The sequence below is a fragment of the Podarcis filfolensis genome (genome assembly GCF_964270895.1).
Source record: "Podarcis filfolensis genome assembly, chromosome: W".
NCBI classification, from domain to species: Eukaryota; Metazoa; Chordata; class Lepidosauria; order Squamata; family Lacertidae; genus Podarcis; species Podarcis filfolensis.
In genome coordinates this window covers 2,763,980-2,836,068 of record NC_139619.1, presented here as the reverse complement: position 1 = coordinate 2,836,068, position 72,089 = coordinate 2,763,980, and the positions used below count along the sequence as shown (strand labels likewise).

At 43.5% G+C, this 72,089-nt stretch overlaps 2 protein-coding genes across 2 annotated transcripts; both read right to left on the bottom strand.

Annotated features, from left to right (window-relative positions):
• Positions 1 to 14,938: 14,938 nt before the first annotated feature.
• LOC310753698 (transmembrane protein 256 homolog) lies at positions 14,939 to 15,485 on the bottom strand (the record flags this gene model as incomplete). The annotated part of the gene is made up of 1 exon (XM_083595054.1): positions 14,939 to 15,485. One exon carries the CDS (start codon positions 15,483 to 15,485, stop codon positions 15,138 to 15,140), a length of 348 nt encoding a protein of 115 aa, XP_083451180.1. The 3' UTR covers positions 14,939 to 15,137.
• Positions 15,486 to 48,879: 33,394 nt separating this feature from the next.
• LOC310753920 (transmembrane protein 256 homolog) lies at positions 48,880 to 49,768 on the bottom strand. Its single transcript, XM_083595263.1, has one exon. The coding sequence runs from the start codon at positions 49,581 to 49,583 to the stop codon at positions 49,206 to 49,208; it is 378 nt and encodes a 125-aa protein (XP_083451389.1). The 5' UTR covers positions 49,584 to 49,768; the 3' UTR covers positions 48,880 to 49,205.
• Between the last annotated feature and the right edge of the window lie 22,321 nt (positions 49,769 to 72,089).

Below are 72,089 nucleotides of genomic sequence, written 5' to 3'. Positions count from 1 at the left end.
TTCGGAAAGCGAAGCCCCGAGTTCGCAGGGGAAGTGCTCAATTCTCAAATTATAAGAAATTCGGACCTAACCACAACAAAAAAAAGAATTGATTTGGTGCAAGGAAGGATTCGGAACCAAAAGTTAAAACAACAGAGGTCGGCTTTCTCTGAAATCAGCTCAGACGCAGGACTGCAAGCAGAGCTGGAAACGGAAAGTGAGTTGCCGCTAGCGGCTTTGATCTCCCTCTCCCTTTAGAAATTTTCTAAAGTAACGGTTACCTTTTAAAGTAACTGTTGCAGTGGCAGTGAGAATATAAGTAAAAAAAGGGGAGGGAGGTAGAACTTTTAAGCCCTCGAGGAAACAAAGTATGGAGTCAGGAGGAGTCCGTGATAATTGGGATCTGTGACTCTCTGAATATCTGCGCAACAGAGCTCAAGACTCCATTGTTACTATTTATAGAACAATGCTTCTTGTCGGGAACGCAGAGAAGAAGGAAAGATTTGAAAGTTGTGCCTGCAAGCTTTGTTAATATTGCAGATTCTTGCTGCTTTTTGCTTTTTTTGTTTTTCTTTGCTGGAAGGAGCATAAATTTATTTTACTTTTTTCCCCTTTTTTAAGCCTTGGGGGAAAACAAGTTAAAATTGGCCAAAAAGTGCTGTTTGAAACCCTGTGGACAAACAGGGAACTACAACATGTTTTTCTCTGGAACTGGCTACTGCTGATTTTTTTCATGCATTTTTTCGGCCCCCAAGCTTAGAAATTGGTTAAATTATTTTATTGGGAATTACCCTATTTTGGAAACCATTCAGAATTGGACTAAGACTTTTCTTTTTGAGACTATTGCTTGGGACTCCTGATTTTGACTCTCTTTTTGATTTGTGTTGTTATCTTGGCAAACTCCAAAACTTTTTTTCCTTATAAAAATTATGACTTTGATTTGCTACTATCACCAATTTGAGAAGAATTGTTGAGTGTATCTGGATTTAAATTTTGAACCTAAGAACTTGGACTTTTGGATTATTTTGGAGAGGAACCATCTATAATTTGGATTACAAATTTTTTCTTACACTTGTCTAACCCTTCTTTTATATATCTACTGACTCCTCTGTTTGGATTATTGTGGATTTGACATTTTGGTTTGGATTGCTCTTATTTAACTGGAAATAGCCTAATTGGTGGCAGAAGAAGGATTAGCCTAAGTGGTGGCGAGAAGAGAAGGGTCGTACCATCCTACCTCTATTAACAACATTTGGATTTATTGACTATACCCTTTCCGACTCCCAGGGGAAAAGGACTATTTGATAACTGATGTGATACTGTTTGATAGTAATAATCTGAATAGTATTTTATTTGGTGTATAATAAGTGGGCACAAACTGTTATTGGGTGAAGATGAAGAAATCGGGGGAAGGAACCCCAGGGGACAGGAAAGGGTCAAAACAAGAGTCAGACTTTAGAGCGGAAATTTTGAGGATGTTTGCAGAAATTAAAGAAAGTGAAAAAAATTTAGAAACCAAATTAGAACAGGTGGATAACAGAATTGGTAAAATGGACAAAAAAATTGATGAAACAGTTAATGAACTTAAAGGGCAAATAAAAGAGGTAACTAAAAGAACACAAAAATTAGAGGAAGGATGGAAAAGAACAAAACTAGACATGAAAGACATGAAAAAAGAGGAGGAGAGGATGAAAACAGGTATGTCAGAGATGAATAAGACCCAGGAGGAAGTTTTAGATTCGATTGCAATGAATGAATTAAGACAGAGAGAAGGTAATTTGAGACTGAGAGCAATACCGGAAACACAGGGAGAGAATATCAAAGAGAAATTAATAAAGGAATTGGCACAATGGCTGGAGATAGAGCAGGAAGAGTTTGCGAAGACAGTTCAAAGTGCATTCAGATTGAGAGTAAAATCAGTTAAAACACGGAAAGTACCAGGAGATTGTTTAATCACGTTTAAAGATAGAGACATGAGGAATCAGATACTACAAAAAACAGAGAAAAAAGACTAAATATTGATGGGAACTACATCATCATTTTCAAAGATATTCCAATAAGACTGTTGAAACGAAGAGAGCCATATAAAGCATTTGTACAAATCCTCAAGAGAAACAAAATAGAATTCAGATGGGAATTTCCTGAAGGAATCTCATTCTTCTATAAAAGCAAGAAGCATAGATTGACCAGTCCAGAAGAGACAAGCAAGTTCCAGAGAAAATACAAAGAATTAAGAACAGAAGAAGATGAAGAAAAAGGAGCTGTAGGAGGAATAGCGGTAGGAGGACTGGGCTCAAGAGCAGGTGAAGAAAAAGAGGAAAGAGGAAAGGGAACAGATGAAGAAGAAGAAGAGGAGGAAGAAGAAGAAGAAGAAGAAGAAGAAGAAGAAGAGGAAGAAGGGAAAGCAAAGGAACAATAAATTTAGAGGAAAAAAGAATATATTTAATTTAAGAGGCAAAATGGCATTAAAAATTTGGAACTGGAATATTAATGGAATGAATGATAGGAAAAAAAGGAATAAAATTGAACAATATTTAAAAAAGGAAAATTTGGACATAATTTGCCTACAAGAAACTCATGTGGCAAGGAAACATAGAAAAGTCTTGATTAACAGAAGATTAGGGAATGAGTTCATTTCTTCTGACAAAAGTAAGAAGAGAGGAGTGGTAATATACGTGAGGAGTAAAATTGACGCCCAACAAATCTTTAAAGATGAAGAAGGAAGAATTATTGCGATACAGATCAAATGGCAAGGCGAAAAAATAATAATTGTCGGGATCTATGCACCAAACGGAAACAAGGTTGATTTCTTCAAAAATTTGGAAGAAAAGCTGTTCGAATATGTAGACCAAAAGATAATAGTACTGGGGGACATGAATGGAGTGGTGTCACTGGAAATGGACAGACTGAGAGCAGCAGGAATTAGTAAAGAAGGGAAACTTCCAAAAACATTTTTCTCATTGATAAAAAGCTGCAATTTAATAGACATTTGGAGATTGAGACACCCATTGGAAAAACAATTTACATTCCATTCGGATCCGAACCAGTCAATGTCAAGAATTGATCAAATTTGGGTCTCAAATGAGCTAACTCCAAGAATCAAACAAATAGAAATCCAACCAAGAGTAATATCAGATCACAACCCAATAAAATTGGAACTACAAGGATATGAAGAGAGAACATTTAGATGGAGAACGAATGATTACCTTCTAGATGATCAAAAAATTGTGGAGAAAGCCCAAAAATCTCTGACAGACTATTTCGCAAACAATTACAATAAAGGCACGAAAATCAACACGGTTTGGGACGCTAGTAAGGCGGTTATGAGAGGATTTTTTATCCAGCAGAATTCTGTCAAAAATAAAAGCAGAGAGAAAGGAAAGAAGGAAATCTTGAGACAAATAATGGACAATGAACAAAAATTGGTTAAAAAACCGAATAATGAGAAAGTCAAACAGAATATAAAGGCGTTGCAAACACAATTTGCGATGATAATTAATAAAGAGGTGGAATGGAACATAAAAAGAATGAGACAAAGGAATTTTGAATCAGCGAATAAATCAGGAAAATGGCTAGCCTGGCAAATCAAAAAAAGAAAAGAACAGAGCACAGTCAACAAAATCATCGTGGAGGGAGAAGAAATAGACAGCCCAAAAGGCATCAGAAAAGGATTCTTGGATTTTTACAGACATCTATATAAAAGAACAGAGAAGAATAATATGAGAAAAATAGAAAGATATTTAAAAGAAAAAACGGCGCAGAAGATCCCGACAGAAAAAAGAGAAAGGCTGAACACCCCAATTGAACTAGATGAAATAAAAGAAGCTATAAAAGAACTTAAGAAAGGGAAAGCCCCAGGACCGGATGGATTTACAGCAAGATATTATAAAGAGATGAAACACATCCTGTCGTTGCCTCTGAAAGAAGTTATGGACAATATTCTTAAAGAAAGAGAAATTCCGGAAACATGGAAGGAAGCATTTATCACATTTATTCCGAAACAAGATTCTGACTTAACACAAGTAAAAAATTATAGGCCTATTTCATTACTCAACACAGACTATAAAATTTTTGCAAGTATTTTGGCGAAAAGGATGAAAAGAATATTAAAGGATATTATACATAAGGACCAAGCGGGCTTCTTACCTGGCAGACAAATGAGAGACAACGTAAGGAATATAATAAATATTTTGGAATATTTGACTGCCAGAAATGAAAAGCAAGCGATGTTAATATTTGTTGACGCAGAAAAGGCCTTTGACAACATATCTTGGGACTTTATGCTAAAAAGTTTAGAATATATGGAAGTAGGGGAGGAATTTCTCAATGGAATTAAAGCAATCTACACGGAACAGAAAGCTAAATTAATTGTAAATAATGTGATTACAGAGGAAATTGGGATATCTAAAGGTACACGACAAGGGTGTCCGCTTTCACCACTGCTATTCATCATGGTACTGGAGGTTTTTCTAAAATCATTAAGGGAAAATGAGGCAATAAAAGGGGTTGAAGTAGGCCGGAATGAATATAAAGTGAAAGCCTTTGCCGACGATCTGGTTATAACAGTAGAAGATCCCTTAGAAAGTATGAAAAACATACTTATGGAGGTGGAGAGATTTGGTCAAGTGGCAGGATTTATACTGAATAAGAAAAAGACTAAAATAATTGTTAAGAATATGGACTCAGATAAGATTGAAAGTATACAGCAGCAAGCAGGTATAGAAGTGGTGAAAAAGGTGAAATATTTAGGTATTTGGATAACCCCCAAGAATATAGATTTATATCAGAATAACTATATACCAGTGTGGAATGGGATAAAGAAAGATCTGGATATGTGGGGACGAATGAAATTATCATTTTGGGGAAGGATCTCAACGATAAAGATGAGTGTGCTACCAAAATTACTGTTTTTATACCAAACAATTCCTATAATTAAGGGGACTGGGGCCTTTAAGGAATGGCAAAGAGTAATTTCAAGGTATATCTGGCAAGGAAAGAAGCCAAGAATTCAATTTAAATTACTGACTGATGCAAAAGAAAGAGGAGGCTTCGCCTTGCCAGACTTGAAATTGTATTATGAAGCCTCAGGTCTCTGTTGGTTAAAGGAATGGATAAAATTAGAAAATACGGAATTGTTGGACTTAGAAGGATTTGATAATAGATTTGGATGGCACGCATATTTATGGGCTGGAAAGAAGAAAATCCATAGAGGTTTTGGAAACCACATTTTCAGAGGACCGTTAATAGAAATATGGGAGAGGTATAAAAACCTACTCGAAACAAAAATTCCACACTGGTTGTCGCCATTAGAGGTTATGACGGTTAAAAAAATTAATATGAGAAAGAATTGGATTACATATGGAAATTTGATCATTAAAGAAGGGGGGAAATGGAAAATGAAACCCTATGAAGAAGTGAAAGAATTTGTGTATGATTGGCTGCACTATTTTCAAATAAATGAAGTGTTTAAGAAAGATCTTAAAGAATATGGATATGCAGAGAAGGACTCTAAATTTCAAATAGAAATAATAAATAACGAATACAAAAATTTATCCAAAATGTACAAAATATTGCTGGAATGGCACACAAAGGATGAAGAAGTTAAATCAGTCATGATAAAATGGGCCAGAGATATTGGACATAACATACAATTTGATGATTGGATAAAACTATGGAATGAAAGTATCAAATTTACTGCATGCACTGCATTAAAGGAAAATGTTATGAAAATGATATATAGATGGTATATCACACCAGTAAAACTAGCAAAAATGTACAAAACATGTAAGATGTGTTGGAAATGTAAAGAAAAAGATGGTACATTTTTCCATATGTGGTGGGAATGTAAGAAAGTGAAAAGCTTCTGGGAGTTGATATATAACGAGTTGAAAAAAATGTTGAAATATACATTTGTTAAGAAACCAGAGGCTTTCCTCTTAGGAATAATTGGTAATGAAATAAATAGAAAGGATCACAAAATTTTCCAATATGCAGTGACAGCGGCAAGAATACTATTGGCCCAGAATTGGAAACAAGAACAAATACCAACGTTGGAGGAATGGAGAACGAAGCTGATGGACTATGCAGAACTTGATAAACTGACTGGGAAGATCAGATATCAACGAGATCAAAGGTTTATCGAGGACTGGAAAAAATTAGCAGATTATTGGCAATGTATAAGTGATAACGAAATAACGTTAGTGGCATTTAAAGAAGCTCTGTAATAGAATAAGAAATATTGCAAAAAAGCAAAATATAAGAGGGGGGTAAGCATAAAGGTAATATAAAAATTTGGAAATGTGTATCAAAAAATTAGAATTCGAACGATTGGCAGAGAAGCTGAAGGAAGTCTAAAAATCGAAAACTTATTGTAAATTGCTAATGTGATATGAATGTATGGAAAATTAATAAAATATATTTAAAAAAAACAACAAAAGGTGTGAAGGGGGCCAACTCCCACTTGCATGGGCAAAGGCACTTTATCTGCGACTGGTGCCACCCACCCAAGCCACTGTTTGAACGGCTGAGATGTAGGAAACATCACAATATCATACTCTGGGAAGGTACTGTCAGTACAGGACTGGACCAGAGCAGGCAGTCTGAATTGTCAACCATTTTGCATTCTATATTCCCTATCTTTTAAACAACCCTCGGTTGTTGCGGTTGTTGCGGCAGTTTTGCGGCTCTTAAAAGCCAGAAGGGTACTAGCAGCAGGACCAACCTACACCCCTCAGCTGTTTAGAACCTTCCTTAGATGTAGGGATATCGCGGAGTGGGGAGTGGGGTCCGGAGGGAGCACACTTCCCCACCAGCAGGCAGCCACAGTCTGCCTGCACGCGTGACCCTGGGGTGCAGGGAACCCCCCCCCCCCCGCAGACAAGCCACAGCTGTCTGGTACATCGTTCCACCTCTGCATGACCTTTTGCGATCTCAGCAGTTTGCGGTGTCCTGTCTGTAATCCTTTTCCACGAGACTTTTGTCTCCTACGTCATACACTGTGCAAGGGGAAAATGACGCTGTGGAACAGGTGCCAAAATAGCTTAGTACCACCCCACGATTTCGGGACGGAAGATGTGTAAAGGTCACAGCCCAAAAATGTCTTTGCCTGGCTTGCATATTTGTCTTAATAAAAAGAGGCTCCACAGGAATGGTGGTAGCTCGCTCGCTCGCTTCAGACCACCTGTGCGCAGCTCACATCATGATCAACACCTTTCTTGGGCCTTCACTTCACTTAGGCACAATTTATGCATGATCTTTGTTTTGCAGCCTTTTCAGAGCATGAGGTTAATCCCCTGTTCTCCTTGCTTTCCTAAAGAAAATGAGATTTTCAATGTTTTTGGGGGGTTTTCAAAATTTTTTATTGATTTTCCAGCTCCGAGACAGAGCACTCTGCATTTTCTGCCATTTGGGTGCAATCAAACTGCAGAATCTGAACTACACGTTGGCTGATACCCCGGGATGCACCACTGAATTTTTCTTCAAAAATCTGGGGGTACACCACCTAAGCTTTGAGCTACCTCTCCAATAGTGACCCATCAACACCAAACAGTTTGTCGTTGGCTTCCTTGGCATAGTTCTTCAAGTAGGAGGCTTCCTTAGCAAAGTAAACAGTAGCAAAGTAAACTGTGCTATTAACTGACAAGGCCAAGCAGGCGTTAAAGATGTCTGTGCAAATAGGCTTTATCCAGGACGCTCCTGTGCCACGGAAAAGGTCTCTGTCCAAGGAGGTCTGGTCCTCTACTGAGTGTATCTGGGAAATGTGCCTCTTCTGCCTTCTGATAGGCTACACCTGAAAAGAGCCACTTCTGCCATTGTGAAAGCTGAGCCCTCTTGAGGTGGTAGGAGGACCCATGCAGCAGGATAAAGCCCACAAAAAACACCGAGAGGATCCTCTCCTGTGAGGGCTACAGTGGGAAGGACTGGAGCAAGAAACCATAAACAGTGTGCAGGAAAGGTAAATGTTTGTAAAACGATCCTGAGAATTTGTTGGGCTGCAGACTTAGGCAAATTTGGGCTGAGGGGAAAAAAAGTCCTGAAAACCATTCTCTTAGAGTTAGTTTTTCCATTATTAATGCCTTAGTTTCATACTTGGATGCTTCATATATAGTTAGTGCTGATGAATAAAGTATACCTGATGATTACTTAGAGGTGCTTAGTTTTCCTTTAAAGCAAATAATGGGTACAATGATGGAGTTTTCTGCTTCTCACAATTCCTTTGTCAGCTGAGTTTCTTCCAAACCTCTAATCTATTTTTGAAAAGAGTCTTGGTAATAGTAATAATAAGCAATAATGGGAATATTGTTGGCTCTGTACCGTGCCATGCTAATGAGTACTCCTTTTTATTTTAATGTTTTCTTGTTTAAGGAGAAATATATTAGTTTGCTCCCTTCCTTGCTAACTTTCCTGCTGTGGAATTCTTGAAAACTGGCAAATTTTAGCCATTAAACAGGAACTTTGAATAGAAAGCATGTATTTGCTTCTGTGATCCAAACAAAGTGATCTTTTTAAATTTCTCCATTCAGTTTATACCTGCTGGGATGTATTTTGGTAATGCACTCCATAGGTATGTTCTTTTCGGTGCTCTTTCCTTGCCTGAAAAACAAGCTCCTTTATATGACTTGCATTTTGTAGTGAAAGAATGCTAAGGATGCCTTTAGCATAAAACATTTTTTTCACGGTGGGTTCACTAGTGACAGTGAAGCAGTGAATATACCTATCATTGGGTGAAGAATGGAAATGTCTACTGTAGGGATGGGGGACCTGTAGGCCCATCTAGATGTTGCTAAACAATATCCCCAATCTTCCCTAGGCAGCATGGCCAGTGGTCAAGGATGATGGGAACTGGATGGGGACTGGCTTCCAGAGGACCAAAGATTCTCCATTCCTGGTGCAGGTAGAAGAATTGTAATTATTCCACCACAGGGAAAAATAATACATAGTGTGTGGGTGGGGGGGGGGATACAGATGTGTGTGTGTTTGTGTGTCACAATTCATCATGCTGTTTTGTGTCAACATAAGCTGAGTTCTTTTCTAGTCTTGCTGGATGCTCAAGAAACTGCCAGTGTAACGAGATGTCACACACAAGGATGTCAACTCTTAGTGAAGCTTTTGAGAGCGTTTCAATTTTAGAGGATGGTTGAAGGCAAAAATTGGGAGACTTCATAGTGAAAATGGATCGAATGCCCAGCTTTTAAATTTGTTTTTAAAATAACGTTTCTATCCGTCAGATTGAAGAGCACCTTGAAAACATGACTGCCATGAACAAGCACACAAGCAGCTAATAATGCAAACAGCAAGACTCTCTATATAGTTTGTCTCCTGCCTCTCAATGGCTCTTTAACTAACCTTTTGATTTGGGGTCCTTTGTATGACACCATATGCAGCTTTATTATTTGGATCTGAAAAGGATGCAGGTACCTTTCCCGTTCAAGATATTGTGTGATAATTTTACTTTTATTTAAGTAGAAGCTGCTTTACCAGTCTGATGCTGGGGTCACACAAACCCCAATTAGATGGTGGTGGTGATGTTTGAAAGATTTGCTTGACTGACCCCAAATTAATATAAAGAGGATGAAATTGTATTGAGGAAGATTGTTGATTTTACAGGGGTAGACGTATACAGGAATGATGTATGGGGTCTGTAATGATCACTGCATAAAATCCTATGGCAGGGGCTGGCAGTGATCTACCCATTTTGCAGGGGGGGTCAGAGTTGTCGAGCAGCAGTCCTTTACTGAGCCTGTCAGGCCCCACCACAACCCAGGTAAAGAGAAGCAGGGCAGGGCCCTTCAAGCTATCAGCAGGTCAGTCCTGGGCAGCAGCAGCAGCAGCAGCAGCAGCGGTTTGAAATTTCAGAAAAGAAATTGATACTTTCCCCCCTAATGTACATATTTTTCAAGATTCAAAAAGCAAGAGAATAAGAATTGGGTCGCTATCCATGGCCGCTTCTTAAGACCAAAGAGAAGCAGAAAGACCAGACGCCTCCACCGCCCTCACTTCCGATTGGACGCTGTGCCAATGACACATTTGTTGACTTTTCTGGCCAAGCGGATGGTATGTTGCACTGAATTTCATATTGGTAAAAAGTAATGTTGTCCAATGTTATATGATATCATTATATGATACGAGTCCCAATCTTCCTTTAACGCACTCACCAAGGCCTCTCATTACCTGGAACATTAATGATCCAGGCTCACTCCCAAATAGGAGATGGGTTTGGAAAGAATTTAAAAGAGACAGAAAGAGATTTTAATTCAGGAAATTCACCAGAGGAGCTACCGTTGATTTTTGCGCATATTTCCTAAGCACAAAAAAGGTTGTGTTTTGTATTTCTTAGTTCCTAGCACACTCCCCAGTCCTATATGCCTGTCTGCAGAGTTAGTTTCACTCATGCTGTCAGGCAACTAAGTTTGCCCTGACTCTCTTCAATTTCCCTGGCATTGGTGCTCTATGGCCAAAGGATGCTGCTTCTTGCATCTGTTCACTCACTGTAGTAATGCCAACTTTCCCCACTTAGGCAAGTTAGAACCAGGGCTTTTTCTCAGCTGGAACTTGCTTGAACAGATCCAGCACCTCTCAGGTGGGCACCATTAGAGAACAAGGGAAGTGTTCGTGAATTCTGGCACTTTTTTAAAAATAGAAAAAATATTAAACGCGTAACAAAACATGAAGCTGAAATATATTGACCAGACAACATTTCAACGAGTAACAGGTTTTTTAAATAATTCACATATGTAGTAAAAAGGTGCCATCATGCCATTCTGTGCGCTATGGTAAAATAGCATGCATATCTGCAGCGAAGCAAAAGGGAAAAGTGCCCCATTTCTGCTTTCAGTTGTATACTAGGAATCAGTTTTGTGAACTTTATGATACAAAAAGCTAACCATTTTTTTTAAGCAGCAACCCAAATATAACTATGAAACAAAACGTATCAAGAACTATACAACCACTACACCTCATTCGGATGCTGTGCCAATGAAGTAGTTCATTTATTAACTTATTAAAAGAAAAGCCACTCCTAATATATTTTCCCTTTTTATGTTTTTAAAGTAATTTTTATTGAGTTTTCCATTAAATCATATTCACATTTTGTTACATAATTCTATGACTTAATATATTACTCTGTAAGAGCATCGACCTCCTGCCCTCCCTCTTTCTGACTTCCACATAACTTTCCATATTCTTCGCATTTCTATAAGCACTTATTTACCCTTTGTCAAATTATAATATTTCACCTTATTATCGGTAAATCAGTTCCTTATAGTTACATTACAAAACATTTCAATTCAAGCCTACAAACGTTTTCAAATGTTTACAATTTTCTTTCATAAATGTGTTCCAGTCCTTTGGAAACAGTTCGTCACGCTGATTCCGGATTATGTCTTCGAACTCCATCATCTTGACCTGCCAGTCTTCCAGTGTTGGAAGTTCCTGCTGCTTCCATTTCTGAGCCAGAAGTGTCCTTGCAGCCATTGTGGCATACATAAACATGTTTACATCACTTTTATGTATTTCCTCACCAATTAAGCCTAATAGAAATGCCTCTGGTTTTTATTAAAATTATATTTCAAAACCTTTTTTAACTCGTATATTATGTCCCAGAAGGCTTTCACTTTAGAACAAGTCCACCACAGATGGAGGAAGTTCCCCTCCTTCTCCTTACACTTCCAACAATTTTTGTCTTGATTTCTATACATCTTAGCAAGTTTGGCATGTCTAATATACCATCGATACATCATCTTAAATATATTTTCTTTGAGTGACACACATGCTGTGAATTGTTTCGGTCCACAGTTTTCCCCACCTTTTAAAATCAATATTGTGCCCCAAATCCTGGGCCCACCTAATCATAACACTTTTTACCTCTTCATCCTTTGTGTGCCACTCCAGTAGTAACTGATACATTTTCGACAGTATTTTCATTTTACTACCCAGCAATTCTGTCTCCAATTTAGATTTGTTACTTCCAAATCTGTTTCTTTTATTATCCTCTCTAAACACATCTTGTAACAATCGGTTACCTTTCCTCTTAGTTCTTCGAATGTCTTTAACTTTATTTTATTATCACTTCCATCAGCAAGTCTTTGTATGTCGCCCATTCAGTTCCCATATTTATTTATTTTTTTGACTGCAAAAGCCTCCAGAGGTGAGACCCACCTCGGAGTTTTGCATTCCAATAATGTTTTATGTCTGCTCCACACCTCATACAATGATTTTCTAATAGTATGGTTCAAAAACCCTCTGTGCATTCTGACCATTCTGACCACAGGTAGGCATGCCACGCGAATCTGTTGTCAAATCCAATACATCTGAATTATCTAAGGTTATCCTGGGTGGCGCTGTGGGTAAAACCTCAGCGCCTAGGACATTCTCTCAACCAACAAAAACACGCCGCCTCATAGTAAATTTTTAGATCTGGCAGGGAAAAACCGCCTCCTTCTTTTGCATCTGTCCATATTTTATACTCAATTCTTGGCTTTTTAACCTGCTAGATAAATTTAGACAATCTTCTTTGCCATACATTAAATTGTTTTGTTCCACTGATAACCAGAATTGTCTGAAATCTAAACAACAGTCTCAGTAACACGTTCATTTTGATAGTTGAGATTCTACCCATCATTGATAATTTCATTCTAGTCCATATCACCTGATCTCTCTTCACTTCATTCCACACCTTTTCATAGTTGTCTTTAAAGAGGTTTATGTTCTTAGATGTGAGCCAGACTCTAAGTATTTTACCTTTTTTTCTATCGACATACCTGTCTTTTGTTGTAGTTCTCCTATTTCTTTACTGTCCAAATTTTTAGTTAATATTTTTGTCCTATTTTTGTTGAGCTTAAAGCCTGCTAATTGCCCATACTCGTCAATCTTTTTCAAAGCTTCTATTGCACTGGACATAGGTTGTTCTAAATTCAAGACAACGTCGTCGGCAAAGGCCTTATACTTATATTCTTTTGAGCCTACACCAATCCCCTTTATTTCTTTTGTTGCTTCTATTTTCCTCAACAAGACCTCTAGTATTGTTATAAATAACAATGGCGATAGCGGGCACCCCTGTCTGGTTCCCTTTGTTATCTCAATTTTGTCTGTGAAGTTATTATGAACTATCAATTTAGCATATTGTTCCGAATAAATAGCCCAAATACCATTTAAACGTTTTTCACCGATATCCATAAATTCTAAATTTCTTTTCATAAAATGCCAAGACACATTATCAAATTCTTTTTCAGCATCCAGAAACATTAGGGCGGCTTGTTTGTCTCTCCTGGAGTCCAGATATTCCATTATATCAATTATATTTCTTTCTTCCCGCTCCCCCCACGGAATAAATTTATCCACAGGAAAAAAAGGTGCGTGGGTTTTTAAAAAAGTGAAATCACTCTCATCATTTATTAAGTTAAAAAACAGCAACCGAAAAGCACCGATCAGTAATGTTTGAGTTGTGCCTGAAAGAACTGATACAAGTGGAGACTGTTTCCCTCTAGAGGGAGCTTTTGAAACTGTTACAGGAGTGTAACCGGGGGATTTCCAGCTGCAGATAAGGATTCTGAGAACCAGAGATTGACCTTGGAACATTTAAAAATGTTGACAGGAGAGGCCATTGTGACTCTTTTATGTAAGATAAGCTGTTCGCTGGGACAGCTTCACAAGAAGATGGATGACATGACTTTTAAAGTTGATAATTTGGAACAGAAAGTGACTAATTTGAGTCAAAAAGCGAACACCAACACAGAAATAATTCAGGACTTGGTACAGGAACCCACTTTGGCAGGACAAATGGTGGAGGAGAAGGAGGAGAAGGAGAAAGCTGCTGTTGTTGAACATAAAGTAATACAAGCGGGATCCGTGGCTTTACAGAAGCAAATTGAGGACTATAAGTTGAGGCCTTTTATGACTGAATCTAGGAAAAGTCAGACTTTGAGGATTGGACTGAAGAAGGAAAGTTGGAAAGATCCCTCTATGCAGGGATTAACGGACTTTTGGGACATGGACTTGGGCGTGGAGGAGATTGAAGTTTTGGGGGCCTTTGGATTTGGAGGAATCTTGAAATATGTCCTGAAATACTTTACGGACTTTAGCTTCAACTATGGAAATTTGGCTGACCTGTTCAGAAGGAAGAAAAGTATTGATAGGTTGGCGTTTCCCCGAGAATTGCTCTTTAGCATTAAAGAAAATGAAGAAGACCTGCAGAAGGGTCTTGGAAAAGAGTTAAGAGCCTCGGACATAAGATCACCAGGTTGATGGACTTTATGGAGTTGACGGAAAGGGCTGGCAGAATCCGAAACCAGGGAGAGGAGATGGTGGAAGAAGATTGAAAAATTTAAAGTTTATGTATAGACATATGGTAAAACTAATGAGTGATAGAAAAATGGTGGAATGATTTTTTTTATGGGCTTAGCAGAAATGTTATAAGGAGTTAAGCGTATAGAAGTATTTTAGTTTTAATGAAAAATAAGGTTAAAAAATATGTTATTTACAATATGATAGAAAATGGAGAAAGATGGAAAGGATTTGCTGAAACAATTAATAGAAGTGGAATACAAAAAGGGAGGTGAGAGGAGGTCGAGGAAACAAGGGAATGAAAGATAGAGTACGGAAAAGGGAGGATGTATGTTTTTAAATTGTTTTTGTTTTGTTTTATTTAGGGTTAAGGTTAGGGAGTGGGTTTAGTTTAGTTTAGTTTAATGTGTTTAGTTTTGAGTTTAGGTTGTGTTTTGCATTGTCTATGTACTGTTTTGTATTGTTTTTTTCTCTTTTGCTTTTTCTCCTTTGTCGTCTTCTTTTATTTTTTTTCCTTTTCCCTTTTTGTAATCTATAAAAGTAATAAATATTATTTTAAAAAAAAAATGAAAAGCACCGATCAGACATTGCATTTCGAGGCCTCCATCGCAAACTCAAATCTGGTTGCAATTTTTTTTTTGGGGGGGGGGGGTTAGGATCTTGGCTTTTTTAAAAGGGATTCGGCATTCGGGGAATTCCAAGATGCAGGATAGAGACGCATTCGGGGCGGCCTAAAGACCTCAAGGGATCCCACTCTGACATTTGGAAATCTCTCCTCTCCTAGGGCTCCCTTCTGGGTAGCCTAAGGGAGGAGGGAGGGGCAGGGCTGGCTACCCTGGCGTTGGGAGATGGGGGCCACATGGGGACAGAACGGGGTGTCAAGGGGCCATGGCGATCCAGCCGAGGATGAGGAGGGAACCACCATACGGGGCTGCCTTGGTCAGGATCGGGTCCCCTGTCACGGCGTGGTAATACAGGGCGCCAGAGAACATCCCCATGCCCAGAGACAGGATGCTGCCGGCCATCATGGGATAGCGGCAGTGGGGCACAGCCAGGAGGGCCAGGCTGTGGAGGAAGTGGTATTTGTTGGCCATCTCGTAGAGCTCTTTCAAGTCGTCATCTCGGTCGCTGCGGCGGAAATCGTGAGCCCCGTAGGCGCCCGCCCCGACGGCCGCAGCCCCGCTCAGCGCAACGAGCCGTCGGTAAAACGCCCCGGCGCCCGCCATATCAATTATATTTCTAACACTGTCCTTCATCTGACTGCCAGGTAGAAATCCAGTTTGGTTCTTTCCAATCTCCTCTCCAAATACATTTTTAAGTCTATTGGCCAATAGACTGGCAAATAATTTGTAATCATTATTTAGGAGCGAGATTGGCCTATAATTTTTCACCTGCCTTATGTCCGTGTCTTGTTTGGGAATTAGTGCAATATGGGCTTCTTTCCAAGTAATATATTTTCTTTTTTTAAGAGGAAAAACACATTGGTTTAAAACGTTATATATTTCCAGCCTGCTGTAGGGGCTGTGTTGTTGTTTTTTAAGCCAAATTCAATGGAAATGCATTGTTTGAAGAGTGACTAGATGTATATGCAGAATATGTAAACGTGCACTGTGAAAGCTTTGTAATATTACTTTTGTGATTTTGGGTAAAATTGATGGATGAAGAAAGTGTTGAACTAAAAGCAAACTGTGTGCTTAACTTGTGTTTGTATCTTTTCGTTTCTAAAGGGACCTTTACAAACTGAATTTAAAATAAAGAAGCAAACTCCAAAATTAAAAAAAAATAATAGAAAAAATAATACTGGTTGGAGCTTTTCTCTGCTTCCTCTAGCTACTCTCCCACAATATATACTGCTGGGGAGGACAAAGCATATGCACAGCTTTGCCACCCATCTCTCAATATGCCCTATACATTTTACTTCTGGCATTTTTCTGATGTCAGCACATTCTGTCATTGTTGCCTCAGAGCCAATAATATTTATGCTTTAAAAATGCAGAGGAAAAGAACGATAATAGTTATTTTATATGGGTACATGGACAAAGTCTTGTTTGCTATGGCAAGTAAAAATTGCACAAAAGAAGAAAAAGTAATTCCACCAGAGTTAAGAAATCCATCTTAATATCATTCATAGAGCAATAAATAGCATTAAGTGGGCCAATCCAGACATAGATCATACAACCCTAAACCACTTGGAGACACAAGATGGATTTTGTTCCAGTCAAATAAATCACTTATTTTCTAAGGGAGCAATATTTACAGCAGTGGAAGGGGAACAAATTAACACTATTTTCAGTCTAGAAAAGGCCCAGGGGTGGAATTAAGAAGTATAGGCACATCGATCCCACCCACCCCTCACACCCTTTATTTATTTTTTATTAATGAGAACCTACAAATCCACTGTTTTATGGAATTGTAGTTGAACAAGGGAAACAAGAAAATAGTATTGCCGCTCTCTTTTATTGGTTTTGTTAAAATAGGATTTTCCATTCTGACTGGCCAATTTGACTGCAGCAGCCTGCTGCTGATATTATGGATAATGTTTTCTGAATGAAACTTGGATCAGAATGTTATGCCCTCCTGCATTTCAGATGGAAATAGGAACACTCTTCCTGGCCCAGTCAATTACCACCACCCCCGCTACTTTTTATCAGCCAAGAAGGGCAAGAGTCTGAAGCACAAGTCGTTGCCCTGACTAATACAAACACCTTGTCCACATCCTCAAGCCTTACTATCTGAAAATTATCCAAAACAACAGGACTAGACAGTGCTCTGGACACCCATGAGACTCATCTGCTATAACAGCAGAGTCAAGATCCCAGCGGATGCAAGTGGTTTTATCCTCAAAATGCTTTGCAAACAAGTCACAGTGCTTACACATAGCTACCATTGGTTCCACCACCTCCTTGAGTCGGACTGTCTTTCTTCTTCATTAGCGATCACTTGTAGCTGAGTATACTGCTATCTTCAATACCACTATGTATGCTTAATGATGAGCCCACACCACTGTTCAGTTGTATGCAGCCAGATCTTTCCTCCATCTTTCAACTTGTTTCCTTTCCCTAAGTTCTGCAGTATACCAAGGAGTCAAGTGGGAGAGGATGCTCAGAAGTGATCATGTCAAAAGCCTGAGCCATTCAGATGTTCCAGAGGCTGGCCAGGGCTTTGATAGGAGTGCCAGTCATATCAGACAGAAAAAAACCTCAGCGTTACCTGGAAACCCATTAAATACATCAGCCTCCAGAGGCGGATAATCCTAATAGGTCCCTTGCCTCTAGAAAGGGAAAAAGTGGTGTTATGTACTGAGTTGAATAGGATCCAAACTGCAGCAGTCTGATTGGTCCTAGAACAATAGGCTCCAAACTGCAGCAGTCTGATTGGTCCTAGAACAATGCAGCAGTATGATTGGTTGGCAGGAGCCACCCAATCCAGCTCCAGATAGAAGTGAATCCACAACCTGATTGGCCTACAGGAGAATTCCGGAATTAGCCAATCACGTGCAGCCCATTGTGTAAATAATGTATATAAAGCAGATACTTTGAGGGGACTTCCATTCCCTCCTCACCACCATGAGCTGAATAAAGAGCATGAAATCCACTCTCGACTCTGAGTATATTTCAAGTGGGTTGAAAGTCTAAATCTCAACAGAAAGTCATCTGACCATCAGAGGGCAAGCAGAACCTTAATACTCCCTCCAGCCTTCCTCCTATGACTAGGCGGACAATGACTTTTTAACACACTGAAAGCTCCCAAGTCCAAAAGGTGTGAAGGGGGCCAACTCCCACTTGCACGGGCAAAGGCACTTTATCTGTGACTGGTGCCACCCACCCAAGCCACTGTTTGAACGGCTGAGATGTAGGAAACATCACAATATCATACTCTGGGAAGGTACTGTCCGTACAGGACTGGACCAGAGCAGGCAGTCTGAATTGTCAACCATTTTGCATTCTATATTCCCTATCTTTTAAACAACCCTCGTTTGTTGCGGTTGTTGCGGCAGTTTTGCGGCTCTTAAAAGCCAGAAGGGTACTAGCAGCAGGACCAAGCTACACCCCTCAGCTGTTTAGAACCTTCCTTAGGCACAATTTATGCATGATCTTTGTTTTGCAGCCTTTTCAGAGCATGAGGTTAATCCCCTGTTCTCCTTGTTTTCCTAAAGAAAATGTGATATTCAATGTTTTTGGGGGGTTTTCAAAATTTTTTATTGATTTTCCAGCTCCGAGACAGAGCACTCTGCATTTTCTGCCATTTGGGTGCAATCAAACTGCAGATTCTGAACTACACATGGGCTGATACCCCGGGATGCACCACTGAATTTTTCTTCAAAAAACTGGGAGGTACACCACCTAAGCTTTGAGCTACCTCTCCAATAGTGACCCATCAACACCAAACAGTTTGTCGTTGGCTTCCTTGGCATAGTTCTTCAAGTAGGAGTAGGAGTAGCAAAGTAAACTGCGCTATTAACTGACAAGGCCAAGCAGGCGTTAAAGATGTCTGTGCAAATAGGCTTTATCCAGGACGCTCCTGTGCCACGGAAAAGGTCTCTGTCCAAGGAGGTCTGGTCCTCTACTGAGTGTATCTGGGAAATGTGCCTCTTCTGCCTTCTGATAGGCTACACCTGAAAAGAGCCACTTCTGCCATTGTGAAAGCTGAGCCCTCTTGAGGTGGTAGGAGGACCCATGCAGCAGGATAAAGCCCACAAAAAACACCGAGAGGATCCTCTCCTGCGAGGGCTACAGTGCGAAGGGATGGAGTTCGTTCAGTGGAACAGGGGGAAATTCTCAAGATACCAGAAGGGCAATGATATACACTACCCCCAGTTAAACTCCTTCACAGATTGCATCTGTGACGTAAGCATTTTTGTTATCTTCAGGAGCTGCCAGTAGCATCCATACTTCCTGATTCGCCGCAAGGAAGTGAGCACACTTGTGGCTATGGGCATTCATATTAGTCGCATGTCCCTCGTGGCTAACAGGGCCCTTGGCCTCCCACGGCTGCTGGTGGCCACAGCAACAGCCTGGTGGTGGGGGATGGCGGTCCCCTCAATACTGGGGGGACTGAGCACCCTTCCTAGAAATATTGAGGGGGCTAAAGCCCTGGGTGTCTACGAGGTCTGCCCTGCCTTGTACCTGCAGTCAGTCATTCCGGCCAACTGAGGCAACAAGTCCTCAGTAGAGAATCAGCTCTGCTGGGATCATTGGAATTCTGCAAATAGCAGGGGCATCAGTGCCTTGGTACTTCATCCTCTGTTGGGTTCCTCATCGTCTTTTACAAAGGAAATGGGGCTGCTGCAGTTGGACAGTTGCCTTATTTGGTCATATGGCACAAATGGTTGGAGGCCCATGGTCTTAAAGCTTAAGACATGCCTGCAAGGAGGTGTGGGCCAGCTCTGACACAGAGCACTCTGCATCTTCTGCCATTTGGGTGCAATCAAACTGCAGACTCTGAACTACACGTGGGCTGATACCCACTGAATTTTTCTTCAAACATCTGTGGGCCTGGTGTGACACAATATCAAATTTCATTGGACCACATTGTTTTCCACACATGCATGCTTCTCTTCCCCCCTTAAAATGGAAGCAAGTAAGTAAAGATACACTGCCTCCGATTCCCATATCCCTTAGTTTGTCATAGGCACCTGTCTGCAAAGGTCATCCATCTGGGCGACTATAGGGATCAGATGGGATTACCATGAGGAATTATAAAATATACATCAAGCCATCGTGCCCACGATGAAAGCATTGTGTTGACTGGGTTTGATATATTGACGATAATTTCTTCTTAAATCCCATAAGATTCTACATTCATGCCCTTTTGCCTCTGCTGCCCATTTCTCCTTGCCTGACAAGTCACGTACACAGCCCAGTTGTCGCCAGGCAGGCTCCTGGGTCATCAAAGACAGTGGGCAAGTTTCTTTGATGTAGGATGTTAATCTTAGGGCCAGGAAACAGATCTCACATGAAGGTGATAATGATCGTTGTCCTCCTGGCCATCCTTCTTATCATATATATTGCTTGTTTATCACCTCCGGGGCTGCCAAATGCTCTTCTTTGTAGTTCTGTTCTTTGTTTACCCTGTGCTTAATTAGTTATGGTGGTTTAACTTTCTCCCCACGTGGGTTTGTGGAAATGCTCAGAAAAAATCTGATTGGTTCTTACGAACACTCTGTAAAAAGTTCTTTTGTGAATAAAAACTACCTGGGCCAGGGGCTGCACACGGACAGGCACAGAGAGACACGATTATACGCACCCTTCCCAGAGTCTTGCTGGTTCAAGTCTCTGTGTGTATTCTTATTAATCAGAATTCAATCCTTCCTTTACTTTGGGAACGCCTCAAGTAAATATCCTTCCTTTTCTTTGAGAACGCAACATAGTGGTGCCCCGTGTGAGGCTAACTTCAAGGAAACCGTGTGAGGCTAACCTAAAGGTACCTCAGCGTGTGAGGCAAACTTAAAAAAGGGAAACGTGTGAGGCTAAGCTAAAAAGAAAACCTCAGCGTTTGAGGCACAGCAAAAGGAAACCCCCAGGATTGAACTCCCCTCGGAGCTAGCACCGTGCTGTCCCTCGGTCGCGGTGGATCATCTCCTGCAAAACGATTCCCGGACTTAGGATCTCATTCGCTCGGAACGAGCCCCAAAGACGCGCGTCTATTACCCTTCAGGTGAGATCATGGGAAGCAAGCTTTCACATGAGCAGGAAAAGCATAGGAATAATTTGTTATTTTTGCTAGCTCAGGCAGGGCATGATAAGCATTTAGCACCCTTAGTAGAGAAATTGTTGTTAGAGATTGCTAGACTGTGCCCCTGGTTTCCAGAGGGGGGTACTTATGACATTAAGAAATGGAATGAGCTGGGAGATGCACCCCATAGACATCCTGAGACATCTGTACAAGTCTTGCACCCCTGGCATTTGTGTAGAGACGCAGTTGGAAAGCTTTCTAACCCTTTGCTCCAACCACCAGTTGTCTCTGTGAATGCAGCATTGTTGCAACCCCTAGCTGCTTTTAAAAATACTATAATATTCTTCCCTCCATCTCAGCCTCTAGATTTCCAGCCTCTCTCTGAGGACTCTGAGGTCATGCCAAAGGTAATTCCACTGGCACCTTCCTTTGCCAAAGATTTGCCTGGGTCGAATGTAAATTCCATGGACCAATGCCCGCAAGGGGCTCAGACCACAGTGCAAAAATTGGTTATTCAAAATATGGCAGAAGGAAGCAGTGAAGAAAAAACAGCTGACACCTTACCATTATTAGCAGTCTGTCCTGTTGTTCAGAATGCACAGGAACAGAGAGCCCATGAATCATTGCCCTTTGCAGTTTTTAACAAATTGAAGCGAAGTGTGACAGAAAATGGCTTGCATGGCATTCTTGATGGGCTAAGAGCAGCCAGTACTTTACTTCCAAACCTTGAAGCCTCTGAAGTTTCAATGAAACAATTGGCTTATGAAAATGCTGATTGCAAGACTGCTCTTAAAGTGATGTACCAGAAGTCAGAAACAGAGATTGCTCAAATGAGTAAGCCTTGCCAGAATATTGACACCGAGACTCACAAATCTGCCCTCCTAGCAGCAGCTTTGTCTCCTTCAGCTCATCCTGCTAAAGACAGGCAATGCCACGACCGGTGGCCTTCCAGCCTGACTCTAAATGGGAGAACAAAGTCTGTTGTGCCAGCTGATTGTCAGTCTTTTACTGAAGCTAAATTAGAAGCAATAGCTGGCTCTTCTAACACACTTGCTTTTAACACACAGTCTCCTGTGACAAATCTGTGCCATGCCGCTAAGGGCAGTGCTGGTTTGAATCTACTGACAGCAGAACTTGCTACTTTTCAGTTCCAGTTCCCTATGGTGGTTTATAAAATTAAGACATAGCATACAGGTCTGATTTCCACCTCAGACAGTGAGACTCATTCTTCATCGCTATTGCAGACTGTTTTTTCTCCTTTCCTCCCTGAACTTAAAATTCCTAATGAATTTACTTTACAGCAGTTGCAGAGTTTTGGGGTCACTTCATACGCGTGATTTTCCTTAATACATCCTACAGAACTACTCCCCCCCCCCGACGCTGCTGACAGAATAGTGATTTTAGAGTGGCTACTCTCTGATTTGCCTAACACTGGATTTGATATTGCTGTTTGTTATTTGCTTTTTTCTAAAACAGGAGCATGAGTCCCTAATGAGTTCTTCTCTTTTCTATTAGTTTGCATTTACTGACTAACTTGGGATAGTTTATTTTAACCCTCCTAAAGATTCACGCCTAGTTTTAATTTGGTTTCTGTCCAAAAACAGGTTCCTATTCAACAACTCTAGAGTGTTTTAACGTATAAGGATTCTGAAAATAACTGGCATTTTATATATATTGCAGCTAATCAGGAAACTGACAGAGACCAGTCTACACTTCCACTGCATTTTGTGATTTTTGTGTGAAGTGGGATTTTTTTTATCACCTTTGGCTAATTCCTCTCTTTCTCCTATGCTAGATTTTAATCTACTCTCTTTGTTCTTGACACTGAAATATCTCTTGACAAATAGAACTATGCCTTTCTATGCTGCTCATGTTTACTCTCACGTTTGCTCCCATACAGGATTTCCAAGATGTAATTTCAGAAGGAAATCAACATACTGATTCTGCTCTGAAATCTTTCTGTCCATTATTTTCTAATGTAATTGACAGCCATGCATTTTTTCATCAGGGAACTATGCAGCTGATAAAATATTTTTTTCATTCCTCTGACACAAGCTAAGGATATTGTTGATGGATGTCCTTCCTGCGCTTTAACTTCTGCTAACTTTACCTTAAATCAATTTTTTCCTTTCCTAATAAATTTTCTCCTATGAAATGCCATTGTAGGAAAGAGGTATCTCTGGAAGTACCTCTGGAACGCCCTCTAGTGACGTAACAGCAGCTCCCCAACCTGCAGTGAGAGGGACCTGTTCCTTTAATTACCTAGGGGCAGGATGCCCTACTGTTCTTACTTCCTCAGGTCCTGTGTGGATTCCAGGTCGCTGTATCCATCCCTATGGGCTAAGACATGCGCTTGCACCAAGGCCTGCAGAATCCCATTCCAGACTTTGCAAGGATCATGACCCTGACTTCGCTTCTACAGGCTCAGCAGCCCCGTGCAAAAGTCCATCGTGTCCATCCTCATCCTCGAAAGGCTGAGGGATGCCCAAAGGTGACATGGGGAATGCTGAAGATTTATTTATTTATTTATTTATTTATTTGCGGCTATTAGCCCATAAAATATGTACAAACATAAAAACACAGAGACATAAAAACAGATATATCCAACAACAGAAGGTGAACACCACGATGCAAGGGTGGGTCATTGAGCAGAGCCAAGTGACAGCTTGGGGCCAGGAGAGCTCCAAGGGACGGATCACAGAAACGGAAAACTGAAGACGAACTCCGACATGCACTCTCATCATAACAGTCCGATTAGTTTTGATGTTGTTGTTGTTTTTTGGTGGTTTTTGAGTGTGAGATAACCGCATTCAGAAATCTCGCCACCTGCAGAGTTACAGAAGGATCTGTATCCTGCAAAAGCAGTGCGGCGTGTGACTCAACAGGCCTGCCAACCAAGCGCAGTAAAGTAGGACCCAGGAATTTAGCCCTGGCTATGCTATGTAGGGGACAGTTGAACATTATATGTGAAAGAGATTCAACAGTTTCCCCGTCACACACGCATAGCGGAGACACCAAACCCTTGGAAAATCTGTGGTTCAGCAGGTTCGATGGAAAGACATTGAACCTTGCACGAATAAATGCAAGTCGGTGTGGTACTGATGAAAGAGATGACATGTATGATGGAAGGCCAAGTGGAGGGGTTATTCCGTGATACCTGGGGGAGCAGACACCCCCACCCCTGGCGAGGTTGTGTTGATTTTCAATGTCCGCTAATCTTTGCTCAATAAGGCTTTTGGCTGAGCGTAAGTTCATCTTTAAGGAGTCCGCTGGGGAAATTCCGATGCTCAGAAGTTTGGCATGGATTTTTCCTACCCACGGATTGACAAAGACGTCCCGCCAGAGGCACTGAAAAAGGTCATGGTCGGGAAGCCTATGCCAGCTGGACAGCCAATAGCCAAAGACTCGCTTCCAGATGACAGTCTCCAATGATGCAATCCCTAACTCCAGACGTATGGCTGCGTTGCTCTCACACATGGGGAGTTTCAGAAGGCGACGGAGAAACTGATTCTGCAATGTCCCCAGTGATGTTAAATTGGACCCTGGGGCCCAGAGCGGGGCAGCATAACAGAGGGTGGAAACCACTTTTGCGTGGTATACCTTCAATGCAGAAGGGATGTGAGAGGCTCCGTCGGCCGCAAAAAATTGGAGTAGAGTATAAAGTATTGTTTTCCCTTTGTTTAGTAAATACTGTATCTGTGGCTTCCAGCTTAGATTGTGATGAAAAAAGACTCCCAGGTATTTAAATTTGAAAACCTGTTCTAATTGGACTCCATCTAACTTCCAGTTGTAAGTTTTCCGAGACCTGGTAAAGACCAGGACTTTAGATTTCCCATGATTAATTGTCAGATGGTTAAGTTTGCAATAAGCCGCAAATATCTTTAGAGCTCTGCATAAACCAACTCTAGAGTAGGAAAGGATCGCTGCATCGTCGGCATATAGGAGCAAAGGGCAGCGAAAATCAGCTAGGCGGGGGGCATGAATGTTGGCTTGAGACTCGTTCAGAAAGAGCTTCATATCGCTAATAAACAGGTTGAAGAGGAGTGGGGCCAAAATGCAGCCTTGGCGCACACCTCTATTTATTGGGACCTCGTTGGATAGGTTTCCCGCCGGTGTGAGTCTCACTCTAGCCGACGACCCATGGTGTAATTGGGTTATAAGCCATAACAGCCTTCTATCTATGCCCCATCTCTCTAATTTCTTCCATAGGCAATTTCTTGGGATACTGTCGAAGGCAGCCTTTAGGTCTATAAAAGCGACACATAGGCGTCCCCGACTCAGGGCAGAATATTTTCTGGCAAGATGATACATGATTACCATATGGTCAGAGGTCGAGAAATTGTTCCTAAAGCCCGCTTGCTCATGGCCAATCAAATTTGAGTCGTTTGCCCAATGGGACAGCTTGGACAGCAAAAATTTTGCATAGATTTTCCCGATGATAGACAAAAGGCTGATGTTCCGATAGTTCTCCGGGTCAGCAGGGGGACCCTTTTTATGGACTGGCACGATCACGGCCTCCTTCCATGACCTAGGGATAAGCCCCGTAGAATTAATTGCATCAAAGACTTTGGCCAGAATTTCAGCCCACCACCTCGGTTGCGCAACAATAGCCTCAGCAGGGACTAGATCCGGCCCGGGGGCTTTGCCCGTTTTCAGATCTAATATCAAGTCCATTATCAGGTCTGGGTCAGTGGAGGGCCACAAAGGTAGATGGTCGGCTCGGAGTTCCGTGGATGAGTTGGATTCCTCTGCCAAGGAGAAATATTTACTCAAGAATTGTTCCCATGTGGGCGCAGGGATAATCGTCAGTGGGTACTTCCTTCCTCTTTTGTTTATCAGAGCCCAAAATTCCTGTGGTCTGCGGGATCTCGAGGCCGCAATCAAGGCTCGCCAACATTTTTGATACCACTCGCGTTTGGCCAGCTTTAAAGTCTGTTTGTATGCTCTTTTGGCTTGTAAATAGGAAGATGGTAGAGCCTGGGCGTTAGAGTTTTTGTATTCATTATAGATGGAACGAAGAAGGGATCTTGCTTGTTTGCAAGAGGTGTTAAACCAAGGGGCCCCAGCACTGCAATGCGCCACTTTCGCCTTTTGAGGAGGTGATGTAAAAAAAGTGGTAAGGTTTGTTATAAGAAGGTTAAAAAGTTTCAAAACCGAATTGGAATCTTGTAAATCAGTAGTTATTTGAGGTGAATGCTGAAGACCTTGACCTCTGATGCCAGGACACAATTTTAGCATCATGATGTTCCAGAAGCACCAGAGACTTTTTAGTATCCCTTCCTTGTTCTCTCTCTGCACTACCTTTTTTCCACGCCCTCCTTCAGGACTGTCTGCTAGAGATCTTCATGTGATACAGAAACACATGCCGGAAGATTATGAGGACGCAATGCCTCTCTTCTCTTAAGCCTTCCTGTACACAAATAATAAATAAATGAAAAGGGTGAGATGTAGAGCACGATGCATTTTCTGCCATGTGGGTGCAATCAAACTGCAGAATCTGAACTACACGTGGGCTGATACCCCGGGATGCACCACTGAATTTTTCTTCAAAAATCTGGGGGTACACCACCTAAGCTTTGAGCTACCTCTCCAATAGTGACCCATCAACACCAAACAGTTTGTCGTTGGCTTCCTTGGCATAGTTCTTCAAGTAGGAGGCTTCCTTAGCAAAGTAAACAGTAGCAAAGTAAACTGCGCTATTAACTGACAAGGCCAAGCAGGCGTTAAAGATGTCTGTGCAAATAGGCTTTATCCAGGACGCTCCTGTGCCACGGAAAAGGTCTCTGTCCAAGGAGGTCTGGTCCTCTACTGAGTGTATCTGGGAAATGTGCCTCTTCTGCCTTCTGATAGGCTACACCTGAAAAGAGCCACTTCTGCCATTGTGAAAGCTGAGCCCTCTTGAGGTGGTAGGAGGACCCATGCAGCAGGATAAAGCCCACAAAAAACACCGAGAGGATCCTCTCCTGCAAAGGCTACAGTGGGAAGGGATGGAGTTCCTTCAGTGGAAGGCCTAAAAACGGAGATGAGCACCCCATAATCAAATTTTATTAGACTGAACCATCCAGGAGTCCTTTACCTTTACCTTTAGTTCTTTGCTTCCATTTTAATGAGGGAACAGAAATATGTGAAAAGCAATGTTGTCCAATGTTATTTGATAATATGTCACACCAGGCCCATTGCTATCAATCAAATTCAATGCAACATACCAGCCAGGGAAAACATTAAGTTTAGGGAAGCTTTTAATGTTTGACGAACTATTGTATTTTAAGATTTTGTTGGAAGCCGCCTGTCAGGGAATTGGAAGCTGCCAAAGAGCCGAGGGGGGAGAGAGGCAATTACAGAGAGCCTAAAGAGCTCATCAGCAGTCTCTCATCCGACTCCGAGGAGGAAATAGGGAGGGGGGAGAGCCAGTGCCCGGAACTAGCTACTCACAGAACAGAGGAAGCAGGAGGCGTGCACTGCGGAGATGGGCCTGTTGGGGGAAGGTTCGAAAGCTCAACGGCCGGGTGGCAAAGAGAAGAAAGACTGGCAAGCTGCCAAGAGATGTTTTTTCTGTCAGAAAACGGGGAACTTTGCCAGAGTGTGTCCGGAGCGTCGTAACTGGCAGGGTGTGATGGCCTGGGAATCTGATTCAGAGACTGAACCGGAGGAATCCCAGCCTGCACAGGAGTCCCCGCCTCCAGGGCCGGCTGAGCCGGGGCAGGGCCTTGAATCTGAAGCGCCTGCACCTGTGCCGGATCCTCAGGAGCAGACACCAGATGAATCCACTCTGGCTCCGGAGGTGATTGAGGACACAGTGCCTACAGGTGCGCCTCTCCCAGCCCTGTCAGGGGAAGGCGAGCCTCCCCCTGGGTCCAGTAACCCTCCAGCCTCTCCTGAGCTGCAGAGGCTCAGGGCAGAGAGGCGGAGGGAACTGGGTTCTCTCAGGAGTGCTCGCCTTAAGGCCAGGAGAGGCGGGTCACCTGTGGGCCGGGACCGCCCCTGGCCTCAGAGAAGATAAAGGCCAGTCAGCCCGGTCCCAGGTTCGGGAGCAACGTCGTTGGAAACCTGTTTCTGCCAGCACCCAGACCTGTTCTTCCAGAGTTCCCGACCTTGCCCGGCCCCTCGCTTTGGACCCCGCTTTGCCCTTGGGTGGACAGTCTCCAGACCCTCGACCCAGGACCGGACTCTGACCACGCCTCACTGTAACCACCCCCCGGGACCAGCACACAGGGAATGGTTGGGGCCACCCAGCAGGCAGAGGCAGAGGAAACCCAGACTTCAGGAAACGGGGAAGCCTGGCTGGTGGTGAACCGAGGCAACAGCCAGGCGGGAGCAACAGCGAAAGTCCTCGGCTCGGACACCCCAAAGCAAGCATAATGTTGAAGGTGGTCCTAGAGCTCCCGAATGGCCACGCGGTGGAGGAGTTGGCTTTGGTTGATTCCGGAGCTTCGGCGTCATTTTTGGAGAGCCAGTGTGGTGTAGTGGTTAAGTCACGTAATCTGGGGAACCGGGTTTGTGTCTCCGCTCCTCCACATGCAGCTACTGGGTGACCTTGGGCCAGCCCCACTCACCTCACAGAGTGTTTGTTGTGGGGGAGGAAGGGAAAGGAGATTGTTAGCCGCTTGGAGACTCCTGAAGGGGAGTGAAAGGTGGGATATCAAATCCAAACTCCTCCTCCTCTTCTTCTTCAAGGAGTTTGCAGAGCAGCACCAACTGAACCTGAGGCCTTTGGATTTTCCGCTGCAAGTCACTACAATTGATGGGAGAGAACTGTTGGGAGGTGAAGTGACCCATCAAACGCCTCCCATGAGGATGCGGGTGTCTACCCACTCCGAGGTCATCGCCTTTCACGTGGCCACGTTGGCGGGTCTGCCTATCATACTGGGCATGAGCTGGTTGGCCTTGCACGATCCGGTGGTCTCCTGGCATCAACGGTCACTGATTTTTGGGTCGGCGCACTGCATGGAGAACTGCCTGGGCCTAGAGCTACCTCGACGGTTGGAGGCCGGGATGGCAGCAGCATGCAAAGCAGGGACGACCGAAATTCCTCCGTATTATCGGGACCTACAGGAGGTGTTCAGCGAGAGGGAGGCTGACACGTTGCCACCGCATCGACCGTATGATTGCCAGATCAACCGGATCCTGGGGGCCACGCTGCCGGTGGGCAAGCTCTATTCCATGTCGGAGCGAGAGATCAAGGAACTGAAGGACTTTATCGAGAAAAATCTAAAGAGAGGATTCATCAGGGAATCCAAGGCGGCAGGGGGGGAGCCCAGTGTTCTTTGTGGACAAGAAATTGAAGTCGAATTTTATTAGAAACATAGTCGAATTTTATTAGACTTAACCATCCAGGAGTCCTTTACCTTTACCTTTAGTTCTTTGCTTCCATTTTAATGAGGGAACAGAAATATGTGAAAAGCAATGTTGTCCAATGTTATTTGATAATATGTCACAACAGGCCCATTGCTCTGAATCAAATTCAATGCAACAAACCAGCAAGGGAAAACATTAAATTTAGGGAAGCTTTTAATGTTTGGCGAACTATTGTATTTTAAGATTTTGTTGGAAGCCGCCCAGAGTTTTAATGCCCATGTTTTAATGTCCTTTTAATATGTTTTAAAGTAAAAGATTCAAGAAAGATCCTTCTTCTGGGGCCTGCCTGGTGTTAGCCTGTGTGTAGTTCAGATTCGGAAGTTTGATTGCATTTCCTGCCATTTGAGTGCAGAGTGCTGACACAGAGTCAACAATGGTAGGCTTACTGGAAGGAAATGGATGGAGTATGAAGAGCCTTTTTCACTCATTGCAGCTTTTGAGCAGGGCATGTGGAACCATGCCTTCTCTTTGCAAGATCACATCTACAATGTGGATTTCAAGCAGTTTAACCAGTGCAACTTAAGGATGGGCTTCTCTTGAGGCATATGATCAAGGCCTGTATTTTAAAATGAGCTTAAAAATATATTTGCAGATGCTTGTGTGTTTTTATGCCAGGCAGAAGACCAGCTGGCTAAGGATTTTGGCAGATGTTTATCCTCCTGGACAAGGGCCCCCCTGATTTATAGCAGGAGCCAAAATTCTCAAAGTTGTAAAAGGGAATTATAGGCTGGGAGCAAAAAGGTTACACTGACCCCACATATTACAGAATACAATCAAGCTGCAAAAACACTAATTAAGAGTTAGTAAATAGTAGGATTTATTGTTTAACAGAAAATAATACCATGTGCCTCCCATTAGGCTTAAGCCACATTTTCCTAAGGTTAAAGGGCAAGAGCTAATAGAAACAGCAGCTGGCTTGAAAGGGGGGGGGGTAAATTTAAGGGGTTGCTTTTGGAAAGTGTTTTTACTAAGTTCCTTTTTACTTTGAAAAGGCCTTTGCTTCTAAAAATCTATATATGTTATGTATGAAATATATTGGCTTAAATGTAATTATGCAAAGGATTTAGAAAGTAAGAAATGTTAGATTCTTATTTCATTGATGGTGTGTGAGAATGTGAACCCAAGATCTGTTTAAGACAGAATGAGCCATCTGTTTTGGAGTGAATAGGGCAATAGGGCAATAGGGTAATAAGGGCAAAAGGTGATCTGGTAATTAAGGTGCCTTGTTGAGGCAAATGTAAGATATATGGCTACTTGTTTGCCATTTATAGATAGAAGGAAATATAGCTCTTTGTCTCCCATAAAAGGTAATAGGAAATGGGTGTATCTTTTATGATTGGTTCTAGCAAACAGCCAATAGGAATTTCAACCAGGCTGATTGGACAGAGGCAGCCAAAGGAGGAGCAAGGGGGCTGGGCTGAGGAAATATAAGTGCTGGCCATCAGGGCTGGAGTGGGCAGAGCTTTGGTAACCATATACCACTGTGTCTCTCATTTATTTGTCTGACAAATAAATTATTATTTTAATTTCTCTATTGCTGCGTTGAATATTTCATTCCAGCTAAGCGTTAACCACAAGCAGGGTGCTACTGTTGGGATTCGCAGGATACTGAGTAAGTCTGCAGGCTTCAACAGGATGATGCAATACTCTGTGAAGTGCTGGGTCACAGTGACTCAGCAGGAGTGTGATTAATGTGATTGGCTATCACCTGTTCTAAAAAGGAAAGCCTGTTCAACAGTAACTAATGGTGGTTGTGCTGTGGTGTGGTGATGCTGTGGTGGAGAGTATTCGTTTGCCTTAAGGAGCAGGTACTCTGTATGGACTGTTTTTGTAAATACCTGTATATAGCTCACATTAAAAAGACTGCACTGGGAAAAACCTGGGACTCTGAGCGTTTCTGCTAAAAGCGCCGCGAGGAATTCGCGACAGCTACACTCTCATCATATCACATGCTCCTTCAATGCCTTCTCCACCAATGTTATGACTCTTGCCACCTGGGGCATCTTTCCAACGAGAGTCTTTCATGACACCAGGATTAAACCTCTTTTCCGTAACATCGTACAAAAAGGTATCCGCTCACCAGACTGGCGCGACATAGTCTTGAAACTCAAGCTGCCACCCCGGGAACCTCACCCTCCCTCTCAGCCCAAGCTACCTGGTTTATCTACTCCAGCAACAGAGAAGCATGACCAAAGCGGGCCCAGCCTTCTGGCTGCTTTAGAGGAGAGGGACCTTATCTCATCCTATGGTGAGTTGCCATTAGAAGAACAGCAGGAAGTTATAAATAGGCTTGATATACTCAAGCAGCAACTTACACATGTACTTCAAGAGAAAAAAATCTCCTCAAAATCTGGTCATAGTAACCTACTAAATCAAAGGAACGCAGTCATGAAGGGGCTAACACCTCAGAAATCCCTGCCAAATATTGGGACTCCATTAACGGATGATATGGCAGTCTGCCTGGCGGAAGCTCCTCATACTCCGTCGCAATGCAGTCTCCCTTCACCTCTACTAATAGATCTGCAATCAACTACTTCGCCCTTCGTCTTAAAGAGCAATGCGCCAAACACCCCTCATCTTGGAAATCTGTCAATGTCCTATTCTTCTATGCCTGACCTGGAGTCTTCAATCAGTGCGGCCCACTCAGATGACTGTACATCCTCATCCTTTGCCAGTCAACCTCTTTTGGCAGAATCTCATTTACCCATAACCTCTTCAAGCCAATACATAAACGTTAAGGAAGCCACGGTGCAAAGAGACAGCTCAGGTCTTATTGAGGACCCTGTTGGACATATCAATCAAATTACCACCCCTTCGTTACCTTCGGTAACTTCACGCCTGGTGCTGTCTCAGACCCTTGGCAATGCCTCTCCCACCAGTAACCAGAGTAACTGACTAGCACATAGTCCCTCTCCAAACTGCTTTAATGTGCTATCCTGGAATGTGGCGGGATGGACGTCCAAACAGGATGGCGGGGATATGAAAGAGTTTTTAGCGAAATTCCAGATAATGGGTATACAAGAGACCTGGTGCCTAGAATCGTCTCTCCCCCCCCCCCCCCATCCCTACCGGGCTATGACGCTTATGTGATTCCTGCTTATGTGACCAAAACACATTTGTATGGGCGCCCTAGTGGTGGCCTGGTAACATTTGTTTCGCAGGAGCTTCAACTTAATATCTCTCCTCTCTTTTGGTTAGAGAGTAATTCCATTCAAACTTTACATATCACTAACAGCTTGGTTGGGGACTTCATATGTGTAAACTTGTACAATCCATCTACCTCCTCCCCTTCTCATTCAAATCAGTTTTGGGAGGATTTAAGATTTATCCTTGATAAATCGGTGGCTGAATTTCCAAAGTCAGAGATCTTTATAATGGGGGACTTTAATGCCAGAATCGGAGCAGACATAAGCTCATTCACCCATAAGTCGCAATTATTCATAGAGGAGGAGTGGTTTCCTACGTGGAATTCACATGATAAGACCATCAATAGGGCTGGCATCATACTACTGGAGCTTACCATAAACTGCGGGCTGCACAGCTTGCATGGCACTCCCAAAGACTGGTCCGGGGGATTCTATACTTTTCTAGGTTCGAGAGGGGCAAGCGTTATAGACTACATCTGGTCCTCTTCGGCATATTGTTTCAATGTGTTCAACAGAACCGAAAGTGACCACCTTCCAATCGCCATCTCCTCCCCCCCCCCCCACAGCTGGGGCTTCCCAGCTCATTCCACCTCCAGGACCCACTGATCTTAGCCCCCGGTCGTAAGAAGTGGGATATCTATCTGGAGCAAGAAATAAAAGTCCTCCTAAATTCCCCTGAGATCCTAGCCTTGAAAGCTCAGCTGTTAACAACGAATGTGAATCATTTCTCAACTTTCCAGCAAATTCTAGCCTACTTGCTTCCTTCACTCACGAAATCTCCCCGTGCGATTCTAACCTGGAAGAATCAAACTTGGTTCGACCAAGAATGCAAACAGTGCAGAAGTTGGCTTAGATTTCTTCAGTCTGATATGAAATCAGACAGCTCTCAGAGCAAAATCAGGGAGTTAGCCCAATTCCGTTTATACTACAAGAAGTTGCTTCAACGTAAGAAATTGCTCTTTGCGAAAGAACGCTGGACGGCCCTGTCAGTGGCCATTAAAACCCGTGACGACAAGAAATTCTGGAATTTAATTAATGCAGGTTTAAGACCCCACTCATTCATCGTTAATAATATCACAGCAGCCAGTTGGCACTCTCACTTTGCTCAGCTGTATTCCGCCCCAGATCCTGAAGTAAACGTAGTCTCTTCTCTTCCAGCATCTCTCTTTACGACTATTAATGCTACTCTTAAGATTCCACCTAACTGGAAACAGAGCATAGTCATCCCAATATATAAAAAGGGGGACCTTTTTTGTTTGTATAAAATTGAAAAATCGAATAAATATTTATATATAAAAAAAGAAATAAATTTCATTGCACTCAATGCGGCTTTGCACCAAGAAACTTTATGTAGGAGCATACTGATCCTAATAAACTGGGCCTTGTGCTATTTACTTGCATTGAGGACATGACTTGGGACTGTCATGGTTAGCTCTAGCACTGCAGAATTAACCGTTATACCACTCCTTTAGTCATATTTAAATCCTATGGAAATCAATGAAACAAGATGATGGAATTACCACCTTTCCCAGTTCTCAGCCCTGCGAGCAGGAGTCAATAAATGCCACTTCCCAGTCAGCAGGCCTGAGGCCAGTCCCTGTCAATCTGTATATTTTCTTCTATTGTCCACCCTTTCGCCTAGAATAGTTCGTATTCTGACTTTCAAAGCACCTTTCCAGATCTGTTGCCTTGATCTCCATTTCTGCTCTACCTTGTTTGTTGTTGTTCTTTTCAAAAGAAAACAAAGGGGGGGGAATGATTCTCTCCTGCTTTCAATAATATAATTCAGGCATTGTTTCAGTGAAGGAAATAGGTTGCAGACAAGCTAGCTCAGGAATGCCTGATCATAGTCTATGGAAAGAGAGAGGGAGAAATCAGGATAAGATGTCTTTGTATGTTTGAAGATAGGGACAGTTTCCAATAGATTTTGCACAGCATGGGTGAGGTTTGTTAGACGCTTGTTCTGTGGGATGCCGAATGCAGACAGTGAGTTACAAAAAAGAAAGGATTCACATCTGCACAAAGACCTGTCACTTATCCAGAGTCTCATATGTGGTAACAAGGACTGCTTTCGGCACTAATTCGTTCAGACCACCAACAAAGCAAAGCAGAGATAAGAACTCAGAATTGGGATGAACTACCCCCTTCTTCCAAATAATAGCCATCCTGCCGGTTTAAGGAAGAGATGTAGTTTGGAGGCCACATTCTTGGGACCGGTAGGCCATGAGTGAAACCACACTCTCTTATTCGTTTGCTTTAAGTGTTCTATCTCTGAGGGTTTCAAAGGTTAACCTTCCAAACAGGAGAGAAGTCAACCCCAGATGCCTCAAGTTCTGGTTGCAAATAGGAAAAGGGAACTGATTAACTACATGGTGCTAAATAAGTATGGACTACACTGCCATTTTTGTGTGTGCACGCGTGTGTGTGCATGCACCATTCTTTCATGTATGCTCTTCCAAAAGACATTCAAGAATGGATAAGAAAACTTGTTACAGTATCACCAGTTAAATGAAATCTTCAAAAAAGACAACTTGCCATTTGCCTCTAAAATTCAGAGTAGATTGCAGCTTGGTATTGAAGAAATAATCAACTTGAGCCCTGTGAGCCCAAGCCTCTGCTCATGTAGAACATCTTAACCCTTTAAGTACCCCTAACCAAGGGTCTAGAGCTGCTACACAAGGTATCTGCTTTCTAAGAAGAGACCATAATCTTAGAGGCACAGCACATACACTGCACGTTTAAGGTCCCAGACTGAAATCTTGGCATTTCCTGTTAAGAAGATCAGATAGCAAGTGATTGAAAAGACTTCTGCTTGACACCTTGGAGAGGTGCTGCCAGTCAGAATAGACAACACTGTGCTTGATGGACAAACCAGCTGACCTGGTATAAAACAGCTTCCTATGTTCCTAAAACTCACTTTGAAACAGCCTGGTGTTCTCTGGATTGGCATAGTCTAGTAATCCAGGTTATCAATGGTAGCAGCAGAGATGAATTTCTGAAACAAACTTGACAAGACTGAGGGTTTTTGCTGTCAGACCTGCTAAGTTTGTCTGCAGTTTTGTGCTAGCTTCCTACACACACCCCTCCCATCTCCCTCATTTATTAAATGAACGACACGTTTCAAAGTTGGGGGGGGGGAGGGCAATCAATAAAGTGATAAGTGCCAGCTAGCTGAAAATGGAAAAATATAGCATGCTATGGAGCCTGGCAACCCAACAAAGCAAGATGCATACGCGAGGGCACTAACAATGAGCAAAAAAAAGAGGCGAGAGCACAGTTTAGCCTTTTGAGAAGCAGAGGGGCTTATGGAATGTTTGTGTCAAGTTTTGCAACCTCTGGGGAACTTGCTTGTGATGCTGCAGTTACTTGGCACAGAGAAACGAAACATCACATCTCTCTTAACTGAACCATCCTGCGGACTGGAAGTACTGTACATTACGAGTGCATGGCGAGTTGCTGCCAAATGTTTGCCTGCTTGATTTCCCTAGCACATAAGCAGACTTCAGCTGAAATCACATGTGGGCATGTAAGCATGAACTGAACTACTGACTGAAACACTGGCAGGCATTTCTGTGGACACAGATGAGTGATACCCAAGTCATTTCTTTCCCCTGGGATGTAAACAGGTTTTGCCTTCTCACCCACGCCCCACCACTTTCATGTGACAAAGAGTGTTCTCCTTAATGGAGAGCGCTGGTTGCGGTGGGGTCTATCAGGCCACCCCCCCCCTTGGTTGCCAGGCAGGATTGGAAAGTTGGCCTGTGGCAATGATTAGTTGGTTGAGTTGCTGGGGCAATTTATGTGTTGCAATTTGGTGGGAGGGATCTAATGCTTTATATTCTGTGCACGCAGCTTGGAAACTTTCTCTTTGCTGCGTGCATCGGGACACCCGCCTGCCCGCCCTAAATTTAAGGGTTTTCTGCGTTGACCTTGCTATGCCTGTCATGGGGTCATCTGCTGTTGTGGCAGGGGACTGGTAGGAATTTTGTCCATCTGGCTGATTTGTTTTTTGCCTACTGCAAATCGTCACAACTTGTAAGTTGCGGTTAGGCATTGGTTATCAAATTGGTTGGAAGAGGGGCAAGGATTGGCTGGGCCTGCCCCTCCAACGCTGCTGCGGAAAGGGAATTCCGTTAAAGGAACCCAGGGGCTTGCCATGTTTTCGTCCGAATCCCTGGAATGGGGCTAGGACCGGCAAGCCCTAGGGAGCATGCGGGGAGAAGTGAGCACCTGTCCCTCAGCTCCATTTCTCCCCAATATTGTTTTCCCTTACTGGCTTTCGGTGGAATCCGGAAGTAAGTTCTGTCCCCAGGCGGGGGGCGGGGACAGATTGTCTTAACCAGTGCCTAAGCACAGTGGCGTAGCGTGGGTTGTCAGCACCCGGGGCAAGGCAAGTAATTTGCGCCCCTTAACGCGTGGATTTGCGCCCCCTAACCCATGGATTTGCCCTAACCCCAGATGTTGCGCCCGGTGCGGCCGGCCCCCCCTGCACCCCCCACGCTACGCCACTGCCTAAGCAACCACTAACAATCATGTATGTTAATAAAGTTGTGGCCAAAATTATGCCCAAAACCATAAACAAAAATTATGTGTGTGTTGTGAGTTATTTGAGGGGTGGCTTGGGGACCTTGACACGCAATTACACTTATCAAGTAATGGCAAGGTTGTGTGAAATGCCTGTAAAGCACATAGGGTGTTTCCCACATTCAGTACCAGAGAGAAAAGCAGGAATGTGTTTAAGCTAAAGGTGTACTGCGATGTTTCGTTATAAAGCTTCTGAATTTCATGGATTAGGAAGTACTGAAATTTTCTAATATATATAAATGTATTAGCTGGGCTTCTATGGGTGAAAGAAAATCAAAAGCCTTTCTGCCTCGCCCCTTTCTCCTCTAAGAACGCTGAAGCCTCATTATCAGCAGCTGTGTCTTTCCCCAGCTATTCCTTTTCCAGCTTCTCTTCCAGCTAGAGTCCCAATAGCATCCAAAAGAGTCACACATTCTCCATTACTATTAGCAAACAACTATGGGAACTGTAGGTGACGATTGTTTAAATGTTTTCACACTTAATATTAAAAGAGCACAATCTTTTGGAAACATTGGCTTTGAAATTTTTGGTCCGGGCCTAAAGCTTAAGCTTGAATAACGCCTAAACGCAATAGGCTATGCAAAGCTGCCTTTGCTTTTTGCTACTATAAAAGTTGTATTAATATTTGGTTTTTATGTAGTAGGAAAACTGATAAACCAAATGTTAAGTAGGTACAAATATTATGTCTAAGTAAATAATTTCCCCCCCCCCACACAAACAAAAAAGATAGTTCCCGTCCTCAAGTTTACAATCTCATTGCTAATCCTTTTTGGGTAGTCTGAAAGCTTTTTTTCTTTCTTTTTTAAGGTGGGGGAAACCCGAGATGAAAGTAGGAATGTGTTTAAGCTAAAGTTGAATTGTAATGTTTGTTTATAATGCTTCTGAATTTCATGGACTGGGAAAAGCCTCAATGACCTTGCTCCCAGCCCTTCCCTTGCTGCAAAAAATAAAATAAAAATATCTACAACCACAGGAGTTTTACCCCACATTGCCTTAGATGGCTAAGCTAACATGTTTAATTAGAGAAAAATCATTACTAGCATTTGTTAAGGATTGGAAGTTTCCTATGGACCTTTTGTGTGAAAGAGAAAATGAACTTGCAGTATCTGAATTTGAAGATTGAAAAAAAAAAAATACTCTCTTTAACATTCTATTTTCTATCAACCAGTATCATACGTAGCTACTGAGACCCAGAAGTCCTTTTATTCTAGTCTCTCCCTTTAGTTGTTTTCTTTCTTTCCCTTTGTCTTCTACTTTTGTTTTCTCTTTTTCTTGTATTTTCTTCCTTCTGACTTTCTTTCTGCTCTTTCTTAGCTTAAGTAGCTGTTTTAACTCAGTATATTATAAAACATATATTTATAATGAATATTATTTCTGTCTGTCTTAGAATAAGTATCAATCAATAAATACAAACTTTTTTAAAAAAGGATTTTTACACCACAAACTCTTTCCCCAGTGTTATATCGCAAACTGTTCCCCCAAGGAAAACACCCTAGCAGTTTCTTGCTGCAGCCCCAGCCCTGCCCCAAACCTCACCCTGCCAGCCCCACAAATCCCACTCCCAGCCAAGTTCTGTATGCCTCACCCCTTCCTTCTCCTCTGTAAGTACCCCGAAGCCTAATTTTCAACAACTGTGTCTTTCCTCAGTTGCTCCTAATCCTGCAGATATCCTCCACCTGCTGTCCAGGGACCCAATACAGCATCTATGCAAGAGGGAAATCCAGAGGCCTGACATCAGCACACCCTGTGGCATGACTGCACAGCCTATAGTGGCCAAGGACTGAGGACCCCCAAAATTTTAAAGAAGGGGTGGGCCCCTTCAAAATTCCCTGGGACACTGAGACTTTAACACTCCCTATGGTGTGCTTGAGATATCTAGGGGGTCAAGGTACTCCCAAAATTTTCAATGGGCGTGGGCCCCCTCAAAATTCCCTGGGATCACACAATGTCAGCACACCCCCATGGTGTGCTTGTGACATATACAGGATGGGGAGGCCAAGGACTCCAAATTTTCAAGGGGGTGCCCCCCTCAAAATGCCCTGGAGCGGTGTGATGTCAGCACATGCCATCTAAGGGGACATGGGCTGAGGGCCCCCAAAATGTTGAAGGGCCCCCCTCAAAATTCCCTGGGGTCATGCAATTTCAGCACATCCCATGTTGTGCTCATGCCGTCTAGGGGGACATGGGCTGAGGGCCCCCAAAATGTTGAAGGCCCCCCCTCAAAATTCCCTGGGGTCATGCAATTTCAGCACATCCCATGTTGTGCTCATGCCGTCTAGGGGGACATGGGCTGAGGGCCCCCAAAATGTTGAAGGGCCCCCCTCAAAATTCCCTAGGGTCATGTCATGCAATTTCAGCACACCACATGGTGTTCTTGTGCCATCTAGGGGGACATCGGCTGAGGGGCCCCAAAATGTTGAAGGGCCCCCTCAAATTCCCTGTGGTCATGCAGTTTCAGCACACCACATGTTGTGTTCATGCCGTCTAAGGGTACATGGGCTGATACCCCGGGATGCACCACTGAATTTTTCTTCAAACATCTGTGGGCCTGGTGTGACACAATATCAAATTTCATTCGACAACATTGTTTTTCACACATGCATGCTTCTCTTCCCCCCTTAAAATGGAAGCAACTAAGTAAAGATACACTGCCTCCGATTCTCATAACCCTTAGATTTTCATAGGCAGCTGTCTGCAAAGGTCATCCATCAGGGCGACCAAGACTGACTCAGTTCTTCGGCCAGGATTGAACCCAGATGGGCATGGATTTAAATCATCTCTGTTTTCCAAGAATTCTTGTAGCTGCCCCACTGCTATCGCCTCCTATGACTAGGCGGACAATGACCTTTTAACACACCGAAAGCTCCCAAGTCCAAAAGGTGTGAAGGGGGCCAACTCCCACTTGCATGGGCAAAGGCACTTTATCTGCGACTGGTGCCACCCACCCAAGCCACTGTTTGAACGGCTGAGATGTAGGAAACATCACAATATCATACTCTGGGAAGGTACTGTCAGTACAGGACTGGACCAGAGCAGGCAGTCTGAATTGTCAACCATTTTGCATTCTATATTCCCTATCTTTTAAACAACCCTCGGTTGTTGCGGTTGTTGCGGCAGTTTTGCGGCTCTTAAAAGCCAGAAGGGTACTAGCAGCAGGACCAACCTACACCCCTCAGCTGTTTAGAACCTTCCTTAGATGTAGGGATATCGCGGAGTGGGGAGTGGGGTCCGGAGGGAGCACACTTCCCCACCAGCAGGCAGCCACAGTCTGCCTGCACGCGTGACCCTGGGGTGCAGGGAACCCCCCCCCCCCAGACAAGCCACAGCTGTCTGGTACATCGTTCCACCTCTGCATGACCTTTTGCGATCTCAGCAGTTTGCGGTGTCCTGTCTGTAATCCTTTTCCACGAGACTTTTGTCTCCTACGTCATACACTGTGCAAGGGGAAAATGACGCTGTGGAACAGGTGCCAAAATAGCTTAGTACCACCCCACGATTTCGGGACGGAAGATGTGTAAAGGTCACAGCCCAAAAATGTCTTTGCCTGGCTTGCATATTTGTCTTAATAAAAAGAGGCTCCACAGGAATGGTGGTAGCTCGCTCGCTCGCTTCAGACCACCTGTGCGCAGCTCACATCATGATCAACAATTTATGCATGATCTTTGTTTTGCAGCCTTTTCAGAGCATGAGGTTAATCCCCTGTTCTCCTTGCTTTCCTAAAGAAAATGAGATTTTCAATGTTTTTGGGGGGTTTTCAAAAATTTTTATTGATTTTCCAGCTCCGAGACAGAGCACTCTGCATTTTCTGCCATTTGGGTGCAATCAAACTGCAGATTCTGAACTACACATGGGCTGATATCCCGGGATGCACCACTGAATTTTTCTTCAAAAATCTGTGCTTTCTTATTTCTTCACCTTTTTGTTTCCTCATTGTCTTTTACAAAGGAAATGGGGCTGCTGCAGTTGGACAGTTGCCTTACTTGGTCATATGGCCCAAATGGTTGGAGGCCCATGGTCTTAAAGCTTAAGACATGCCTGCAAGGAGGTGTGGGCCAGCTCTGACACAGAGCACGATGCATTTTCTGCCATGTGGGTGCAATCAAACTGCAGAATCTGAACTACACGTGGGCTGATACCCCGGGATGCACCACTGAATTTTTCTTCAAAAATCTGGGGGTACACCACCTAAGCTTTGAGCTACCTCTCCAATAGTGACCCATCAACACCAAACAGTTTGTCGTTGGCTTCCTTGGCATAGTTCTTCAAGTAGGAGGCTTCCTTAGCAAAGTAAACAGTAGCAAAGTAAACTGCGCTATTAACTGACAAGGCCAAGCAGGCGTTAAAGATGTCTGTGCAAATAGGCTTTATCCAGGACGCTCCTGTGCCACGGAAAAGGTCTCTGTCCAAGGAGGTCTGGTCCTCTACTGAGTGTATCTGGGAAATGTGCCTCTTCTGCCTTCTGATAGGCTACACCTGAAAAGAGCCACTTCTGCCATTGTGAAAGCTGAGCCCTCTTGAGGTGGTAGGAGGACCCATGCAGCAGGATAAAGCCCACAAAAAACACCGAGAGGATCCTCTCCTGTGAGGGCTACAGTGGGAAGGACTGGAGCAAGAAACCATAAACAGTGTGCAGTAAAGGTAAATGTTTGTAAAACGATCCTGAGAATTTGTTGGGCTGCAGACTTAGGCAAATTTGGGCTGAGGGAAAAAAAAGTCCTGAAAACCATTCTCTTAGAGTTAGTTTTTCCATTATTAATGCCTTAGTTTCATACTTGGATGCTTCATATATAGTTAGTGCTGATGAATAAAGTATACCTGATGATTACTTAGAGGTGCTTAGTTTTCCTTTAAAGCAAATAATGGGTACAATGATGGAGTTTTCTGCTTCTCACAATTCCTTTGTCAGCTGAGTTTCTTCCAAACCTCTAATCTATTTTTGAAAAGAGTCTTGGTAATAGTAATAATAAGCAATAATGGGAATATTGTTGGCTCTGTACCGTGCCATGCTAATGAGTACTCCTTTTTATTTTAATGTTTTCTTGTTTAAGGAGAAATATATTAGTTTGCTCCCTTCCTTGCTAACTTTCCTGCTGTGGAATTCTTGAAAACTGGCAAATTTTAGCCATTAAACAGGAACTTTGAATAGAAAGCATGTATTTGCTTCTGTGATCCAAACAAAGTGATCTTTTTAAATTTCTCCATTCAGTTTATACCTGCTGGGATGTATTTTGGTAATGCACTCCATAGGTATGTTCTTTTCGGTGCTCTTTCCTTGCCTGAAAAACAAGCTCCTTTATATGACTTGCATTTTGTAGTGAAAGAATGCTAAGGATGCCTTTAGCATAAAACATTTTTTTCACGGTGGGTTCACTAGTGACAGTGAAGCAGTGAATATACCTATCATTGGGTGAAGAATGGAAATGTCTACTGTAGGGATGGGGGACCTGTAGGCCCATCTAGATGTTGCTAAACAATATCCCCAATCTTCCCTAGGCAGCATGGCCAGTGGTCAAGGATGATGGGAACTGGATGGGGACTGGCTTCCAGAGGACCAAAGATTCTCCATTCCTGGTGCAGGTAGAAGAATTGTAATTATTCCACCACAGGGAAAAATAATACATAGTGTGTGGGTGGGGGGGGGGGGGGATACAGATGTGTGTGTGTTTGTGTGTCACAATTCATCATGCTGTTTTGTGTCAACATAAGCTGAGTTCTTTTCTAGTCTTGCTGGATGCTCAAGAAACTGCCAGTGTAACGAGATGTCACACACAAGGATGTCAACTCTTAGTGAAGCTTTTGAGAGCGTTTCAATTTTAGAGGATGGTTGAAGGCAAAAATTGGGAGACTTCATAGTGAAAATGGATCGAATGCCCAGCTTTTAAATTTGTTTTTAAAATAACGTTTCTATCCGTCAGATTGAAGAGCACCTTGAAAACATGACTGCCATGAACAAGCACACAAGCAGCTAATAATGCAAACAGCAAGACTCTCTATATAGTTTGTCTCCCGCCTCTCAATGGCTCTTTAACTAACCTTTTGATTTGGGGTCCTTTGTATGACACCATATGCAGCTTTATTATTTGGATCTGAAAAGGATGCAGGTACCTTTCCCGTTCAAGATATTGTGTGATAATTTTACTTTTATTTAAGTAGAAGCTGCTTTACCAGTCTGATGCTGGGGTCACACAAACCCCAATTAGATGGTGGTGGTGATGTTTGAAAGATTTGCTTGACTGACCCCAAATTAATATGAAGAGGATGAAATTGTATTGAGGAAGATTGTTGATTTTACAGGGGTAGACGTATACAGGAATTATGTATGGGGTCTGTAATGATCACTGCATAAAATCCTATGGCAGGGGCTGGCAGTGATCTACCCATTTTGCAGGGGGGGTCAGAGTTGTCGAGCAGCAGTCCTTTACTGAGCCTGTCAGGCCCCACCACAACCCAGGTAAAGAGAAGCAGGGCAGGGCCCTTCAAGCTATCAGCAGGTCAGTCCTGGGCAGCAGCAGCAGCAGCAGCAGCAGCGGTTTGAAATTTCAGAAAAGAAATTGATACTTTCCCCCCTAATGTACATATTTTTCAAGATTCAAAAAGCAAGAGAATAAGAATTGGGTCGCTATCCATGGCCGCTTCTTAAGACCAAAGAGAAGCAGAAAGACCAGACGCCTCCACCGCCCTCACTTCCGATTGGACGCTGTGCCAATGACACATTTGTTGACTTTTCTGGCCAAGCGGATGGTATGTTGCACTGAATTTCATATTGGTAAAAAGTAATGTTGTCCAATGTTATATGATATCATTATATGATACGAGTCCCAATCTTCCTTTAACGCACTCACCAAGGCCTCTCATTACCTGGAACATTAATGATCCAGGCTCACTCCCAAATAGGAGATGGGTTTGGAAAGAATTTAAAAGAGACAGAAAGAGATTTTAATTCAGGAAATTCACCAGAGGAGCTACCGTTGATTTTTGCGCATATTTCCTAAGCACAAAAAAGGTTGTGTTTTGTATTTCTTAGTTCCTAGCACACTCCCCAGTCCTATATGCCTGTCTGCAGAGTTAGTTTCACTCATGCTGTCAGGCAACTAAGTTTGCCCTGACTCTCTTCAATTTCCCTGGCATTGGTGCTCTATGGCCAAAGGATGCTGCTTCTTGCATCTGTTCACTCACTGTAGTAATGCCAACTTTCCCCACTTAGGCAAGTTAGAACCAGGGCTTTTTCTCAGCTGGAACTTGCTTGAACAGATCCAGCACCTCTCAGGTGGGCACCATTAGAGAACAAGGGAAGTGTTCGTGAATTCTGGCACTTTTTTAAAAATAGAAAAAATATTAAACGCGTAACAAAACATGAAGCTGAAATATATTGACCAGACAACATTTCAACGAGTAACAGGTTTTTTTAATAATTCACATATGTAGTAAAAAGGTGCCATCATGCCATTCTGTGAGCTATGGTAAAATAGCATGCATATCTGCAGCGAAGCAAAAGGGAAAAGTGCCCCATTTCTGCTTTCAGTTGTATACTAGGAATCAGTTTTGTGAACTTTATGATACAAAAAGCTAACCATTTTTTTTAAGCAGCAACCCAAATATAACTATGAAACAAAACGTATCAAGAACTATACAACCACTACACCTCATTCGGATGCTGTGCCAATGAAGTAGTTCATTTATTAACTTATTAAAAGAAAAGCCACTCCTAATATATTTTCCCTTTTTATGTTTTTAAAGTAATTTTTATTGAGTTTTCCATTAAATCATATTCACATTTTGTTACATAATTCTATGACTTAATATATTACTCTGTAAGAGCATCGACCTCCTGCCCTCCCTCTTTCTGACTTCCACATAACTTTCCATATTCTTCGCATTTCTATAAGCACTTATTTACCCTTTGTCAAATTATAATATTTCACCTTATTATCGGTAAATCAGTTCCTTATAGTTACATTACAAAACATTTCAATTCAAGCCTACAAACGTTTTCAAATGTTTACAATTTTCTTTCATAAATGTGTTCCAGTCCTTTGGAAACAGTTCGTCACGCTGATTCCGGATTATGTCTTCGAACTCCATCATCTTGACCTGCCAGTCTTCCAGTGTTGGAAGTTCCTGCTGCTTCCATTTCTGAGCCAGAAGTGTCCTTGCAGCCATTGTGGCATACATAAACATGTTTACATCACTTTTATGTATTTCCTCACCAATTAAGCCTAATAGAAATGCCTCTGGTTTTTATTAAAATTATATTTCAAAACCTTTTTTAACTCGTATATTATGTCCCAGAAGGCTTTCACTTTAGAACAAGTCCACCACAGATGGAGGAAGTTCCCCTCCTTCTCCTTACACTTCCAACAATTTTTGTCTTGATTTCTATACATCTTAGCAAGTTTGGCATGTCTAATATACCATCGATACATCATCTTAAATATATTTTCTTTGAGTGACACACATGCTGTGAATTGTTTCGGTCCACAGTTTTCCCCACCTTTTAAAATCAATATTGTGCCCCAAATCCTGGGCCCACCTAATCATAACACTTTTTACCTCTTCATCCTTTGTGTGCCACTCCAGTAGTAACTGATACATTTTCGACAGTATTTTCATTTTACTACCCAGCAATTCTGTCTCCAATTTAGATTTGTTACTTCCAAATCTGTTTCTTTTATTATCCTCTCTAAACACATCTTGTAACAATCGGTTACCTTTCCTCTTAGTTCTTCGAATGTCTTTAACTTTATTTTATTATCACTTCCATCAGCAAGTCTTTGTATGTCGCCCATTCAGTTCCCATATTTATTTATTTTTTTGACTGCAAAAGCCTCCAGAGGTGAGAGCCACCTCAGAGTTTTGCATTCCAATAATGTTTTATGTCTGCTCCACACCTCATACAATGATTTTCTAATAGTATGGTTCAAAAACCCTCTGTGCATTCTGACCATTCTGACCACAGGTAGGCATGCCACGCGAATCTGTTGTCAAATCCAATACATCTGAATTATCTAAGGTTATCCTGGGTGGCGCTGTGGGTAAAACCTCAGCGCCTAGGACTTGCCGATCACATTGTCGGCAGTTCGAATTCCCGCAGCGGGGTGAGCTCCCGCCGTTCGGTCCCAGCTCCTGCCCACCTAGCAGTTCGAAAGCACCCTTAAGTGCAAGTAGATAAATAGGTACCGCTTTACAGCGGGAAGGTAAACGGCGTTTCCGTGTGCTGCTCTGGTGGTTCGCCAGAGCAGCTTCGTCACGCTGGCCACGTGACCCGGAAGTGTCTGCAGACAGCGCTGGCTCCCGGCCTCTAGAGTGAGATGAGCGCACAACCCTAGAGTCTGTCAAGACTGGCCCGTACGGGCAGGGGTACCTTTACCTTTTACCTTATCCATTCTCTCAACCAACAAAAACACGCCGCCTCATAGTAAATTTTTAGATCTGGCAGGGAAAAACCGCCTCTTTCTTTTGCATCTGTCCATATTTTATACTCAATTCTTGGCTTTTTAACCTGCTAGATAAATTTAGACAATCTTCTTTGCCATACATTAAATTGTTTTGTTCCACTGATAACCGGAATTGTCTGAAATCTAAACAACAGTCTCAGTAACACGTTCATTTTGATAGTTGAGATTCTACCCATCATTGATAATTTCATTCTAGTCCATATCACCTGATCTCTCTTCACTTCATTCCACACCTTTTCATAGTTGTCTTTAAAGAGGTTTATGTTCTTAGATGTGAGCCAGACTCTAAGTATTTTACCTTTTTTTCTATCGACATACCTGTCTTTTGTTGTAGTTCTCCTATTTCTTTACTGTCCAAATTTTTAGTTAATATTTTTGTCCTATTTTTGTTGAGCTTAAAGCCTGCTAATTGCCCATACTCGTCAATCTTTTTCAAAGCTTCTATTGCACTGGACATAGGTTGTTCTAAATTCAAGACAACGTCGTCGGCAAAGGCCTTATACTTATATTCTTTTGAGCCTACACCAATCCCCTTTATTTCTTTTGTTGCTTCTATTTTCCTCAACAAGACCTCTAGTATTGTTATAAATAACAATGGCGATAGCGGGCACCCCTGTCTGGTTCCCTTTGTTATCTCAATTTTGTCTGTGAAGTTATTATGAACTATCAATTTAGCATATTGTTCCGAATAAATAGCCCAAATACCATTTAAACGTTTTTCACCGATATCCATAAATTCTAAATTTCTTTTCATAAAATGCCAAGACACATTATCAAATTCTTTTTCAGCACCCAGAAACATTAGGGCGGCTTGTTTGTCTCTCCTGGAGTCCAGATATTCCATTATATCAATTATATTTCTTTCTTCCCGCTCCCCCCACGGAATAAATTTATCCACAGGAAAAAAAGGTGCGTGGGTTTTTAAAAAAGTGAAATCACTCTCATCATTTATTAAGTTAAAAAACAGCAACCGAAAAGCACCGATCAGTAATGATTGAGTTGTGCCTGAAAGAACTGATACAAGTGGAGACTGTTTCCCTCTAGAGGGAGCTTTTGAAACTGTTACAGGAGTGTAACCGGGGGATTTCCAGCTGCAGATAAGGATTCTGAGAACCAGAGATTGACCTTGGAACATTTAAAAATGTTGACAGGAGAGGCCATTGTGACTCTTTTATGTAAGATAAGCTGTTCGCTGGGACAGCTTCACAAGAAGATGGATGACATGACTTTTAAAGTTGATAATTTGGAACAGAAAGTGACTAATTTGAGTCAAAAAGCGAACACCAACACAGAAATAATTCAGGACTTGGTACAGGAACCCACTTTGGCAGGACAAATGGTGGAGGAGAAGGAGGAGAAGGAGAAAGCTGCTGTTGTTGAACATAAAGTAATACAAGCGGGATCCGTGGCTTTACAGAAGCAAATTGAGGACTATAAGTTGAGGCCTTTTATGACTGAATCTAGGAAAAGTCAGACTTTGAGGATTGGATCCCGGCTTGGACTGAAGAAGGAAAGTTGGAAAGATCCCTCTATGCAGGGATTAACGGACTTTTGGGACATGGACTTGGGCGTGGAGGAGATTGAAGTTTTGGGGGCCTTTGGATTTGGAGGAATCTTGAAATATGTCCTGAAATACTTTACGGACTTTAGCTTCAACTATGGAAATTTGGCTGACCTGTTCAGAAGGAAGAAAAGTATTGATAGGTTGGCGTTTCCCCGAGAATTGCTCTTTAGCATTAAAGAAAATGAAGAAGACCTGCAGAAGGGTCTTGGAAAAGAGTTAAGAGCCTCGGACATAAGATCACCAGGTTGATGGACTTTATGGAGTTGACGGAAAGGGCTGGCAGAATCCGAAACCAGGGAGAGGAGATGGTGGAAGAAGATTGAAAAATTTAAAGTTTATGTATAGACATATGGTAAAACTAATGAGTGATAGAAAAATGGTGGAATGATTTTTTTATGGGCTTAGCAGAAATGTTATAAGGAGTTAAGCGTATAGAAGTATTTTAGTTTTAATGAAAAATAAGGTTAAAAAATATGTTATTTACAATATGATAGAAAATGGAGAAAGATGGAAAGGATTTGCTGAAACAATTAATAGAAGTGGAATACAAAAAGGGAGGTGAGAGGAGGTCGAGGAAACAAGGGAATGAAAGATAGAGTACGGAAAAGGGAGGATGTATGTTTTTAAATTGTTTTTGTTTTGTTTTATTTAGGGTTAAGGTTAGGGAGTGGGTTTAGTTTAGTTTAGTTTAATGTGTTTAGTTTTGAGTTTAGGTTGTGTTTTGCATTGTCTATGTACTGTTTTGTATTGTTTTTTTCTCTTTTGCTTTTTCTCCTTTGTCGTCTTCTTTTATTTTTTTTCCTTTTCCCTTTTTGTAATCTATAAAAGTAATAAATATTATTTTTTTAAAAAAAAAATGAAAAGCACCGATCAGACATTGCATTTCGAGGCCTCCATCGCAAACTCAAATCTGGTTGCAATTTTTTTTTTGGGGGGGGGGGGAAGGATCTTGGCTTTTTAAAAAGGGATTCGGCATTCGGGGAATTCCAAGATGCAGGATAGAGACGCATTCGGGGCGGCCTAAAGACCTCAAGGGATCCCACTCTGACATTTGGAAATCTCTCCTCTCCTAGGGCTCCCTTCTGGCTAGCCTAAGGGAGGAGGGAGGGGCAGGGCTGGCTACCCTGGCGTTGGGAGATGGGGGCCACATGGGGACAGAACGGGGTGTCAAGGGGCCATGGTGATCCAGCCGAGGATGAGGAGGGAACCACCATACGGGGCTGCCTTGGTCAGGATCGGGTCCCCTGTCACGGCGTGGTAATACAGGGCGCCAGAGAACATCCCCATGCCCAGAGACAGGATGCTGCCGGCCATCATGGGATAGCGGCAGTGGGGCACAGCCAGGAGGGCCAGGCTGTGGAGGAAGTGGTATTTGTTGGCCATCTCGTAGAGCTCTTTCAAGTCGTCATCTCGGTCGCTGCGGCGGAAATCGTGAGCCCCGTAGGCGCCCGCCCCGACGGCCGCAGCCCCGCTCAGCGCAACGAGCCGTCGGTAAAACGCCCCGGCGCCCGCCATATCAATTATATTTCTAACACTGTCCTTCATCTGTCTGCCAGGTAGAAATCCAGTTTGGTTCTTTCCAATCTCCTCTCCAAATACATTTTTAAGTCTATTGGCCAATAGACTGGCAAATAATTTGTAATCATTATTTAGGAGCGAGATTGGCCTATAATTTTTCACCTGCCTTATGTCCGTGTCTTGTTTGGGAATTAGTGCAATATGGGCTTCTTTCCAAGTAATATATTTTCTTTTTTTAAGAGGAAAAACACATTGGTTTAAAACGTTATATATTTCCAGCCTGCTATAGGGGCTGTGTTGTTGTTTTTTAAGCCAAATTCAATGGAAATGCATTGTTTGAAGAGTGACTAGATGTATATGCAGAATATGTAAACGTGCACTGTGAAAGCTTTGTAATATTACTTTTGTGATTTTGGGTAAAATTGATGGATGAAGAAAGTGTTGAACTAAAAGCAAACTGTGTGCTTAACTTGTGTTTGTATCTTTTCGTTTCTAAAGGGACCTTTACAAACTGAATTTAAAATAAACAAGCAAACTCCAAAATTAAAAAAAAATAATAGAAAAAATAATACTGGTTGGAGCTTTTCTCTGCTTCCTCTAGCTACTCTCCCACAATATATACTGCTGGGGAGGACAAAGCATATGCACAGCTTTGCCACCCATCTCTCAATATGCCCTATACATTTTACTTCTGGCATTTTTCTGATGTCAGCACATTCTGTCATTGTTGCCTCAGAGCCAATAATATTTATGCTTTAAAAATGCAGAGGAAAAGAACGATAATAGTTATTTTATATGGGTACATGGACAAAGTCTTGTTTGCTATGGCAAGTAAAAATTGCACAAAAGAAGAAAAAGTAATTCCACCAGAGTTAAGAAATCCATCTTAATATCATTCATAGAGCAATAAATAGCATTAAGTGGGCCAATCCAGACATAGATCATACAACCCTAAACCACTTGGAGACACAAGATGGATTTTGTTCCAGTCAAATAAATCACTTATTTTCTAAGGGAGCAATATTTACAGCAGTGGAAGGGGAACAAATTAACACTATTTTCAGTCTAGAAAAGGCCCAGGGGTGGAATTAAGAAGTATAGGCACATCGATCCCACCCACCCCTCACACCCTTTATTTATTTTTTATTAATGAGAACCTACAAATCCACTGTTTTATGGAATTGTAGTTGAACAAGGGAAACAAGAAAATAGTATTGCCGCTCTCTTTTACTGGTTTTGTTAAAATAGGATTTTCCATTCTGACTGGCCAATTTGACTGCAGCAGCCTGCTGCTGATATTATGGATAATGTTTTCTGAATGAAACTTGGATCAGAATGTTATGCCCTCCTGCATTTCAGATGGAAATAGGAACACTCTTCCTGGCCCAGTCAATTACCACCACCCCCGCTACTTTTTATCAGCCAAGAAGGGCAAGAGTCCGAAGCACAAGTCGTTGCCCTGACTAATACAAACACCTTGTCCACATCCTCAAGCCTTACTATCTGAAAATTATCCAACACAACAGGACTAGACAGTGCTCTGGACACCCATGAGACTCATCTGCTATAACAGCAGAGTCAAGATCCCAGCGGATGCAAGTGGTTTTATCCTCAAAATGCTTTGCAAACAAGTCACAGTGCTTACACATAGCTACCATTGGTTCCACCACCTCCTTGAGTCGGACTGTCTTTCTTCTTCATTAGCGATCACTTGTAGCTGAGTATACTGCTATCTTCAATACCACTATGTATGCTTAATGATGAGCCCACACCACTGTTCAGTTGTATGCAGCCAGATCCTTCGTCCATCTTTCAACTTGTTTCCTTTCCCTAAGTTCTGCAGTATACCAAGGAGTCAAGTGGGAGAGGATGCTCAGAAGTGATCATGTCAAAAGCCTGAGCCATTCAGATGTTCCAGAGGCTGGCCAGGGCTTTGATAGGAGTGCCAGTCATATCAGACAGAAAAAAACCTCAGTGTTACCTGGAAACCCATTAAATACATCAGCCTCCAGAGGCGGATAATCCTAATAGGTCCCTTGCCTCTAGAAAGGGAAAAAGTGGTGTTATGTACTGAGTTGAATAGGATCCAAACTGCAGCAGTCTGATTGGTCCTAGAACAATAGGCTCCAAACTGCAGCAGTCTGATTGGTCCTAGAACAATGCAGCAGTATGATTGGTTGGCAGGAGCCACCCAATCCAGCTCCAGATAGAAGTGAATCCACAACCTGATTGGCCTACAGGAGAATTCCGGAATTAGCCAATCACGTGCAGCCCATTGTGTAAATAATGTATATAAAGCAGATACTTTGAGGGGACTTCCATTCCCTCCTCACCACCATGAGCTGAATAAAGAGCATGAAATCCACTCTCGACTCTGAGTATATTTCAAGTGGGTTGAAAGTCTAAATCTCAACAGAAAGTCATCTGACCATCAGAGGGCAAGCAGAACCTTAATACTCCCTCCAGCCTTCCTCCTATGACTAGGCGGACAATGACTTTTTAACACACTGAAAGCTCCCAAGTCCAAAAGGTGTGAAGGGGGCCAACTCCCACTTGCACGGGCAAAGGCACTTTATCTGCAACTGGTGCCACCCACCCAAGCCACTGTTTGAACGGCTGAGATGTAGGAAACATCACAATATCATACTCTGGGAAGGTACTGTCCGTACAGGACTGGACCAGAGCAGGCAGTCTGAATTGTCAACCATTTTGCATTCTATATTCCCTATCTTTTAAACAACCCTCGTTTGTTGCGGTTGTTGCGGCAGTTTTGCGGCTCTTAAAAGCCAGAAGGGTACTAGCAGCAGGACCAAGCTACACCCCTCAGCTGTTTAGAACCTTCCTTAGGCACAATTTATGCATGATCTTTGTTTTGCAGCCTTTTCAGAGCATGAGGTTAATCCCCTGTTCTCCTTGTTTTCCTAAAGAAAATGTGATATTCAATGTTTTTGGGGGGTTTTCAAAATTTTTTATTGATTTTCCAGCTCCGAGACAGAGCACTCTGCATTTTCTGCCATTTGGGTGCAATCAAACTGCAGATTCTGAACTACACATGGGCTGATACCCCGGGATGCACCACTGAATTTTTCTTCAAAAAACTGGGAGGTACACCACCTAAGCTTTGAGCTACCTCTCCAATAGTGACCCATCAACACCAAACAGTTTGTCGTTGGCTTCCTTGGCATAGTTCTTCAAGTAGGAGTAGGAGTAGCAAAGTAAACTGCGCTATTAACTGACAAGGCCAAGCAGGCGTTAAAGATGTCTGTGCAAATAGGCTTTATCCAGGACGCTCCTGTGCCACGGAAAAGGTCTCTGTCCAAGGAGGTCTGGTCCTCTACTGAGTGTATCTGGGAAATGTGCCTCTTCTGCCTTCTGATAGGCTACACCTGAAAAGAGCCACTTCTGCCATTGTGAAAGCTGAGCCCTCTTGAGGTGGTAGGAGGACCCATGCAGCAGGATAAAGCCCACAAAAAACACCGAGAGGATCCTCTCCTGCGAGGGCTACAGTGCGAAGGGATGGAGTTCGTTCAGTGGAACAGGGGGAAATTCTCAAGATACCAGAAGGGCAATGATATACACTACCCCCAGTTAAACTCCTTCACAGATTGCATCTGTGACGTAAGCATTTTTGTTATCTTCAGGAGCTGCCAGTAGCATCCATACTTCCTGATTCGCCGCAAGGAAGTGAGCACACTTGTGGCTATGGGCATTCATATTAGTCGCATGTCCCTCGTGGCTAACAGGGCCCTTGGCCTCCCACGGCTGCTGGTGGCCACAGCAACAGCCTGGTGGTGGGGGATGGCGGTCCCCTCAATACTGGGGGGACTGAGCACCCTTCCTAGAAATATTGAGGGGGCTAAAGCCCTGGGTGTCTACGAGGTCTGCCCTGCCTTGTACCTGCAGTCAGTCATTCCGGCCAACTGAGGCAACAAGTCCTCAGTAGAGAATCAGCTCTGCTGGGATCATTGGAATTCTGCAAATAGCAGGGGCATCAGTGCCTTGGTACTTCATCCTCTGTTGGGTTCCTCATCGTCTTTTACAAAGGAAATGGGGCTGCTGCAGTTGGACAGTTGCCTTATTTGGTCATATGGCACAAATGGTTGGAGGCCCATGGTCTTAAAGCTTAAGACATGCCTGCAAGGAGGTGTGGGCCAGCTCTGACACAGAGCACTCTGCATCTTCTGCCATTTGGGTGCAATCAAACTGCAGACTCTGAACTACACGTGGGCTGATACCCACTGAATTTTTCTTCAAACATCTGTGGGCCTGGTGTGACACAATATCAAATTTCATTGGACCACATTGTTTTCCACACATGCATGCTTCTCTTCCCCCCTTAAAATGGAAGCAAGTAAGTAAAGATACACTGCCTCCGATTCCCATATCCCTTAGTTTGTCATAGGCACCTGTCTGCAAAGGTCATCCATCTGGGCGACTATAGGGATCAGATGGGATTACCATGAGGAATTATAAAATATACATCAAGCCATCGTGCCCACGATGAAAGCATTGTGTTGACTGGGTTTGATATATTGACGATAATTTCTTCTTAAATCCCATAAGATTCTACATTCATGCCCTTTTGCCTCTGCTGCCCATTTCTCCTTGCCTGACAAGTCACGTACACAGCCCAGTTGTCGCCAGGCAGGCTCCTGGGTCATCAAAGACAGTGGGCAAGTTTCTTTGATGTAGGATGTTAATCTTAGGGCCAGGAAACAGATCTCACATGAAGGTGATAATGATCGTTGTCCTCCTGGCCATCCTTCTTATCATATATATTGCTTGTTTATCACCTCCGGGGTTGCCAAATGCTCTTCTTTGTAGTTCTGTTCTTTGTTTACCCTGTGCTTAATTAGTTATGGTGGTTTAACTTTCTCCCCACGTGGGTTTGTGGAAATGCTCAGAAAAAATCTGATTGGTTCTTACGAACACTCTGTAAAAAGTTCTTTTGTGAATAAAAACTACCTGGGCCAGGGGCTGCACACGGACAGGCACAGAGAGACACGATTATACGCACCCTTCCCAGAGTCTTGCTGGTTCAAGTCTCTGTGTGTATTCTTATTAATCAGAATTCAATCCTTCCTTTACTTTGGGAACGCCTCAAGTAAATATCCTTCCTTTTCTTTGAGAACGCAACATAGTGGTGCCCCGTGTGAGGCTAACTTCAAGGAAACCGTGTGAGGCTAACCTAAAGGTACCTCAGCGTGTGAGGCAAACTTAAAAAAGGGAAACGTGTGAGGCTAAGCTAAAAAGAAAACCTCAGCGTTTGAGGCACAGCAAAAGGAAACCCCCAGGATTGAACTCCCCTCGGAGCTAGCACCGTGCTGTCCCTCGGTCGCGGTGGATCATCTCCTGCAAAACGATTCCCGGACTTAGGATCTCATTCGCTCGGAACGAGCCCCAAAGACGCGCGTCTATTACCCTTCAGGTGAGATCATGGGAAGCAAGCTTTCACATGAGCAGGAAAAGCATAGGAATAATTTGTTATTTTTGCTAGCTCAGGCAGGGCATGATAAGCATTTAGCACCCTTAGTAGAGAAATTGTTGTTAGAGATTGCTAGACTGTGCCCCTGGTTTCCAGAGGGGGGTACTTATGACATTAAGAAATGGAATGAGCTGGGAGATGCACCCCATAGACATCCTGAGACATCTGTACAAGTCTTGCACCCCTGGCATTTGTGTAGAGACGCAGTTGGAAAGCTTTCTAACCCTTTGCTCCAACCACCAGTTGTCTCTGTGAATGCAGCATTGTTGCAACCCCTAGCTGCTTTTAAAAATACTATAATATTCTTCCCTCCATCTCAGCCTCTAGATTTCCAGCCTCTCTCTGAGGACTCTGAGGTCATGCCAAAGGTAATTCCACTGGCACCTTCCTTTGCCAAAGATTTGCCTGGGTCGAATGTAAATTCCATGGACCAATGCCCGCAAGGGGCTCAGACCACAGTGCAAAAATTGGTTATTCAAAATATGGCAGAAGGAAGCAGTGAAGAAAAAACAGCTGACACCTTACCATTATTAGCAGTCTGTCCTGTTGTTCAGAATGCACAGGAACAGAGAGCCCATGAATCATTGCCCTTTGCAGTTTTTAACAAATTGAAGCGAAGTGTGACAGAAAATGGCTTGCATGGCATTCTTGATGGGCTAAGAGCAGCCAGTACTTTACTTCCAAACCTTGAAGCCTCTGAAGTTTCAATGAAACAATTGGCTTATGAAAATGCTGATTGCAAGACTGCTCTTAAAGTGATGTACCAGAAGTCAGAAACAGAGATTGCTCAAATGAGTAAGCCTTGCCAGAATATTGACACCGAGACTCACAAATCTGCCCTCCTAGCAGCAGCTTTGTCTCCTTCAGCTCATCCTGCTAAAGACAGGCAATGCCACGACCGGTGGCCTTCCAGCCTGACTCTAAATGGGAGAACAAAGTCTGTTGTGCCAGCTGATTGTCAGTCTTTTACTGAAGCTAAATTAGAAGCAATAGCTGGCTCTTCTAACACACTTGCTTTTAACACACAGTCTCCTGTGACAAATCTGCGCCATGCCGCTAAGGGCAGTGCTGGTTTGAATCTACTGACAGCAGAACTTGCTACTTTTCAGTTCCAGTTCCCTATGGTGGTTTATAAAATTAAGACATAGCATACAGGTCTGATTTCCACCTCAGACAGTGAGACTCATTCTTCATCGCTATTGCAGACTGTTTTTTCTCCTTTCCTCCCTGAAGTTAAAATTCCTAATGAATTTACTTTACAGCAGTTGCAGAGTTTTGGGGTCACTTCATACGCGTGATTTTCCTTAATACATCCTACAGAACTACTCCCCCCCCCCGACGCTGCTGACAGAATAGTGATTTTAGAGTGGCTACTCTCTGATTTGCCTAACACTGGATTTGATATTGCTGTTTGTTATTTGCTTTTTTCTAAAACAGGAGCATGAGTCCCTAATGAGTTCTTCTCTTTTCTATTAGTTTGCATTTACTGACTAACTTGGGATAGTTTATTTTAACCCTCCTAAAGATTCACACCTAGTTTTAATTTGGTTTCTGTCCAAAAACAGGTTCCTATTCAACAACTCTAGAGTGATTAACGTATAAGGATTCTGAAAATAACTGGCATTTTATATATATTGCAGCTAATCAGGAAACTGACAGAGACCAGTCTACACTTCCACTGCATTTTGTGATTTTTGTGTGAAGTGGGATTTTTTTTATCACCTTTGGCTAATTCCTCTCTTTCTCCTATGCTAGATTTTAATCTACTCTCTTTGTTCTTGACACTGAAATATCTCTTGACAAATAGAACTATGCCTTTCTATGCTGCTCATGTTTACTCTCACGTTTGCTCCCATACAGGATTTCCAAGATGTAATTTCAGAAGGAAATCAACATACTGATTCTGCTCTGAAATCTTTCTGTCCATTATTTTCTAATGTAATTGACAGCCATGCATTTTTTCATCAGGGAACTATGCAGCTGATAAAATATTTTTTTCATTCCTCTGACACAAGCTAAGGATATTGTTGATGGATGTCCTTCCTGCGCTTTAACTTCTGCTAACTTTACCTTAAATCAATTTTTTCCTTTCCTAATAAATTTTCTCCTATGAAATGCCATTGTAGGAAAGAGGTATCTCTGGAAGTACCTCTGGAACGCCCTCTAGTGACGTAACAGCAGCTCCCCAACCTGCAGTGAGAGGGACCTGTTCCTTTAATTACCTAGGGGCAGGATGCCCTACTGTTCTTACTTCCTCAGGTCCTGTGTGGATTCCAGGTCGCTGTATCCATCCCTATGGGCTAAGACATGCGCTTGCACCAAGGCCTGCAGAATCCCATTCCAGACTTTGCAAGGATCATGACCCTGACTTCGCTTCTACAGGCTCAGCAGCCCCGTGCAAAAGTCCATCGTGTCCATCCTCATCCTCGAAAGGCTGAGGGATGCCCAAAGGTGACATGGGGAATGCTGAAGATTTATTTATTTATTTATTTATTTACGGCTATTAGCCCATAAAATATGTACAAACATAAAAACACAGAGACATAAAAACAGATATATCCAACAACAGAAGGTGAACACCACGATGCAAGGGTGGGTCATTGAGCAGAGCCAAGTGACAGCTTGGGGCCAGGAGAGCTCCAAGGGACGGATCACAGAAACGGAAAACTGAAGACGAACTCCGACATGCACTCTCATCATAACAGTCCGATTAGTTTTGATGTTGTTGTTGTTTTTTGGTGGTTTTTGAGTGTGAGATAACCGCATTCAGAAATCTCGCCACCTGCAGAGTTACAGAAGGATCTGTATCCTGCAAAAGCAGTGCGGCGTGTGACTCAACAGGCCTGCCAACCAAGCGCAGTAAAGTAGGACCCAGGAATTTAGCCCTGGCTATGCTATGTAGGGGACAGTTGAACATTATATGTGAAAGAGATTCAACAGTTTCCCCGTCACACACGCATAGCGGAGACACCAAACCCTTGGAAAATCTGTGGTTCAGCAGGTTCGATGGAAAGACATTGAACCTTGCACGAATAAATGCAAGTCGGTGTGGTACTGATGAAAGAGATGACATGTATGATGGAAGGCCAAGTGGAGGGGTTATTCCGTGATACCTGGGGGAGCAGACACCCCCACCCCTGGCGAGGTTGTGTTGATTTTCAATGTCCGCTAATCTTTGCTCAATAAGGCTTTTGGCTGAGCGTAAGTTCATCTTTAAGGAGTCCGCTGGGGAAATTCCGATGCTCAGAAGTTTGGCATGGATTTTTCCTACCCACGGATTGACAAAGACGTCCCGCCAGAGGCACTGAAAAAGGTCATGGTCGGGAAGCCTATGCCAGCTGGACAGCCAATAGCCAAAGACTCGCTTCCAGATGACAGTCTCCAATGATGCAATCCCTAACTCCAGACGTATGGCTGCGTTGCTCTCACACATGGGGAGTTTCAGAAGGCGACGGAGAAACTGATTCTGCAATGTCCCCAGTGATGTTAAATTGGACCCTGGGGCCCAGAGCGGGGCAGCATAACAGAGGGTGGAAACCACTTTTGCGTGGTATACCTTCAATGCAGAAGGGATGTGAGAGGCTCCGTCGGCCGCAAAAAATTGGAGTAGAGTATAAAGTATTGTTTTCCCTTTGTTTAGTAAATACTGTATCTGTGGCTTCCAGCTTAGATTGTGATGAAAAAAGACTCCCAGGTATTTAAATTTGAAAACCTGTTCTAATTGGACTCCATCTAACTTCCAGTTGTAAGTTTTCCGAGACCTGGTAAAGACCAGGACTTTAGATTTCCCATGATTAATTGTCAGATGGTTAAGTTTGCAATAAGCCGCAAAAATCTTTAGAGCTCTGCATAAACCAACTCTAGAGTAGGAAAGGATCGCTGCATCGTCGGCATATAGGAGCAAAGGGCAGCGAAAATCAGCTAGGCGGGGGGCATGAATGTTGGCTTGAGACTCGTTCAGAAAGAGCTTCATATCGCTAATAAACAGGTTGAAGAGGAGTGGGGCCAAAATGCAGCCTTGGCGCACACCTCTATTTATTGGGACCTCGTTGGATAGGTTTCCCGCCGGTGTGAGTCTCACTCTAGCCGACGACCCATGGTGTAATTGGGTTATAAGCCATAACAGCCTTCTATCTATGCCCCATCTCTCTAATTTCTTCCATAGGCAATTTCTTGGGATACTGTCGAAGGCAGCCTTTAGGTCTATAAAAGCGACACATAGGCGTCCCCGACTCAGGGCAGAATATTTTCTGGCAAGATGATACATGATTACCATATGGTCAGAGGTCGAGAAATTGTTCCTAAAGCCCGCTTGCTCATGGCCAATCAAATTTGAGTCGTTTGCCCAATGGGACAGCTTGGACAGCAAAAATTTTGCATAGATTTTCCCGATGATAGACAAAAGGCTGATGTTCCGATAGTTCTCCGGGTCAGCAGGGGGACCCTTTTTATGGACTGGCACGATCACGGCCTCCTTCCATGACCTAGGGATAAGCCCCGTAGAATTAATTGCATCAAAGACTTTGGCCAGAATTTCAGCCCACCACCTCGGTTGCGCAACAATAGCCTCAGCAGGGACTAGATCCGGCCCGGGGGCTTTGCCCGTTTTCAGATCTAATATCAAGTCCATTATCAGGTCTGGGTCAGTGGAGGGCCACAAAGGTAGATGGTCGGCTCGGAGTTCCGTGGATGAGTTGGATTCCTCTGCCAAGGAGAAATATTTACTCAAGAATTGTTCCCATGTGGGCGCAGGGATAATCGTCAGTGGGTACTTCCTTCCTCTTTTGTTTATCAGAGCCCAAAATTCCTGTGGTCTGCGGGATCTCGAGGCCGCAATCAAGGCTCGCCAACATTTTTGATACCACTCGCGTTTGGCCAGCTTTAAAGTCTGTTTGTATGCTCTTTTGGCTTGTAAATAGGAAGATGGTAGAGCCTGGGCGTTAGAGTTTTTGTATTCATTATAGATGGAACGAAGAAGGGATCTTGCTTGTTTGCAAGAGGTGTTAAACCAAGGGGCCCCAGCACTGCAATGCGCCACTTTCGCCTTTTGAGGAGGTGATGTAAAAAAAGTGGTAAGGTTTGTTATAAGAAGGTTAAAAAGTTTCAAAACCGAATTGGAATCTTGTAAATCAGTAGTTATTTGAGGTGAATGCTGAAGACCTTGACCTCTGATGCCAGGACACAATTTTAGCATCATGATGTTCCAGAAGCACCAGAGACTTTTTAGTATCCCTTCCTTGTTCTCTCTCTGCACTACCTTTTTTCCACGCCCTCCTTCAGGACTGTCTGCTAGAGATCTTCATGTGATACAGAAACACATGCCGGAAGATTATGAGGACGCAATGCCTCTCTTCTCTTAAGCCTTCCTGTACACAAATAATAAATAAATGAAAAGGGTGAGATGTAGAGCACGATGCATTTTCTGCCATGTGGGTGCAATCAAACTGCAGAATCTGAACTACACGTGGGCTGATACCCCGGGATGCACCACTGAATTTTTCTTCAAAAATCTGGGGGTACTTTGGATAAATCAAACCCCTGCGTCCAGTCACGCTTCCATTGCGCAGCTCTGTTCAGAAGCTGACCTGGCAGGGGAGCAGAGTCGCAGCGGTCCTGTCCGTGTGAGATGAGGGATAAATCAAGTCCAGAGACAGTTCGGTTCTTATCTCTAGAAGCGTTTATCTACAAGCCATAAATCAGTCTCCTCCATCGGAACTTGGAGGCATTCTCAGCCGTGCTTCCAAAAGCACACTCGCAGCTTCTGTGCCAAGCTGCTGCTCAGCGAGAAGTGAAAGGAAGTCTGAAAGCAGTCACACACTGTGAGTCACTGCTCTGCGACAAGCTCCTCCTTCTACTCCCCCTCCTCCCCCTAGATACAGGACACTTCGGAGTTCTGACCCTGTCAGTTCCAAACTCCACAGGTACACCACCTAAGCTTTGAGCTACCTCTCCAATAGTGACCCATCAACACCAAACAGTTTGTCGTTGGCTTCCTTGGCATAGTTCTTCAAGTAGGAGGCTTCCTTAGCAAAGTAAACAGTAGCAAAGTAAACTGCGCTATTAACTGACAAGGCCAAGCAGGCGTTAAAGATGTCTGTGCAAATAGGCTTTATCCAGGACGCTCCTGTGCCACGGAAAAGGTCTCTGTCCAAGGAGGTCTGGTCCTCTACTGAGTGTATCTGGGAAATGTGCCTCTTCTGCCTTCTGATAGGCTACACCTGAAAAGAGCCACTTCTGCCATTGTGAAAGCTGAGCCCTCTTGAGGTGGTAGGAGGACCCATGCAGCAGGATAAAGCCCACAAAAAACACCGAGAGGATCCTCTCCTGCAAAGGCTACAGTGGGAAGGGATGGAGTTCCTTCAGTGGAAGGCCTAAAAACGGAGATGAGCACCCCATAATCAAATTTTATTAGACTGAACCATCCAGGAGTCCTTTACCTTTACCTTTAGTTCTTTGCTTCCATTTTAATGAGGGAACAGAAATATGTGAAAAGCAATGTTGTCCAATGTTATTTGATAATATGTCACACCAGGCCCATTGCTATCAATCAAATTCAATGCAACATACCAGCCAGGGAAAACATTAAGTTTAGGGAAGCTTTTAATGTTTGACGAACTATTGTATTTTAAGATTTTGTTGGAAGCCGCCTGTCAGGGAATTGGAAGCTGCCAAAGAGCCGAGGGGGGAGAGAGGCAATTACAGAGAGCCTAAAGAGCTCATCAGCAGTCTCTCATCCGACTCCGAGGAGGAAATAGGGAGGGGGGAGAGCCAGTGCCCGGAACTAGCTACTCACAGAACAGAGGAAGCAGGAGGCGTGCACTGCGGAGATGGGCCTGTTGGGGGAAGGTTCGAAAGCTCAACGGCCGGGTGGCAAAGAGAAGAAAGACTGGCAAGCTGCCAAGAGATGTTTTTTCTGTCAGAAAACGGGGAACTTTGCCAGAGTGTGTCCGGAGCATCGTAACTGGCAGGGTGTGATGGCCTGGGAATCTGATTCAGAGACTGAACCGGAGGAATCCCAGCCTGCACAGGAGTCCCCGCCTCCAGGGCCGGCTGATGCGGGGCAGGGCCTTGAATCTGAAGCGCCTGCACCTGTGCCGGATCCTCAGGAGCAGACACCAGATGAATCCACTCTGGCTCCGGAGGTGATTGAGGACACAGTGCCTACAGGTGCGCCTCTCCCAGCCCTGTCAGGGGAAGGCGAGCCTCCCCCTGGGTCCAGTAACCCTCCAGCCTCTCCTGAGCTGCAGAGGCTCAGGGCAGAGAGGCGGAGGGAACTGGGTTCTCTCAGGAGTGCTCGCCTTAAGGCCAGGAGAGGCGGGTCACCTGTGGGCCGGGACCGCCCCTGGCCTCAGAGAAGATAAAGGCCAGTCAGCCCGGTCCCAGGTTCGGGAGCAACGTCGTTGGAAACCTGTTTCTGCCAGCACCCAGACCTGTTCTTCCAGAGTTCCCGACCTTGCCCGGCCCCTCGCTTTGGACCCCGCTTTGCCCTTGGGTGGACAGTCTCCAGACCCTCGACCCAGGACCGGACTCTGACCACGCCTCACTGTAACCACCCCCCGGGACCAGCACACAGGGAATGGTTGGGGCCACCCAGCAGGCAGAGGCAGAGGAAACCCAGACTTCAGGAAACGGGGAAGCCTGGCTGGTGGTGAACCGAGGCAACAGCCAGGCGGGAGCAACAGCGAAAGTCCTCGGCTCGGACACCCCAAAGCAAGCATAATGTTGAAGGTGGTCCTAGAGCTCCCGAATGGCCACGCGGTGGAGGAGTTGGCTTTGGTTGATTCCGGAGCTTCGGTGTCATTTTTGGAGAGCCAGTGTGGTGTAGTGGTTAAGTCACGTAATCTGGGGAACCGGGTTTGTGTCTCCGCTCCTCCACATGCAGCTACTGGGTGACCTTGGGCCAGCCCCACTCACCTCACAGAGTGTTTGTTGTGGGGGAGGAAGGGAAAGGAGATTGTTAGCCGCTTGGAGACTCCTGAAGGGGAGTGAAAGGTGGGATATCAAATCCAAACTCCTCCTCCTCTTCTTCTTCAAGGAGTTTGCAGAGCAGCACCAACTGAACCTGAGGCCTTTGGATTTTCCGCTGCAAGTCACTACAATTGATGGGAGAGAACTGTTGGGAGGTGAAGTGACCCATCAAACGCCTCCCATGAGGATGCGGGTGTCTACCCACTCCGAGGTCATCGCCTTTCACGTGGCCACGTTGGCGGGTCTGCCTATCATACTGGGCATGAGCTGGTTGGCCTTGCACGATCCGGTGGTCTCCTGGCATCAACGGTCACTGATTTTTGGGTCGGCGCACTGCATGGAGAACTGCCTGGGCCTAGAGCTACCTCGACGGTTGGAGGCCGGGATGGCAGCAGCATGCAAAGCAGGGACGACCGAAATTCCTCCGTATTATCGGGACCTACAGGAGGTGTTCAGCGAGAGGGAGGCTGACACGTTGCCACCGCATCGACCGTATGATTGCCAGATCAACCGGATCCTGGGGGCCACGCTGCCGGTGGGCAAGCTCTATTCCATGTCGGAGCGAGAGATCAAGGAACTGAAGGACTTTATCGAGAAAAATCTAGAGAGAGGATTCATCAGGGAATCCAAGGCGGCAGGGGGGGAGCCCAGTGTTCTTTGTGGACAAGAAATTGAAGTCGAATTTTATTAGAAACATAGTCGAATTTTATTAGACTTAACCATCCAGGAGTCCTTTACCTTTACCTTTAGTTCTTTGCTTCCATTTTAATGAGGGAACAGAAATATGTGAAAAGCAATGTTGTCCAATGTTATTTGATAATATGTCACAACAGGCCCATTGCTCTGAATCAAATTCAATGCAACAAACCAGCAAGGGAAAACATTAAATTTAGGGAAGCTTTTAATGTTTGGCGAACTATTGTATTTTAAGATTTTGTTGGAAGCCGCCCAGAGTTTTAATGCCCATGTTTTAATGTCCTTTTAATATGTTTTAAAGTAAAAGATTCAAGAAAGATCCTTCTTCTGGGGCCTGCCTGGTGTTAGCCTGTGTGTAGTTCAGATTCGGAAGTTTGATTGCATTTCCTGCCATTTGAGTGCAGAGTGCTGACACAGAGTCAACAATGGTAGGCTTACTGGAAGGAAATGGATGGAGTATGAAGAGCCTTTTTCACTCATTGCAGCTTTTGAGCAGGGCATGTGGAACCATGCCTTCTCTTTGCAAGATCACATCTACAATGTGGATTTCAAGCAGTTTAACCAGTGCAACTTAAGGATGGGCTTCTCTTGAGGCATATGATCAAGGCCTGTATTTTAAAATGAGCTTAAAAATATATTTGCAGATGCTTGTGTGTTTTTATGCCAGGCAGAAGACCAGCTGGCTAAGGATTTTGGCAGATGTTTATCCTCCTGGACAAGGGCCCCCCTGATTTATAGCAGGAGCCAAAATTCTCAAAGTTGTAAAAGGGAATTATAGGCTGGGAGCAAAAAGGTTACACTGACCCCACATATTACAGAATACAATCAAGCTGCAAAAACACTAATTAAGAGTTAGTAAATAGTAGGATTTATTGTTTAACAGAAAATAATACCATGTGCCTCCCATTAGGCTTAAGCCACATTTTCCTAAGGTTAAAGGGCAAGAGCTAATAGAAACAGCAGCTGGCTTGAAAGGGGGGGGGTAAATTTAAGGGGTTGCTTTTGGAAAGTGTTTTTACTAAGTTCCTTTTTACTTTGAAAAGGCCTTTGCTTCTAAAAATCTATATATGTTATGTATGAAATATATTGGCTTAAATGTAATTATGCAAAGGATTTAGAAAGTAAGAAATGTTAGATTCTTATTTCATTGATGGTGTGTGAGAATGTGAACCCAAGATCTGTTTAAGACAGAATGAGCCATCTGTTTTGGAGTGAATAGGGCAATAGGGCAATAGGGTAATAAGGGCAAAAGGTGATCTGGTAATTAAGGTGCCTTGTTGAGGCAAATGTAAGATATATGGCTACTTGTTTGCCATTTATAGATAGAAGGAAATATAGCTCTTTGTCTCCCATAAAAGGTAATAGGAAATGGGTGTATCTTTTATGATTGGTTCTAGCAAACAGCCAATAGGAATTTCAACCAGGCTGATTGGACAGAGGCAGCCAAAGGAGGAGCAAGGGGGCTGGGCTGAGGAAATATAAGTGCTGGCCATCAGGGCTGGAGTGGGCAGAGCTTTGGTAACCATATACCACTGTGTCTCTCATTTATTTGTCTGACAAATAAATTATTATTTTAATTTCTCTATTGCTGCGTTGAATATTTCATTCCAGCTAAGCGTTAACCACAAGCAGGGTGCTACTGTTGGGATTCGCAGGATACTGAGTAAGTCTGCAGGCTTCAACAGGATGATGCAATACTCTGTGAAGTGCTGGGTCACAGTGACTCAGCAGGAGTGTGATTAATGTGATTGGCTATCACCTGTTCTAAAAAGGAAAGCCTGTTCAACAGTAACTAATGGTGGTTGTGCTGTGGTGTGGTGATGCTGTGGTGGAGAGTATTCGTTTGCCTTAAGGAGCAGGTACTCTGTATGGACTGTTTTTGTAAATACCTGTATATAGCTCACATTAAAAAGACTGCACTGGGAAAAACCTGGGACTCTGAGCGTTTCTGCTAAAAGCGCCGCGAGGAATTCGCGACAGCTACACTCTCATCATATCACATGCTCCTTCAATGCCTTCTCCACCAATGTTATGACTCTTGCCACCTGGGGCATCTTTCCAACGAGAGTCTTTCATGACACCAGGATTAAACCTCTTTTCCGTAACATCGTACAAAAAGGTATCCGCTCACCAGACTGGCGCGACATAGTCTTGAAACTCAAGCTGCCACCCCGGGAACCTCACCCTCCCTCTCAGCCCAAGCTACCTGGTTTATCTACTCCAGCAACAGAGAAGCATGACCAAAGCGGGCCCAGCCTTCTGGCTGCTTTAGAGGAGAGGGACCTTATCTCATCCTATGGTGAGTTGCCATTAGAAGAACAGCAGGAAGTTATAAATAGGCTTGATATACTCAAGCAGCAACTTACACATGTACTTCAAGAGAAAAAAATCTCCTCAAAATCTGGTCATAGTAACCTACTAAATCAAAGGAACGCAGTCATGAAGGGGCTAACACCTCAGAAATCCCTGCCAAATATTGAGACTCCATTAACGGATGATATGGCAGTCTGCCTGGCGGAAGCTCCTCATACTCCGTCGCAATGCAGTCTCCCTTCACCTCTACTAATAGATCTGCAATCAACTACTTCGCCCTTCGTCTTAAAGAGCAATGCGCCAAACACCCCTCATCTTGGAAATCTGTCAATGTCCTATTCTTCTATGCCTGACCTGGAGTCTTCAATCAGTGCGGCCCACTCAGATGACTGTACATCCTCATCCTTTGCCAGTCAACCTCTTTTGGCAGAATCTCATTTACCCATAACCTCTTCAAGCCAATACATAAACGTTAAGGAAGCCACGGTGCAAAGAGACAGCTCAGGTCTTATTGAGGACCCTGTTGGACATATCAATCAAATTACCACCCCTTCGTTACCTTCGGTAACTTCACGCCTGGTGCTGTCTCAGACCCTTGGCAATGCCTCTCCCACCAGTAACCAGAGTAACTGACTAGCACATAGTCCCTCTCCAAACTGCTTTAATGTGCTATCCTGGAATGTGGCGGGATGGACGTCCAAACAGGATGGCGGGGATATGAAAGAGTTTTTAGCGAAATTCCAGATAATGGGTATACAAGAGACCTGGTGCCTAGAATCGTCTCTCCCCCCCCCCATCCCTACCGGGCTATGACGCTTATGTGATTCCTGCTTATGTGACCAAAACACATTTGTATGGGCGCCCTAGTGGTGGCCTGGTAACATTTGTTTCGCAGGAGCTTCAACTTAATATCTCTCCTCTCTTTTGGTTAGAGAGTAATTCCATTCAAACTTTACATATCACTAACAGCTTGGTTGGGGACTTCATATGTGTAAACTTGTACAATCCATCTACCTCCTCCCCTTCTCATTCAAATCAGTTTTGGGAGGATTTAAGATTTATCCTTGATAAATCGGTGGCTGAATTTCCAAAGTCAGAGATCTTTATAATGGGGGACTTTAATGCCAGAATCGGAGCAGACATAAGCTCATTCACCCATAAGTCGCAATTATTCATAGAGGAGGAGTGGTTTCCTACGTGGAATTCACATGATAAGACCATCAATAGGGCTGGCATCATACTACTGGAGCTTACCATAAACTGCGGGCTGCACAGCTTGCATGGCACTCCCAAAGACTGGTCCGGGGGATTCTATACTTTTCTAGGTTCGAGAGGGGCAAGCGTTATAGACTACATCTGGTCCTCTTCGGCATATTGTTTCAATGTGTTCAACAGAACCGAAAGTGACCACCTTCCAATCGCCATCTCCTTCCCCCCCCCCCACAGCTGGGGCTTCCCAGCTCATTCCACCTCCAGGACCCACTGATCTTAGCCCCCGGTCGTAAGAAGTGGGATATCTATCTGGAGCAAGACATAAAAGTCCTCCTAAATTCCCCTGAGATCCTAGCCTTGAAAGCTCAGCTGTTAACAACGAATGTGAATCATTTCTCAACTTTCCAGCAAATTCTAGCCTACTTGCTTCCTTCACTCACGAAATCTCCCCGTGCGATTCTAACCTGGAAGAATCAAACTTGGTTCGACCAAGAATGCAAACAGTGCAGAAGTTGGCTTAGATTTCTTCAGTCTGATATGAAATCAGACAGCTCTCAGAGCAAAATCAGGGAGTTAGCCCAATTCCGTTTATACTACAAGAAGTTGCTTCAACGTAAGAAATTGCTCTTTGCGAAAGAACGCTGGACGGCCCTGTCAGTGGCCATTAAAACCCGTGACGACAAGAAATTCTGGAATTTAATTAATGCAGGTTTAAGACCCCACTCATTCATCGTTAATAATATCACAGCAGCCAGTTGGCACTCTCACTTTGCTCAGCTGTATTCCGCCCCAGATCCTGAAGTAAACGTAGTCTCTTCTCTTCCAGCATCTCTCTTTACGACTATTAATGCTACTCTTAAGATTCCACCTAACTGGAAACAGAGCATAGTCATCCCAATATATAAAAAGGGGGACCTTTTTTGTTTGTATAAAATTGAAAAATCGAATAAATATTTATATATAAAAAAAGAAATAAATTTCATTGCACTCAATGCGGCTTTGCACCAAGAAACTTTATGTAGGAGCATACTGATCCTAATAAACTGGGCCTTGTGCTATTTACTTGCATTGAGGACATGACTTGGGACTGTCATGGTTAGCTCTAGCACTGCAGAATTAACCGTTATACCACTCCTTTAGTCATATTTAAATCCTATGGAAATCAATGAAACAAGATGATGGAATTACCACCTTTCCCAGTTCTCAGCCCTGCGAGCAGGAGTCAATAAATGCCACTTCCCAGTCAGCAGGCCTGAGGCCAGTCCCTGTCAATCTGTATATTTTCTTCTATTGTCCACCCTTTCGCCTAGAATAGTTCGTATTCTGACTTTCAAAGCACCTTTCCAGATCTGTTGCCTTGATCTCCATTTCTGCTCTACCTTGTTTGTTGTTGTTCTTTTCAAAAGAAAACAAAGGGGGGGGGAATGATTCTCTCCTGCTTTCAATAATATAATTCAGGCATTGTTTCAGTGAAGGAAATAGGTTGCAGACAAGCTAGCTCAGGAATGCCTGATCATAGTCTATGGAAAGAGAGAGGGAGAAATCAGGATAAGATGTCTTTGTATGTTTGAAGATAGGGACAGTTTCCAATAGATTTTGCACAGCATGGGTGAGGTTTGTTAGACGCTTGTTCTGTGGGATGCCGAATGCAGACAGTGAGTTACAAAAAAGAAAGGATTCACATCTGCACAAAGACCTGTCACTTATCCAGAGTCTCATATGTGGTAACAAGGACTGCTTTCGGCACTAATTCGTTCAGACCACCAACAAAGCAAAGCAGAGATAAGAACTCAGAATTGGGATGAACTACCCCCTTCTTCCAAATAATAGCCATCCTGCCGGTTTAAGGAAGAGATGTAGTTTGGAGGCCACATTCTTGGGACCGGTAGGCCATGAGTGAAACCACACTCTCTTATTCGTTTGCTTTAAGTGTTCTATCTCTGAGGGTTTCAAAGGTTAACCTTCCAAACAGGAGAGAAGTCAACCCCAGATGCCTCAAGTTCTGGTTGCAAATAGGAAAAGGGAACTGATTAACTACATGGTGCTAAATAAGTATGGACTACACTGCCATTTTTGTGTGTGCACGCGTGTGTGTGCATGCACCATTCTTTCATGTATGCTCTTCCAAAAGACATTCAAGAATGGATAAGAAAACTTGTTACAGTATCACCAGTTAAATGAAATCTTCAAAAAAGACAACTTGCCATTTGCCTCTAAAATTCAGAGTAGATTGCAGCTTGGTATTGAAGAAATAATCAACTTGAGCCCTGTGAGCCCAAGCCTCTGCTCATGTAGAACATCTTAACCCTTTAAGTACCCCTAACCAAGGGTCTAGAGCTGCTACACAAGGTATCTGCTTTCTAAGAAGAGACCATAATCTTAGAGGCACAGCACATACACTGCACGTTTAAGGTCCCAGACTGAAATCTTGGCATTTCCTGTTAAGAAGATCAGATAGCAAGTGATTGAAAAGACTTCTGCTTGACACCTTGGAGAGGTGCTGCCAGTCAGAATAGACAACACTGTGCTTGATGGACAAACCAGCTGACCTGGTATAAAACAGCTTCCTATGTTCCTAAAACTCACTTTGAAACAGCCTGGTGTTCTCTGGATTGGCATAGTCTAGTAATCCAGGTTATCAATGGTAGCAGCAGAGATGAATTTCTGAAACAAACTTGACAAGACTGAGGGTTTTTGCTGTCAGACCTGCTAAGTTTGTCTGCAGTTTTGTGCTAGCTTCCTACACACACCCCTCCCATCTCCCTCATTTATTAAATGAACGACACGTTTCAAAGTTGGGGGGGGGGAGGGCAATCAATAAAGTGATAAGTGCCAGCTAGCTGAAAATGGAAAAATATAGCATGCTATGGAGCCTGGCAACCCAACAAAGCAAGATGCATACGCGAGGGCACTAACAATGAGCAAAAAAAAGAGGCGAGAGCACAGTTTAGCCTTTTGAGAAGCAGAGGGGCTTATGGAATGTTTGTGTCAAGTTTTGCAACCTCTGGGGAACTTGCTTGTGATGCTGCAGTTACTTGGCACAGAGAAACGAAACATCACATCTCTCTTAACTGAACCATCCTGCGGACTGGAAGTACTGTACATTACGAGTGCATGGCGAGTTGCTGCCAAATGTTTGCCTGCTTGATTTCCCTAGCACATAAGCAGACTTCAGCTGAAATCACATGTGGGCATGTAAGCATGAACTGAACTACTGACTGAAACACTGGCAGGCATTTCTGTGGACACAGATGATTGATACCCAAGTCATTTCTTTCCCCTGGGATGTAAACAGGTTTTGCCTTCTCACCCACGCCCCACCACTTTCATGTGACAAAGAGTGTTCTCCTTAATGGAGAGCGCTGGTTGCGGTGGGGTCTATCAGGCCACCCCCCCCCCTTGGTTGCCAGGCAGGATTGGAAAGTTGGCCTGTGGCAATGATTAGTTGGTTGAGTTGCTGGGGCAATTTATGTGTTGCAATTTGGTGGGAGGGATCTAATGCTTTATATTCTGTGCACGCATCTTGGAAACTTTCTCTTTGCTGCGTGCATCGGGACACCCGCCTGCCCGCCCTAAATTTAAGGGTTTTCTGCGTTGACCTTGCTATGCCTGTCATGGGGTCATCTGCTGTTGTGGCAGGGGACTGGTAGGAATTTTGTCCATCTGGCTGATTTGTTTTTTGCCTACTGCAAATCGTCACAACTTGTAAGTTGCGGTTAGGCATTGGTTATCAAATTGGTTGGAAGAGGGGCAAGGATTGGCTGGGCCTGCCCCTCCAACGCTGCTGCGGAAAGGGAATTCTGTTAAAGGAACCCAAGGGCTTGCCATGTTTTCGTCCGAATCCCTGGAATGGGGCTAAGACCGGCAAGCCCTAGGGAGCATGCGGGGAGAAGTGAGCGCCTGTCGCTCAGCTCCATTTCTCCCCAATATTGTTTTCCCTTACTGGCTTTCGGTGGAATCCGGAAGTAAGTTCTGTCCCCAGGCGGGTGGCGGGGGGGGGGGCGGGGACAGATTGTCTTAACCAGTGCCTAAGCACAGTGGCGTAGCGTGGGTTGTCAGCACCCGGGGCAAGGCAAGTAATTTGCGCCCCCTAACCCGTGGATTTGCGCCCCCTAACCCATGGATTTGCGCCCCCTAACCCATGGATTTGCCCTAACCCCAGATGTTGCGCCCGGTGCGGCCGGCCCCCCCTGCACCCCCCACGCTACGCCACTGCCTAAGCAACCACTAACAATCATGTATGTTAATAAAGTTGTGGCCAAAATTATGCCCAAAACCATAAACAAAAATTATGTGTGTGTTGTGAGTTATTTGAGGGGTGGCTTGGGGACCTTGACACGCAATTACACTTATCAAGTAATGGCAAGGTTGTGTGAAATGCCTGTAAAGCACATAGGGTGTTTCCCACATTCAGTACCAGAGAGAAAAGCAGGAATGTGTTTAAGCTAAAGGTGTACTGCGATGTTTCGTTATAAAGCTTCTGAATTTCATGGATTAGGAAGTACTGAAATTTTCTAATATATATAAATGTATTAGCTGGGCTTCTGTGGGTGAAAGAAAATCAAAAGCCTTTCTGCCTCGCCCCTTTCTCCTCTAAGAACGCTGAAGCCTCATTATCAGCAGCTGTGTCTTTCCCCAGCTATTCCTTTTCCAGCTTCTCTTCCAGCTAGAGTCCCAATAGCATCCAAAAGAGTCACACATTCTCCATTACTATTAGCAAACAACTATGGGAACTGTAGGTGACGATTGTTTAAATGTTTTCACACTTAATATTAAAAGAGCACAATCTTTTGGAAACATTGGCTTTGAAATTTTTGGTCCGGGCCTAAAGCTTAAGCTTGAATAACGCCTAAACGCAA

Coding starts and splice junctions, on each gene's coding strand:
- LOC310753920 (XM_083595263.1), bottom strand. CDS start 49,583: ATGAAGGACAGTGTTAGAAATATAATTGATATGGCGGGCGCCGGGGCG.